Consider the following 60,948-nt stretch of genomic DNA (forward strand, 5'->3'; position numbering starts at 1 on the left):
ATATATATATATATATATATATATATATATATATATACATACATATATATATATATAGGGTGTCCCAAAAAAATATACAACTTTTAAAATGCTTCGTTTGATCCTAGAAAAGGAGTACTTTTGTCACTTATGCTTCATTTCTTGTTGCAGAGACCCTGAAGTTTATTTTGATACCAAGCAAGCGCCAGAAAAATGCCAAGACTGACCGTACAACAACGGACGAAAATTGTTGAACTTTGGCACCAGACGAAGTGTCATACTGGTGCAACGTCTTTACTCGAGACATTTCGGTATCCACTTGCACCATGCACCAAACTTTCGGACAATAAAGTGCACCATCGCAAAGTTTACCAATGCGGGGACCATCTGTGACCTTCACAAGGGTCACAGTGGTCGGAAGAGGACAGGTCGTAGTGAAGAAAATGTGGAAATGGTGAGACAGGCGGTCGTTCAGAGTCCAAAAAAATCGATTCGACGACTTTCTGCCGCGACAAACATTCATAAGCGCACCGTTCAGAGGATCCTTCACCAAGATATTCATGCCTTTCGATACAAAATTCAAACGGAAACAGTGCTTACTGATCAACAGAAATGCAAACGACTAGACTTTGCAAATTGGTTCTCAGGAAAGTTGGAGGAAGATGCAGACTTCCTCAAAAAACTTCACATGATGGACGAATGCCATGCTCACTTGTCCAGGAAGGTAAACAAGCAAAAAACTTTCGGTACTGGAGAACTGAAAATCCTGGTAATGCTTCAACTGAACTGGTGCCTCGATCTGTTTTCAAAGTCACCATGTGGGTGGCGGTTGGTTGGTATGGGATAATTGGTCCATACTTCTTTGAAGATGACCATCGATGCACTTGCACAGTAAACCAAAGGAACTACCGCGAAATAATTCAGGAATTATATCTGCCTGAGCTACGCACTCAGGCCTGTAGGAGAAACAACCTGATCCAGATGAGAACCCAGTGGTTCCAGCAGGATGGGGCACCGCCCCATACAGCCAGGGAAACAAGGCGTTTTCTCAACCAACATTTTGAGGGCCACTTTATCTCCCTCTACGAAGACGTTGAGTGGCCATTGTATTCCCCTGACCTTACTCCTCCAGACTTCTTCTTGTGGGGGTATCTCAAGGACAGGATCTATGGAAAACTTAGGCCTCAGACTCTTGAACAGCTGAAAGAAAACAAACATCCACCGAGAAATCCAGAACATTCCTCAGGAAACGTTTCCCAAAGTGATGGAGAACATGACAACGCGTTTGCAGGCAGTGATCGGACAATGTGGAGCCTACGTCGAACATGTGGTCTAAAAGAAAACGACGATTCTATACCAAAATTTAAATTTTGGTGGCAATTTTGACATTGATACAACAAACTTCAACCTTTCAGCTTTCTATCCAGCCATATATCTTTTTTAAAAATATATGTTATGACCATCCTCTTTGCAGAGGAAAAGTTGTATATTTTTTGAGACACCCTGTATATGTACATACATATATACGAGCAAATACAACCCGTCGCTTCGCTGATGGTGGTGTGAAGGGGATGTTGGGGGGGGGGTGGAGAAAGAAGAAGAGAGAGAGAGAAAGAGAGGGGGGAGGGGAGGCAGAGAGGATGGAGGGAAGGGAGGAGTGGGTGAAGAAGGGGAAGCGAGGAAGGGGAGAAGAGCAAGGAAGGGGGGTGGAGGTGAGGAAAGTAATGCCTCATGTAAATGTTGTTGTACACTACAGGAGGGAAGGGTGTGAAAGAGAGAGAGAGAGAGAGAGAGAGAGAGAGAGAGAGAGAGAGAGAGAGAGAGAGAGAGAGAGAGAGAGAGAGAGAGAGAGAGAGAGAGAGAGAGAGAGAGGAGAGGGAGAGAGAGAGGAGAGGGAGAGGTGTGGGAGGAGAGTGCTGCATTATATTCAGAGGGGGAGTGAGGAGGGGACAGGCAGAGAGAGAGAGAGAGAGAGAGAGAGAGAGAGAGAGAGAGAGAGAGAGAGAGAGAGAGAGAGAGAGAGAGAGAGAGAGAGAGAGAGAGAGAGAGAGAGAGAGAGAGAGAGAGAGAGAGAGAGAGAGAGAGAGGGGGGTGGGGAGGAGGAAAAAAAAAAGAGATAGGTGATGGGTGTAGGTGGCATGAGCAAAGAGAGTGATATGTTCTGCTTAATGACTGAACACACAAAAAAAATCTCATGTCAGAACAGCTGTACACACAACGACACAAAGGAGTTTGTATTGTTAACCACAGGCACATCTGCAAAAACTTTCATATCCCAGTTCCAGAAATTTTGTGGGAACATTAACCAAAAACATTAACCATGGACTGAAAACATGGAAATACCGCTCACGTACAACTTCATGATCCCATCGAGCATGAACATCAAAAACAAAGCATTGCGACCAGATATCATACTTAGGTACAAAAAGAGAGAGGCATTGCGAAGTGAGGTGTTAATTCAGTGATTTTGGACTAAACGATGCAGAAATGAAGAAAATGACCAAATTCCAAGACCTCAAGAATGAAGTGAAAAGATCCTGAAAACTGAAGAATGCCAACGTTGAACCTGTGATAGTTGGAGCAATGGGAATGATGACAAAGAACTTTAGAGAGATATCAAAAACCATCCCTGGGAATATTACTACAAACGAAGTGCAGTTGGAAGCTGTCTGGAGCTCAGTGACGATCCTGAAGAGAGCCCTCAACACAAAACTTTGAGAACAGAAAACTTCACAGCTTGGTCCATGAATCGTGATCCCTTACCGAAATGAAGGTGGATACTTTGAACCCGCCCTGGGAGGACTCCATTCCACATTCTGAAACCTGCATATGAAGATACTAATCAATAACGCACGCACGCACGCAAGCATGCACACCAGTGCCAAATGCCATTGTGACAATACAGTTTATGTACATACACACATGTGCAAATGTACACACGCATCAAGTAAATAAAAACAAACCTTCCTGTTCTGGGTTTGGAGCATCGGCAGGTCTCTCTGTCGACTTTCTCAAATTTAAGTTTCCGATTGTTATATGTCCCGTATTAACTGTTTATTTTCTCACCCACATGTTTCTGTGTGTTCCAAGTTCGGTTTTGTTTCAAACATCGTGCTATTTTGTGAGTTTTCGTCGACCTTGTCTTACCGGGTTCCTTGAGGCAGAACCATCCTTCCCCTCTCGGTGTAAGATCGTTTTTATTTGTATTCTCTCCCGATTACCTTCAATTCCTATTTTCCCCACTTTCCCAACATCCCCCATCCCTCCCAATCTAAACACGCTGTTTCTTGTCTTAAATCCAAAATAAAAATAAAAAAAACAAAAACAAATAAACTACCTTTCTCCCTGCACACCCACAAGTCCCAATCCTCCTTCTTTTTCTTCTTCCTCCATCTGCTGGCACACAATCTTTATTCCACTGAGCTGACCCTCTCTCGCCATGACCTTCACGATTTCTTCCTACAACCTCCCATTCCCGAATCTTACCTGTTCTTCAAAAATTAATAATCTTTCTTGTATTATTTCGATCTGTACACCTCCTGTAAACATGTGTCTCTCAACTCTTCCTGGTACTTTTCATTGACCCAGCAGCTTCACACTGCATTTACAGTTCCAAATTCACCATACACCTCCACAATTTTACTTCAACCTTGCCTTTTCCGAAAGTTACGCAATACTTATTTAAAATAATTAAATTCACTTTTGACTATCCACCTCCCACATCCACTTGCTTCTCCTGAAACCACGTGATCCGTTTCCACCCCCTGCGTGTACCGATCCAAATTCACCATTCACCTCACAATTTTTTCTGCAACACTTCCATTACCTAATGCCTGATGAATTACCTGATGAAAACTCTCTGAAACAAAAATAATAATAACAAGTCTGAAGACGACGATGGTTCACGAGCGGTATTTGACTATGTAGATTGTTTCAGAAGTCAAGGATGAGACAATGTGATAATGTTTGACCAAGTTATAAAAATGATCAACATGATGTGGTACGAGTGACAGGTTATTCGCTGCAAAATGTCGAAAACCCGGTTTCGTTCAACAACTTTGAAAATTTGACCTTTGCATAACCTTTAAAGGTCACAAAACAATGTTGTGGACATTAAAATAAGGAAACAGAATAAGTGCTATAGATTATTGGAGTTAGTTCGTCGAAGAAGGTCGAAAACCCGGTTCGATTCACACAACTCTGAAAATTTGACCTTTGTGAACTTTAAAGGTCAAAGGTCAAGGATTATGATCTTTGGTGCAAAACTTCCTCTGGAACATTCCAGGAACAATATAACGTCATATAGGCTATATGGCATTTCGCACTCCTCGGATTATCCATACTTTGATGAAATCAGTGTAAAAACAAACTTGAAGGGGGCGCCACGGGCAAGGTGTTCGAGATAGAGAAAAATGGTTGCAAGACTTTAGGTGGGGAATAACCTCAAGATTATGCATAAAAATATTGTCATCCAAGCTCTCAAAGTTTGGGCGGTCGTATGATTTTTATGTCAAAATTCGAAATTTTCTAAGTTCGTGACCTTGTGACCTTGACCTTGGGATGAAAATGAAAGATCGAGCTCCGTGGGGCTATTCAGGTGCCATTGGGCTAACCAAATACCGAAACCCTGCCAGATTCGACAAACCCCTCGGAGAAGATGGATTTTGATGTCAAAATTCGCAATTTTCTAAGTTCGTGACCTTGTGGCCTTGACCTTGGGAAGAAAATGAAAAAAATGTGCTCTGTGGGGCTATGCAGGTGCGAATGGGCTAACCAAATACCGAAACCTCTGCCAGATTCGACAAACCCCTCGGAGAAGAAATTTTTTTTACATCAAAATTCGCAATTTTCTAAGTTCGTGACCTTGTGAACTTGACCTTGGAATGAAATTGAAAAAAAAAAAAAAAAAAATCGAGCTCCGTGGGGCCATGCAGGTGCCATTGGGCTAACCAAATACTGAAACCCGTCAGATTCGACAAACCGCCTAGAAGAAGATGCAAATTGAAATCGGCTACCCCCTAAAAACACATGTTTTTTGGGCGTGGCTCCGCCCATAATGGGCGCACCATGCCCATTTTCAAGAAAACTCAACTAGATCATGATATAAACCTCCCACCAAAATTTTATCAGGATCGGATCAAAACCCATGGAGCTATGCTTGGGACAGTCAGGCAGACAGACACACAACGAATATAGTGGTCACTTATTTTTTTCGTGAAAATATTTTTTCACTTTTTTCGTGAACCAAAAACGATCTCTAATAATGCTTCATCTTCCTCTTTCATGTGTGCGGTACTCTTAACTGTATCATAATGCACTACTCTTCTGCTGTTTCAACAGACTGCTTTCAATTAGACCTTTCCTGCATACCTTGCCTAAAAAATCAAACTGTTACAGTGTTTCTTCTCTCCATTCTCTGAATTCGCCTTTATTGCATAGCTCAAGAAATGCGTTTCATCGCATCTCTAACCTAAAAATTAAAAAAACCCCAGTTTGCTATGAATGTTCACTTTCCATCAACCATTCTTTTTTTCCAACTTCAACACCAACTCACCCCTCTCACCCCTCACTCTCAAAGCAACCATCCCACTCTTCTCCATCCAAGCCTCCCTCTCACCTCTCTCAAAAACTCCCCCCTCACCTTTCTCCCACCATTCATCCTCTCACTCATCCTTCTCAAAGTTGCCCCCCCTCCCATCCACAAAGCTGCCTCCTTCTACTGCCCTCTCACCTCCATCTCTTCACTCCACCTCCTCAAATCCTCAACTGCCTTGTTCCCCCTCTCTTATCCCCCCTCTCCCCCAGCACCACAGAGCCTTTTCTCCTCCTCATCCAGCCCCTCCCCTAGCTATTCTGCAATCTCCCACACTCTTTCAACAACCCTCCTTACCTCCCCCCTCATCCCTTGTCCTACCCTCCCTCCTCCCCCCCACACCCTGCACCCAAAGCCTCCTCCCCTCCCTCTTCATTAACAGTGTGGACCTAAAATATCTGGGGCCTTCGCTCAAACCTTTCAGATCTTTCCATACAGGTTGCCACTGACAAACCAGACATAATCTGCCTAACATAAACTTTCCTCCCTCAAGACGTCTCTGACTCCCATGTACCTCTCCCTGGTTACTGCCTCCTCTGGTATAACAGACCTGAGCCTCGTCCTGATGGAGGAGTTGCTCTCTTCATCAAAGATTCTATTCCTCACTCTCCATGCACTGCCCTCACTCACCCAAACCCCCAGGAATACCTCGGGCTACGGCTTCCCCTCCACTCCCACCTCATGTTTATATGTGTACTGTACCGTCAATCAAACAGTGATGACTCCATTTACACGTTACTGTCTGAAAACATGGACCAACTTCCATCTTCTCATCCAAACTCTCTCTTCCTCATACGTGGTGACTTCAATTGTCATCATGCCAGTTGGCTAGGTGTGGGTACCTCTCTCACCTGTCATGGCACTTCAGCAAAAGTTTTCTGCGACTCAATGGGAATGATTCAATCGGTCAACTTCCCGACCCAGATCTCAACCAATGGTACTCCATCTCTTCTGCATCTGAATTTGATAAACTTCCCTGAAAATATCTGCTGTTCTTCCTCCGCGCCAATCGGTTCTTCTGACCACGTCCTTGTCAAAGTGGACACTTCTCTGGCTGTTATCAGAAAACCACCTCACCGTCGTCGAGTCTGGAGTTTCACTCAAGCCGACTGGTAGGGTCTTCAAGCAGCCATCAAACTTCGAGACTGGTCTCCTATCGCTACTTTCTCCAACATCAACTCATCCTGAGAATTCTTTCAAAGAAACTTGCTCTCCCTCATGCACAGATGTATCCCCTCTCGTATTCAGTTGTTCTACCCTTCTTCCCACCCATTTCGCTGAAGCTTGTGGCGAGGCAGTTGTCCTGAAACAACTTGCCTTTGCCTCATGGAAAGCAAACCCAACTGAGGGTAATATCAGTTCCTTCCATAAAGCTCGGAACAAGTGTGTATCTACCCTCAGGAGAGCCAGCAAACATCTTTCTCAGTCCAAGTCTGAACTTTCAAACCTCTCTCCTTCCACCAAATCCTGGTGGCGTTGAATCAAATCTGTTTCAGGCATATGTTTCCCCTCCATTCCCTCCCTTACCTCAAATGGCCACACTGCTCATACCGCATGTGAAAAGGCTGAATGCCTAAACTCGGTGTTTGCATCGAAATCTTGTGTCCAAAACCCATCGCTTTCTGTACCCACCTTACCCAGTTGCACCCAACTGTCCCTGGACTCCGTGTCCTTTTCTCCTGACAAGGTGGAGAGATTGCTGTCAAACCTCGACTCAGCTTCTACAACCGGTCCAGACGGCATCAGCCCACGTGTGCAAAAAACCTGCTGTTATGCTCTTGCTCACCCTCTCTCTGTTCCATTCACCCTCTCATTTGCTTAAAGTCATCTGCCATCTGCTTGGAAATCAGCAAACATTACTACCCTGCATAAAAAGGTGCAAAAACAGATCCCTGCAATTACAGACCAATTAGCCTTCTCCCAATCATCAGCAAGGTTATGGAATCCATCATCGCTTCAGACATTAAATCCTTCCTCTTCTCCGATGGCCTGATTTCCGATCATCAATTTGGTTTCAAACCAGGTTACTCTACCCCGGATATGCTGCTTCTGCTCTCCCAACAATGGATGGAGATCCTCAATGCCGGACATGAAATCAGATCCATATCCCCAGACGTATCGTGTGCTTTTGACACGGTCTGGCACCCTGCCCTGCTCACCAAACTCTCTTCCGATGGTATCCAAGGCCATCTCCACTCATGGCTCGCAGACTTCCTCTCCTGTCGCAGCCAATGCGTTACCCTAAATTGGGTAACCCTAAATTTCCTCCCCTCTTCCGGTCCAGGATGGAGTTCCTCAAGGTAGCATTCTGGGCCCTTTCTTTTTCTGGTTTTCATCAATGATCTCTCCGACTCTCTGGAAAATCTTCTTCATCACTTTTGCTGATGATTCCACCCTCTGCCGTTCCATCTGTTATCCCTCAGACGAGCAAGCAGCAGCTTCTTCACTGTCTGCAGATCTGGGTAAACTCACAAACTGGTCCAATACGTGAAACATGTCTTTCAATCCAGACAAATCTCACACTCTCACTATGTCTCTCAAAAAGGACCGTTTAGAACCCTCCCCCCCCATCCACTTTCTCAACAATCCTCTGGAAGAAGTCCTTTCTTTCAAGCTTCCGGGTCTCAGGAAATGCCATGATCTTTCCTGGGAAAGCTACATTTCAAACCTGGCCTCCAAAGCCAGTCGCCAACTGAGAATCCTCCGTCGTGCAAAGTGCTTCCTCGGCCCACCTGAGCTCCTGACCCCATACAAAGCTTTCGTCCACAGCCTGATGGAGTGCTGCTCTCCTTTATGTGCTGGTGCTCCCGCTTCTCACCTTTCTCAGCTTCACGCTGTGGAAACCAAGGCATTTTGGATCATTGGCATCTCCCACGATGAGACCGAGTCCTTGTGCCTCTCACTCTCTCACCGCAGGCAGGTCGGTGGTCTTTCTGTCTTCTACCGTCTCCTCTCCAGTCTTGTCCCCCCCCCCCACCCTGCTCTCTCTGCGATTTGTCCCCACCACATTTCTGCAGGGTGCTCAAGGTCCACCAACAACCCCCTTTTGGTAAAACTACCAAAATCACGAATCACTGCTCACCTTCACTCTTTCATTCCTCTTTTTCCCCACCTTTAGAATAAACTCCCTCACTCTGTTCAATCCCATTCTTCTCTCCAGGCCTTCAAAACAGCAGTTCACCACCACCTCTTATCACCCCCCATCCAAATCCTTAATATTTTCTGCCCCCGTTAAACCACCCCAAACACACCTCCTTCAAATTTCCTGCTTTCCTTCCTGAAAGTCCCTGTTCTGTCCATCTTGTATACCCGGTGTTTCCCACCCCCATCCCTCTCCCTTCCACAGATCTCCTAATGTCTCTGTTCCCCCACTGTTTTGTCCTTCCCTCTCCCGCCCCTCTTGTTTCATGCGCCCCCCCCCTTGTTGTGCATTGTGTGTTAGCTCTCATACGAGCCTCAACAAGGTATACAACAAAATAAATAAATAAAACTACAAACGCAAAGATTTACATTGGAACAGCGTTTTTTGAAAGAGGATTAAAGTGGGTAATTAATGGAATTCAATTCAAAAATGTGCCAGGCCAGAGAACACAAAATGTCCATCTTCACAGCGAGAACAAACATGGTGAACACATGATCGGATAGGCCTTGTATTTTTAGCCACGTCGCGTTGCAAACGCTGGCTCGAAGAGAGCTCCGCGTTGTTCTTCTTCTTATTATTCTTCTTCTGGTGAAGACAAAACCTTTATGATGCGGCTCTTGGACACATTTGTCCTTGTTTGCCACGTCGCGGAGCGAACGCTGGCTCTAAGAGAGATCAGCGTTGTTCTTCTTCTTCTTATTCTTCTTCTGGTGAAGACAAAACCTTTATGATGCGGCTCTTGGACACATTCGTCCTTGTTTTAACATGCGTCGATGTCGAAGTGAGAGCTGGATTACAAATGGAGATCGCACAAAGCGATCCTTGCACGTTTTCCGTGGATGAGTCACCTCCCGACACACCCACTGCACGGTACCGCAGGACCCAACAAAGGCAGAAACGTACGTCAAATCAATGTGAGATTAAATATACGTGTACTTTTGCTGAAACGAACAACCAAGCAGCTTGGAGAGTGCTCATCAAGTGGCTTAAGCATTCAAGCTAGCACTCCAATGAAACGGTCGATGTGAAACGGCTCCCTTGACACGCAATTGGCAATCACCGAACCGTCATATTAGACATACACCTCCCGGAGATGCCCAAAATGTCACATATGTCCGAAATGGACAAATGAACACTTTTCTCAGAGTCGGAACTGCTTGTAAGTATGACTCTGGAGCTTAAATTCTGTAATTATTTTTAGTTTAAGAGAAACTCGTGGCGAACGCATATGCAGAAATGAAATAAAACAACAAACGCTGACGTCTCCGAGCGTTTATAAGCATTGCAATGTTCCCAGTGATTTGTAGCTATGATGAACAGCTTGTTCCAAGTTGCGGCCTGTTCCAAGTCAGGATATGGTTGAGTAGACCAGAAAACATGGCGGCTTCAGACCCCAGGGAGGTTTCCCAGGAAACGCCTTAAGGCCCCAGACAGCGAGGCGGCCGGGATCGCCTGATGAAGGATATAATTAAATAAGCATTTAATTATCTTCAAAAGGGGTGTTTTAATTAACCCAAACAGCCAATTTTCACTTTTGCACTTCCTTGGAGTTTCCTTAGTATGCATGCAAAGTTTCAGGATGTTAGGTTTTATAGTTTTGGAGTTATAGAGGAGACACACTGACACACACACACGTTGCCTTTTAATAGCATAGATTTCATCAGGCCACTTTGTTAACCGATACAAATAAATGTATCTTCTGCATTTTTGACATTTGAAGTGTTTTTTTTTTGTCATTTTGAATGACCAGGATAGTTACTCATTTCTATTAATGTTATGCGAAATATAACAATGAGCTCAATATTATAATCAAAGAATGTTTGAATATCAAATGAGACCTATTTGCATGAATTGATTCAATCAATTAGTAAGAATAATTTGCGTGTTTAACCTTCACCTCACTCTTTATAAAGCCAGTCGATTGTGGAGCATCAAGTCTTCTAAGGCAAGTGTGTATCATCTTAGTCCCATCAAGAACTCACCATGGCCACTGAAAATAACAACATTAAGATCTACGTTGAAAATCCTGTGAGTACAAATTCCATTGAATAATTTGTGCGCTTTCTTCCTATGTTCACTTACAGTTGTTTTTCAAACACAAACATTTTGCCATGAGACGTTAATTTGCTCCCAGTAGTTTGTTGACAATGTAAAACGCATTACCAAAACTGGAATGGCACTCACTCGGTAGAACACATACCTCTGAAGAGCACATACCTCCACCAGGCTGAACAGGTTACATTTTGTATCCCATTGATAGGCCAGATCTGCTGACTGAACCAAAATCTAATTGGTCTAATATCCTGCTCACAGACAGACAGACAGACAGACAAACAGACAGAGCTGAAAACAACCTCCATCCACCTTCGGTGGTGGAGGTAATTTGATATTTTTCTTTCAAATGCATTTTAAGGCTTTCCGCTTCTACATTCTTTTTCACCAGACAGGTTTCAATAACTGATTTGTTTTGATTATTATTAACAGCAAAACAAATTATTGAAATGTAAAGCAACCATAGCGGAGGCTTTGATGGGCCTCGTGGCCACCTCCTCCGTTTTAGTCCCTTGTAAGTGAACTCAAATAATATTCTTCGAAATATTGATCCGAGTCAATTGTGTGCATCATGAAAATGTCTTTGCAGTGGTTTTTATTTTCCCTAATTTCATTTGGAGGTTATGCAAGATGTATTTTACTTATATAAGGTAAATAAAGTCGTGATGAATGTAAATTGAATATCCGGGTATTTTCTCAAAAGTCGGAGAACGTTTCGCGATCATTTTCCACCATCGAAGCTCTCCAGTCTCTTTCTTTCTTTCTCGATCTCTTTCTACTCTCTCACTCTCTCTCATCCCCTCTCTCTCTCCCACTCGCTCTCTCCCCCTTTCCTTCTCTCCCTTCACTCTCTCTCCCTCCCCCTCCCATCTCTCTATCCCCCCCTCTCTCTGTCCCCCTCCCTCCCCCTCTCTCTCACACCTCTCCCTCTCCCCCCTCTTTCTAACTCTCTATTTCCCCCCCTTTCTCTCTCTTCCCCTCTCTCTCCCTCTCACTCTCTCTTTCTCTCTCCCTCTTTCCAACTCTCTATTCCCCCCCTTCCTCTCACTCTCTCTTTCTCTCTCCCTCTTTCCAACTCTCTATTCCCCCCCCCCCTTTCTCTCTCTCTCTCTCTCTCCCTCTCACTCTCTCTTTCTCTCTCCCTCTTTCCAACTCTCTATTCCCCCCCTTCCTCTCACTCTCTCTTTCTCTCTCCCTCTTTCCAACTCTCTATTCCTCTCTCTCTCTCTCTCTCTCTCTCTCTCTCTCTCTCTCTCTCTCTCTCTCTCTCTCTCTCTCTCTCTCTCTCTCTCTCTCCCTCTCTCTCTCTCTCTCTCTCTCTCTCTCTCTCTCTCTCTCCCTCTCTCTCTCTCTCTCTCTCTCTCTCTCTCTCTCTCTCTCTCTCTCTCTCTCTCTCTCTCTCTCTCTCTCTCTCTCTCTCTCTCTCTCTCTCTCTCTCTCTCTCTCTCTCTCTCCGCCCCACTTTATTCACCAGTCAGTAAAGCGACGGGTTTTATTTGCTAGTAACGAAAATAAACCAAAGGGTGAGAATGTGAAGTGAGGTGAAACTAAATCCTAATTTGAGAGGTCTCCACCCAGCCACAAAAACAGACAAGGCAAAAGATGAAAATAAAAGAAATTCCTCCCTTTATTGCCGGCACTCAGCTTGTGTCCATAGATGACCTTTAGGAGCCTCACAGTCATCCAACTGCGTAGCCACTGCGTGCGAAATGCACAAGAAAATGGCGCCAAGTCGCTCCTCGCAGCCACATCCATGAGGTAATGCATGCCATTTATGCACGGCCACATATTTTGTTACAAACTCCAAACTCGGGGATCAAATTAAACGTTGTGTGGGGAGTAACATAAGCTATGTGTCCTCACGTGGTGGTGTGGGAGGTTGGGGGGGGGGGGGTAATTGGGAGGCATAAATAATAATCGCTGTAAATGTGTCCCATGTAGACCCACCTGCTGGTGATGGCAAAGGGTGTAACAATTTCGTTTTTTACCTGGGCAGCACCGAGTTTAAAGCACTATTCGCACAGGTAAATTTGTCCTTCTTCCCATCTCCCACCCGCCCCCCCCCCCCAAAAAAAAAACGGGGTGGCTTGTCAAAGCCTGTAATCGTCTGTGAGACATTTCTCGTGGTAAGAGACATCAAGACGAATGGGGAGAATACAAAAGTGGGGAGCAGGACATGAGGATGGGGATGGGGAGAGGTTAATACACTTTATGTATGAGTAAATTTGTCTTCCTTTCCTTCTTCTCACCCAAAATTTTTGGCAAACAGGGCGACTAATTGATCTGTCAACAGAGAGATGGGTAGGCTCTGCTAGTAAACTATACCGATACTTGGTGGCGTGCATACTTCCGCCAGGCTGAACAGTTCACATTCTGTACCCCACTGATACATCTGAAAGGCCGGATCAGGATGGTTTGTCCATGTTATTACCTCTGCATGCCTGGCGTTAGCTTAATAGTTAGGGTGGTGGGCCTGGGATCCTAGAATCCTGAGTTCAAATCCCCCTTGGCTGTTGAATTAATACAAGGTGGGGTTGACTCTGACTGTCATCCTTTCGAGGTCGGCAAAATGAGTGCCAGCTTGCAGGTATACTGTGTTGGAGTGGAAACCTGTCCAGGGTTGTGCCCAATAGCCAAGGAGACTGCTTAAGCAGCACCAACGCTCTGCACAGAGCATGGTCCCGATGGATGGATGGATGGATGGATTACCTCTGCCACCGAAGGTGAAGTTGGTTATGTTTTCACCCCTCTCTGTCTGTTGGGTCGCCGAAATAGGTGACCGTTATTGTCAGTAATTGTCTGTTTGTTTGTTTGTTTGTCATCGGCATAATTGGTAGTAAACGTGGGCCGATTTTGACAAAACTCGGGTGGTAGGTACATCGTATGACCTAGCGCTTTGGAAATTGCGATGGTTGCTCGGGACGCTTTGGTTCCCTAGCAACAGCCGAAAAACCTTCAATAATCGGTACCGTTCACGCAAAAGCTCCTTGACGGTTGAACCGAATCGAATGAATCTTTACATGCTTACAGACCGTAATGAGTACTACAACTTTGCTCATTTGCATAATGACCTATCTCGAGTAGGTCAGGGGTCAAAGGTCATTAAGTGCATTTTTTTCGGCTAAATTACCATTCAAGGCACCGTTGCTCCTACATGGATTAACCGATACGAATGAAAGTTCATAGGTATAGTAATCAATGAGTACTACAACTTTGCTTCAGGACATATTGACCTATCTCGGCTAGGTCAGGGGTCAAAGGTCAATGAGTGCATTTTTCGGGCAAAATGACCATTCAAATCCCCCTTGCTCCTACACGGGTTAACCGATACGAATGAAAGTTGATAGGTACAGAGTACTCAATGGGTACAACAACTTTGCTTCAGGACATATTAACCTATCTCGGCTAAGTCAGGGGTCAAAAGTCAATGAGTGCATTGTTCAGGAAAAATGACCATTCAAAGCCCCCTTGCTCATACATGGGTTAACCGATTCGATTGCAATTTCGTAAGTACTTAGTACTAGATTAACTCAGATCAGGGGTCAAAGGTCATCGAATGCTTGGCGACCCATGGCCGCCTACCGGCTTGTTTGTTTGTCTGCCTGTCTGTGTGCAGGATATCTCAAAAAGTTGTGGACGGATTTGGATTAAACTTGGTGGACAGGTTGGGTGTGTGACCACGACGAATTGATTCGATTTGGGTGAAGATCTGGATACGAGAATTATTTAATATATAAAGTGATTCTAAACCATTGAGAGATAGGGCCAAAAACGTTATAGTACTGTATAGGATGATATTTCAAAAACTTATTTGGCCCGATATGTTCTCGTGAATCAGTCATTAGGTGGCGGAGGTATGCGCTCTGCCGAGTGCCTTTCTAGTTTACTGTGGAAATTTCGGTCTTTAGGGAGTCCCAAAATGGCGGCCGCGTGGCCTCATCAGCAAATTGACTCTCATCGGCCAGTAGTTCTTCCACATTATAGAGCTCAGTGGTTGAATCCCTCCCTGCGCTCCCACCCATGATGTCCAGGGGTGTGTTCCATTGACAATCAGCTGGCAGAACACTTGGCAAGTGGCTTAAGCACTCCAACAAAACGGTTGATAAGATTTATCGCTTGGCAAGCGATAGTGAGTTGATTGGTTATGGAACACACCTCTGGTGTCCTAACCAAGTCTGTCATGTGCCGCAAGAAAAAGGTCCTCAGAAGTGAAGATAGATCATAGATGCAGCAATTTTGCCACCCCGCAAAAAGTTCAATGCAGCGTCTTTTACATCAGCATATCTAACACGTCACCTTACGTCTTTGTGCCTGTTGTTGGTGTCCTTCATGATGTCCCTAAAAAACGGTAAGTTTCCTGTTTGGAATAATTGTACACTGCTCCTTTCCAATCACATATCCAGGCGATGCATGACACCATCACCTGGCACCGAAGGAAGGGAGTACTCAGTTTTTACTCCGTTTTCTTGTTTGCTTGTTTGTCCGGGCAATATCTCAGCCATCCATTGAGCTAGGAAGCTGAAATTTGGGGGCAAAGGTGAAGATGTGCTTTGGCAAAAAGGTTATTTTTCATTTTTGGATTGATCAATCAATTGATTAATTACTTAATTATTATCGATTTATTTATTACTTATTTATTTTATTTCTCATCCTGGCAATATCTCAGGCACATTTTGAGCTCGGAAGCTGATATTTGGACATGACAGTGACGAAGTGATTTGGCTGTAAAGAGTATTTTTGATTTATTCATTCATCAATTAATTGATTACTTCATTATTATCGATTTATTCGTTGCTTATTCATTTTATTTTTCATCCTGGCAATATCTCCAACACCTTTTGAGCTAGAAAGTTGATATTTTCATGAGACACTGACCAAGTGATTTGATCATGAAGAGTATTTTTGATTTATTGATTAATTAATTAATTGATTAAATATTTTCTTTCTTGCTTTCACGGCAATATCTCAGTCATTCTTTAAGCTAGGAAGATGAAATTTGGGTAAAAAAGTGAAGATGTTCTTTGGCAAAAATAGTGTTTTATATTTTTTGATGCATCAATTAATTGATCAATTACTTAATTATTATCGATTTATTAATTACTTATTTATTTTATTTCTCATCTGGGCAATATCTCAGGCATCTTTTGAGCTAGGAAGCTGATATTTGGACATGACACTGATCAAGTGATTTGGCTATAAAGGAAATTTTTGATTTATTGATTCATCAATTAATTGATTAATTGTTTTCTTTCTTGCTTGACTGGGTGATACCTCAGCTATCCTTTGAGCAAGAAAGCTGAAATTTGGGGACAAAAGTGAAGATGTCAGGTCAGCTCAAGTGTGAGAGCATGCACCAGAGCAGCACGATGCTGCGTCCACTTTCCGCCGGAACTCCAGGGGCCTCCGTCAAGCCATCCCTCAGGAAGATGCCTGGCCTGTCCCCATCTCCTTGCGATGCTGATCAACCTGCTGCAACCACGAGACACGAGGTCAGCCCGTTGGACTCTTCCACTCACGAAGCTCCCTCACTGAGAGAACCTGGTGAGCAGGATCAGCGTCAGGAAAATGAGCCACATGTCCATACAGCCCCAGCAGACGCTCACTGACTATGCAGGTAAAAAATCTCATTTGAGTCTCTCTCAGCAACTGCTCATTGGACACAAAGTCCGAGCAGCAATAGCCAAGGATTCTCCAAAGAGACCTGGTACCAAAGGAATGAAGTTTCCATCTCAGATCCCTGGCCAGATTCCAAGTCTCACATCTGTAGAGCAGACCGGAAGCACCAAGAACCTGAAGACTCGGACTTTCGTCCTCCCGTACAGGTACCGGCAGCACCACACCCCATGATCTAGTGAATCCATGACTCCCCAGGCCCGATCCAGACGTCTGTTAACCTCTGACTCATAGTCAGCAGAGACATGAATATCACTGCCAAGGAAAGTGAATCTCTCCGTGACCTCAACATCCTCGCCACAAACAGGTACAGACAGGAAAGCAGCATCCAAGATGTCATTGAAAGCCTGGATCTTAGTGTTGATCGAGGAAACCCGTAATCCCAGCGGCTCCGACTCCTCCTTCAGCACCTAGAAGGCCCCCAAAAGGATATCTAAAGTCTCCGCAAAGATGACTGCATCACCTGCGAAATCAAAGTCAGAGATCTTGACATTCACAAACGAAGCAACACAGCTTGATCTCTCCGACATCCTCCCCATAATCCAGTCCATACAAGTACTGAAAAGTGTGGGGGCCAGTACACACCCATGATTAACTCCAGTAACAACTGGAAATAAGTCAAATGGTATCACCACATCTCACAGCACTCTCAGTACCAGAGTATAGTTCATACATCAGATTAATCAGTTTTGGTGGCACCCCACGAAGACCAAGAATCCTCCAGAGGGCATCCCAATTCATTAAATCAAACACTTTACAGAGATCAACATGTGCTGCAAGCAGCCCCTGCTGAAACTCTCGCCTGCATTCAGTGAGGATGCGAAGAGCAAGGATACAGTCAATCGTTGACCTCTTTGGTGTAAAGCTTGACTGCTCCAGACGCTGTTGTTCAAGCAGATGATGGCGAACCCAATCAAGAATTATCCGAGCAAAGACCTTGTCCGGCACTGAGAGCAGCGTCACCCCTCGGAAGTTGTTGCAGTCTTAGCGATCACCCTTGCCTTTCCAGAGAGGGACAACAAGGCCCTCTTCCAGTCAGATGGGATGATGCCTGTGTTCCAGGCAGAGCACAGAACTGCATGCAATGACATAAGTACAGCATTTCCACCAGCCTTGAAAAGTGCAGCATGGATGCCACAGATCCCAAGAGCTTTACTCCATTTCAACTGGTTCATCGCAGCCTGTGTTTCCACAAACGAAGGTGGACCACAGTTGATTGGAGGGTCAGCAATAGAGATTGTTCCACCACTGACATCCAACTTGACAGCTGGTGGATCAGCCTGGTACAACCACTCAAATTAACCGGCCCAGCGGGCCTTCACTTTGGACTCCTCTGTCAAGAGCCTACCACCCTCCGCTCTAACTGCAGTACACCGAGGGATAGGATTGGAGGAAGGGGATGCGCAAATTCCCCTGTAAGCAGGACGAGAATCACTTGACCACAAGTGATGCTATACTCACTCACAGATTTCTTGCACAGATGCCTCCTTGTCCACCCTTAGCTCACGTACAGTTTTACACCTCAACTCCCTGAACAGCTCAGCTCTGCCATTAAGCCTGGCCCTGTGACTCTGGTCAATGGTATCCAGTGCCCCAAGAGACAAAATTCTTCTTTCCAAGAAGACATCTACCAGTAACATCAAGGATGATGGTCTTGAAGACACTCCACATCTCTTCACTATCCCCTAAAGCACCCAGACCCCCTAAATCTCCACTCTGCCTGTTCGCAAACTCCTCACCTAACCTCTCATCCTTGAGCTTGCCAACATCCAGCCAAGGCTAGGATGGTGCCATTCTCGTGGATTTAAGGTGCAACTTCAGAGTTGCTCCACAAACCTGTAGTCACTGTTGAAGAACTGAGCACTCTGGTAGACCCTGCAGTTCTGGATCATCCTCCAGCGACCATCAATGAGCAGAGGTCAATCTCCTTTGCCACACCACCAGCGTTGGAATACCAAGTCCAGAAATGAGCTTGTGGGTGCTGAAACCATGAACCAGCCATGCTAAGTCCATGTTTTCTTGCAAAGTCAAGGAACTTGGTGCTCTTCTGGTTACAGTTCCAGATCCATGGGGACAAATACACGTCTCGTAACCATCCCTATCAGTTCCAGTCAATGCATTGAAATCCCTCAAGACTAGACGTGTATCTCGCCTGTACAGTGTGGTCCTGATGGATGGATCCGCAATGAGCCACTTTAAGCTCAGTAATCTCGTGATTTTCTCCATCGAGCATGAACTAACTGACGGAATTGACTTTGAAGCTGTTATAAGACAGCTTCAAAGTCAATTGACTCAGCTGGTTTGCCTCACTGAAGGCTTGGAAGAGGTGAACCAGACCATCACAACAACAACCATGATTAGTAGGCCACTGACCATTTAGAAAGTTGGATATTTGAGATCTCACCCTGAGCATCATTTTTTCCTCGAAACATGACAGAACCTGCCCCTGTCCTTGTTTCTCAAGGCTGTGTGGGGTATGGTGTTTTATGAACTCTCAAGTTTTTTCAGGTATATCTTTCTGAACCTTGTCCTTGTAAATATTATATATCTTGCTGATCCAGAGTGAAAAGTATATAAGTGGCCTAAAGTCAATCTCTCTTTATCGAGTGCAGCCTGTGGCTGCTGGTTGCATCATTGGTTGGGATGTGGCTTTGCCGCTGATGCAGTGTCCCCCTTACCAGTACACTGCTCATTTTGCCGACCTCGGAAAAATGACAGGCTGAGTCAACCTCCTGGTGTATTTTAATTCAGCGGCCAACGAGGCTTGAACTCAGGACCCTAGGATCCCAAGCTGCCACCCTAACCACCAAGCCAACACCAGACTTTCCGAAAATCAATAATTTGGGGTTTCATGCCTATTAGGGGAGATCACAGCAAAATGAACCACCGGAGCAAAGTAGTCGACTGGTTCCTCACCAAGTGATGCCTCATCTGGTGGAAACATTGTCAACTATAATAGCATGGTGACCACCATATTTTTGATGTTGGAAAATACATGCTCATGAGATAGAATGACTTTCATATAAATAAACCATTGGGGTTATATTACAAACACATGATTTATGAATCATAGGCCTCTAATGTGAATGGCATTGATGCGTGAAGCCTTTGCCAGTTTCACTAAACCATCATTTCTGTGTTTTTACTCCCCCCCCCCCCCTTTCCTTGCCACCACCTTTAAGGTCCGGACTAAAGTCTGATAATTTTGTGATTGTACATGTCTATTACCAAAATTCAACCATATATTTTGTCATTACATATGGGCCTCACTTCACACGAGATCAATTTTAATAATGTAATCCAAATTCTGTGGTGTTTAATAAACAAATCCACTATGATCTGGCAAAATACTGTTGCGGGCCGGGGACCGGTGGCGAGAACAACCGCTAGGTGGGGGAAGTTACGTTGCCTCCCACCAGACTCCTGGAATTGTAGGCCGTCGCTCACAGATAATTTCATGAGGCGGTGGGTCGCTTAACCAACCGTGGATGCCAATACCTCCACCGCGTAGCGTAGGGTCTTTTTGTCTAGAACCAATTTACCTAATTAACCACGCGGTGTCATCTACTGGGGAACCACGCCCTCAGTACATCTTTCCCGAACCGGATCACTCTTCCAACTAACAACTACCAACTACCTTTCCGGTTCGGAACTACCAAGAACGTACCGGCCAGAATGAATAGATTATTATCGGGGATAAGACCCGGCTAAACATAGATCCGAACTATGCTGGACCAATGAAGGAAAAGACGAAAACGAACTGGGAACATTTCTACAATAATTTATTTACAATAAAGCAAGGAAAGTTATGTGATCCAGGTAACAGGTTTATTGGGGATGTTATGCAGGGGAAGATGAGAGAAAGATGCAGTGTGACAATTTTACAGCAACTTATAAAGCAGACACAGAGCAGACTTGTCGTGAGAATAATACAGGCAAGATTTACAAGGTTCGAATAACTTATACAGTTCTACTTAATGGACGGCGCCACACACTCAGACAAAATAAACCCATTTGAAGGCAAAGGACTTTTGTAGCCAGGGAGGGAGGGAGGGAGTTGAGGTCGAGTTCTTGGTACCTGAGTTCCGGGGAAAGGGATGCTCCGTGGTGCGGCACCTGACAATGGTCACGCAGCTCGGCCCACAGCCGCACGTGTGGAGTTCGTGCGTGTGTGGAATCCAAGGCAGCCAGGATCATTGAGTATCTCTCACGATGAGGCAGAGTCTTTGGGTCCCTCACTCTCACTCTCAACGAATGACCCCCAAATAACTCCTTGGATCCACCACAGATCTTTCTTTAAAAGATCCTGGTCTGGGACAGGATTCGGGCTTCCAAGCGTCTGTTGCAGTTTCGCATATTTTCCAGACTACCAAAGAACTCATATCAAGACTCCAGCACAGAACGAACTGTCTCAGCACTTCATGAACTCTCCGAACTCCAAGCACTCCACCCTGAAGATGGTGTCGTAATTTATCAATCTCCCTCAGTGGGGAGGGGCCTTGGTGAAACTGACGTCACTGCCCGCCTTGATTGGACAAGGCTTCCATGGGTCCGCCCTTTCTGGGTGGGGTTTCAGCCATCCTGGGAAGCCCGCCCCCTCCACACGTGCGGACTCACCAAAAAGGAACTACTAAGAGGATTTTGCCTCGGACAGCGAGTCGCTGGTTATGCGAGCAGGTGAACATGCGGTTGTTCAGCCCACGCACGAGTAGCAAGCGAGAGGATGGGCAAGTAGGCAGAGGGTACCGTGGGTTGCCGTGGATTTGCCTTTGCAATGAAATGGAGTGGGGATATAAAGATTTATTAATCTAACTAAAAAAAAAAACATCACAACGCACCCCTTTAATTCCCCACTAAACACAAGGAAAGGATCTGTCTACACATATACTAAATGGAATAACTGACTTGGGACACCTGTATGTTGTATGCATATGGTTCCTAGAACCGTAACAATATTATGAATAGGTGTCCACAGTCATCCTTGACCATGTTGTGGAACGTTGGCTGAGGCCCTCGCTACTTTTTTTTTTCTTCCACCTCACTTTTTCACCTTTATTTGCATTTAAATTTGTTTTCTCCCCAACCGCTTGAGCAGTTGACACAAAACTTTCAACATAGGAGTGTCTACCCATGGAGAATTTTTTTCACAAAGTTACATGATGATTGGTTGGAAAATGTGGCTGGTGTTACAAAAAGTCTGTTTTCTGTAGGCATGGGTTACAGGGTGTCTCACAGGTCAGGAATAAACGGTCTTGACATTGTTTTGCTCGGCTTGGCCGAATTATCATTTCCCAATATAATAAATCTTGGATGTACAGGTAATTTTTCATGAAAATGGTCACTTTGCCCTGTTCTCCCCTGCCCGAAGCCCACGCCATTCATCCGTACGATCGTTGGTTACCTGTGTGATGGCACGGTCATTGAAGTTGGAGGAGTGATGCGCTATGACTGCAAACCTCCACCTAACAAGAGCAACAGGTGAAATTTCATTCATGATTTACTTAATCCTGACATTTCAATTCAGCCACCCCTTTAGCTAAATTTCGGAATCTCTTTTAAAGATCCACAGGAAAGCTCTGATTTCTCAATATCTGCAAAAGCATCCCTTAATATTACAATGCTAATGATAAGCATGCATTCAGGAGCATCCTTCTTTCCTCTTCCATTAATTTATACATAAAACATATGAGGCCCCTTGCAAGAAACTTCAACACAAGGCCTTGCAAGGCCAGGAGACCCATTAACGTTTTTACTCCGATTGCCAACGTATGGCTGTCTGTCCGTGCTCTATCCTTTTTTAATGCTGAGCATCAAGCAGGGAAGCAGCATGAACCATTTTAAAGTCTTTGGTATGACTCGCTCTGGGTTCAAACCACCAACCTCCCAGAGTCATAGCGGATACACTAGCTATTACACCGTCCAGTCTGGTATACTGTCCTATTTATGGGCTTTTAAAAAAAAACTCTTAATGCCTACTTCGGATCTTACTTATAATCTAAGTGCCAGCTGCCTTCATGAAATGCTCAGCAGACCCAGTCTGGTATACAACTAACGAGAAAAGGTTTCTGCATTAACTGGACAGTTGGATGCCAAAAGCAGCCAGCACCGTACAGGGCCCATAAAGAGAGAGATAGAGAGATAAAGAGATAGAGGAGGGGTAGAGGGGAAGAGAGGGGAGAGATAGATCAGAATTCCTTCAGCTTATCGAGTGCTCATTTCAAATACCGTTTGCATCATCAGCCAAGGCACCATCTATCATGGAAATTTGACCCTTAAGTCGCAGAACCCCGCTAAATTTGGGGCACCACAACCTTCATGGTGTTTGAAGGTCATCCGATCAGAGAGAGAGAGAGAGAGAGAGAGAGAGAGAGAGAGAGAGAGAGAGAGAGAGAGAGAGAGAGAGAGAGAGAGAGAGAGAGAGAGAGAGAGAGAGAGAGAGAGAGAGAGAGAGAGAGAGAGAGAGAGAGAGAGAGAGAGAAAGAGAGAAAGAGAGAGAGGGGGGGGAGATCGATGGATGGAGATGATCCTTAGTTGCCAAAACGTGTGAGCAAAACACTGATCTTTTGTGCATGGATAGTGTCAATTGAGTGGAAAAGTGATCACAACAAAAAGAGGAGGGGAGCAAGAGGGTGAAGAACGTTGGGTGAATACAACTTTTGGGCAAAACCAGTACTTCACCCCCCCACTTCTGGTAAATGATGCCAAACACGGATTTTAACCTTATAGCGAACGCAGTGAGCTTCATACTTAACGCGTGCACATGAGAGAATAGGAAACAACAACAACAACAACAACACAATACCCCCTGGCTATTTGGAATCCGTGTCGTTAGCTATGACCTTTTGCTTCTGGTTGTTTTTAAACGCTGTGCGGTGTATAAACACGATTGGGTTTTATTTCTATCATGTGAATATTACTTAATGCGTGCACATGAGAGAATAGGAAACAACAAAAACAACACAATGCCCTGCCAATTGTGAATCCGTGTCGTTGCCTATGACCCTTTTGCTTCCGTTTTTGTTTTGTTTCTGGTTTTTTTTGTTTCCGGTTTTTGTCATGGGGAATGATGCATGCCGGGAGATAAAGGCATCGTCGGAGACATGAAATACCCAAATAATATCAAACATGGTGTATATTTCCTCCACTGATTTTAATAAAGATATCTCCCGCATCATCAAAAAATAATTTTTAATCATGATTTACGTTATTTGATCGCTGATTCCGAATCCAGGCCGAAGTAACCGGAAATTGCGTATACAGTTGTGAACAAGTTATAGGTAAAGTCAGAAGCGAATGTAAGAAGAATTCTACGTTCACTTCTAGTATTTAATTTTGCAGATGAGATCCTGTTCTAGGTGGTGTAGTTGGCGTTGTGAAGGTAATGTTGAGGAATTTTTTTTTTTTCAGATGAGATCCTGTTCTAGTCAGTGTAGTTGTCGTTGTGAGGGTGATGTTGGTTCTAATATATTTTTTCATAGCAAAAAGACGGTTTAATTTGATATATTTAAGAAGTGAATGTACGAAGAATTCTACGTTCGCTTCTCGGCTTTGCCTATTCCATATTATTCAACATTAAATGAATTGAAAATGCCAGTGTTGCCCCAAACATATGTTAAAGGCAAATATACCTGAACGCCGTTTGTCTTGAATCAAATAATGGTGTTTTTTTTTTTTCTCCCCACACACTCAAGTCTCCTCTCCACGTTGTTTAGGTCATGTGGAGGTGGGTCGGTTCGTTCAGTTTCGTTGTGCAGATCACCAATCTAAACGAAATTCACCCTGTACATTCATGACAACACACCATTGAAATTCCTACTTGTTTCCATATGCACAAGCTGACACACCGACAGTTATTACCATTTGAAATTACCGCAGTGAAGTGGGCATGGTGTGCTTCGAATCGCGGAGGAAACGACCAGGAAACAACAAATCAAGATGGCGGCGCCCATGGTTGTCGTGTGATTGAGTGATTTTTGGTCTTTCAACAACCAAATATGCATTGTTTCATACACTTGGGCGCGGAGGATGATGAAAAAGTGATGCAATTCACGGATAAGAGCTGGCGTAAGGTATGCGAGTGTGTGAAGGTTTGGTGCGACGCCACAGATAGTGAAACTATCAACAAATGCCGTTTGCTGGCTGATTAAATTATGAAACTGCTGCCAATGACTGATCCTCCTGCGGATGCCGGCCGTCACCGGTTCTGCTATGCGTCGTTTTGTAACAAGGATCATATAAAACGCACTGAAGCCAGGAAAAGGAAATCAGAAGCCAGCACTACTGCAGTTTCTGCGAGAGCTAGTGAGGTGGTGGGTGGACTCGAAGAAGAGGGGCACTCATACCACAAAATACGTAGAAAATCCCTCAGAACCTCTGTAGAAAGGGTGGCTGGCAAATCAGCTCGTGTACTGCCAAGAATTTGTATCATATGCCAGAAAAAAGACAAATTCATCCGTGTCAAAGGAAAATCTCAACGTGATCAGTTGTCCCTGGCAGAAACACAGGATGAAGGAAAGCTGAGGCAAACTGCTGAGGAGAGGAGAGATGAACGTGATGTGAGAATAATGACAACTATAAAGGATAAAGACTGTGTGGCGCTGGAAGTTTGTTATCACCGTAAATGTTAAGAGTTTGTGAATGACACATACCAGAGACAGAGTGAAAGTAAACTCCAAACTCAGAAAGTGAACTTTGACTCAGCATTTGACATTTTCTGTGATAAAGTAATCCAGGTAAGACTCATTGATGAAAAGCAATCTATACATATGAAGAAGTTGTGTGAGATGTTCAATGACCTACTCAGAGTATGCGAAGGTCAGGATAAGGCCAACGACCAGGCAACAAGACTGAAGAAAAGACTGCAGGAACGGTACCCAGACATGATTTTCTATCGTCCACCAAAAATGTCTGAGAGCGAAGTGGTGAACATGAAGGACATTGATATTGGTTCCATTGCTCAGGCTGCTGTTGTAGACAGTAGCTCTATAACAGAAACAGAGTCAACTACAGAGGATGAAGTCAGCCAGGTTCCACAGCAGGGTGACTCAGGCCTCAATTTACATGTTCTATACTCGGGAGCACTCATGGTGAGGGATGACCTGAACAAACACCAAAGTGTGGACATTACATGGCCACCACTTGCTCCTGACTTCAACATTTCAAATGCTGAAAGGGCCATCCCTGTTGCATTGTACAACCTTGTTGCATGGATAGCGGGCCTGTCAGATGAGCCAATCATGGAGAAATTTGTGGAACTCCCACGGCATATTCATCTGAAAATGCTCTCTGTTCTTCAAGACGTTGTTTCTATAGCGTCAAGGGGTCAGACGTTTACTCCGAAGTCCTATGCCTTGGGCCTGACTGTGAAACATTGGACTGGTTCTACTCGACTGTTAGGACTGCTCAACAAGCTTGGGCATTGTGTCTCAGTCAGTACTACACAGGCGTTGGAAACTGCGTTGGCACTGTTGCAGATTGATCAGGAGGGAGAACTGCCCTCAAACTGCCTCAGAAATGTACCGACAATATTTATGTACGACAACATCGATTTCAGTGAGGAGACCCTCACCGGTCATGGGACCACTCACCACACCAATGGATTGATGATACAAGACCCTCTGAGTCAATTCAGCACGCTCGTCCAGTGACTCCAATTAGCCGTAGTCAGCAGTCATTAGTTGGTAACATGCCACCCATTCTCAAGTATGGTGGCGGGAAAAGGCAAGGGACCACAGCCTTTTACAGTTGTGACATTGACATCAGTCCGTCACAAGAGGACAGGCTATCGCTGGATGTGCTCTATTACACAATGAAAACGGTCCAGAAAACGGACAGGCGGTTGCCGACATGGACTGGGAACAACACCCTCCTTCGTCGGGATGAAGACTTGACCAAGTCGGCCATCATCTACCTTCCCGTGATCAGGCATCACCCACGGAACTGGACAACGTTTACACGGTCCTACGCCAAAGCATCGATATGGCTGATAAAGTGGAACGTGAAGAAATAGTTCTAGTCTTCGACCTTGCGATCTACAGTAAGGCGCAGGAGATTCGTTGGTTGCACCCGGAGTTGACAGAAAGGTTGGTAATTTGTATCGGCGAATTTCACCAACTCATGAGCTTCCTTGGCGTGATCGGCAAAAGATTCAGAGATGCAGGTCTGCTCGACCTCATAATAGAGTCTGGTATTGTCGCTCAGCATTCTGCAAATTCAGGAATAAACGGCCATCACTATAACAGGAGTCTGCGCTGTCACAAGCTCGTCTACGAAGCGCTCGGAAGACTATGCTTCCAGGCCTTCATGGACTCCCTCGCAGAGGAGACGCATGTGCGATTTGAGAGGTGTATAGAGCGTCTCCAGGAAACGTTTCCGTCTCCATTGTTCGAACAGTTACTGTCATCGGAAGAGGTCTCAGAAATGTTCACATGCTACAGCGACTTCAGGCAGCAGCAATGTACAGTGAGCAAAACATTCACATTCTGGTGCTCCTACTTGGAAATGGTGGAGCTAGCACTAGAGCTTATATGGGCAACTCGTACTTCGAACTGGCCGAAACTCCTTGCGATCACGAGAGCGTCAATGCCCTGGTACTTTGCGTTCGATCACCTAAACTATGCAAGGTACTTACCCGTTTACTGGCTGGAAATGGCCGAGCTAGAGCACTCCCACCCAGACACCTATCAAGCGTTCATGGATGGCAAATGGACTGCCCAACGGCATACTCGTTATGGATTTAGTAGTGTTGCGTGTGGTCAGATCATAGAGCAGACTTTAAATAGGGACAGAAAGACCAGTGGAGGAATCATTGGTTACACTCAGAAAAGCACAGCTGTGAAGAAGTGGATCCTGTCCCAACCAGCACGTGCGGAAATCGCAAGGAAATGTGAGTCCATGGCGGGTATCCACGACGAGCCCCGAACGAGAAAGGATTTGGATGTGTCGAGCTCGAAGAAGAACGAAGCAGTGGTGGTACAAGTGATGGACACAGTACTTCAAATGATTAACCCTTTCTCCGGCGCTCACCTTGAACTCGTCAATATTAGTTCAGGTGTCATCGCACCACCAGCCACTTCCGTGGAGTTGATGAACGCGTATGTCAAGGGAGAGAATGCTGTCATGCAATTCTTTCGTGATCGGCTTCTCTCGGGTGAGGTCCCATTCTTCAGTCCGATTTCGAAGGCCAAATTGGCAACTTTCTCAAAGGCGCGGGGCAAGTCGGCGACTCCCCACCAGCAGACGCCGAAGGTTGAAATTGCGAATGAACGTCGTCTTTTCACACGACTGCTGTTGATTGGCGAGAAAAGAAATGTAACACTCCACGATCTGCTCGCGTACACACTGGCGAACATATCTTTCCCGCTGGCATCTGGTGATGGTTCGATTGCCAAGACGGACAAAGCCAAACTCCGCAACCATATACTGAAACTGTGGCCCGATTGCCGTGTGGACGCTTGGCCTATCCAAGGTGCAACAATTGTGGATGGAATGGGCGTTATTAAGCCAATAAAGGCTGGTTCACTGCCTAACACTTTCGGAAAACTGGAAGAGATGGCGCTGAACATCGTAATGGCCAAAGCACGACATAACCGATCTGCGAGACTGGACGTGGTTTTTGATACTTACCCAAGTATCAGCATCAAGTGCCTGGAGCACGCCAGACGAGCGGGCAGGGCGGGCGATCTTCAGGTGCGAACCATCTACGGACGTGATGAAGCCCTTCCAAAACAGTGGGCCAATTATCTCCTGAGCGGAGCCAACAAGGAGGCGTTGATAGAGTTAATTGTCGAATCGTGGATGAGAAACATCTCTCCATCAAAACTGGGCGACATGCTGTTGTACGTCAGTCATGCCGGCAAATGTGAGAAAATCAAGGCGTCGAATGGTGTCATGACTGTGTCGTCAGTACCTGAACTTGAATGTGACCATGAGGATGCTGATACGAAGCTCCTGCTACATGCCGCTCAAGCGGGACAGAATGAAGAGTCGGTGCGCATAGAGAGTTTCGACACCGATGTGTTTGTGTTGGCATTGGCTCACTCGAAGTCGATTCGGGCATGAAATTTCCATCTGGTCACAGGAAGTCCCAAGGAAATTATCCTCGTTGACATTAGGAAGCTGAGTAATGCCCTGGAAAGTTCTGTCTGCGATGCGTTGATAGGTTTGCACAATTTCACGGGAAGTGATACCACCAGTGCATTCTACAGTAAGGGCAAAACAAGGCCATTTGACTTGATGACGAAGGGTCCCCATCTCATCACCTGTTTCGGGAGCATTGGTTGAGAATTCATGCGAGATCAGAATATCATTCACGACCTGGAACAATTCGTCTGCGACATGTACAATCAGCCGACCATGAAGAGTGTGGATGAGGCTCGCTACAAGCTATTCTGCAGCCAGTCGCTGGGAGAACAGAAGTTGCCGCCTACAAGGGACGCTCTGATGCTGCATTGCAAAAGAGTGAACTATCAGTCTGTGATCCACCACCGCGTGACTGAGAGGTTTATAGAAGCCCCTTCTCCTACATTTCACGGATGGGTGGAACGCAACGGAGCACTGATTGTTCACTGGCTGAGCAAGCCACCAGCGCCGAAGGAACTGTTTGAGGCGACGAAATGTAATTGCAAGAAGATGAAATGTGAGACCAACCAGTGTTCTTGCTGGTCAAAAGGACTGTCCTGCACAGAGTGCTGTGGGTGTCAAAACTGCGCCAACGATGAACAGACCCGTGCAGAAATGGAACTTATGGATGATGAAAGCGAAACTGACGATGATTCTGACGACGAACTGTGAATGCAGGTGTCACACTGCTTTTGCTGTGGTCATCTACTACACAGTAGTACTCAAGTGGGTTAGCATGTAATAGTGGACTTGAGTTTTGTAATTGCAGCAGTCAAGAGCTGAGTTCAGCAACCGCTTCAGAGCAAGAAATACTGGAGTTCTAAGACAGTAATCTTCTTGTGGCGGTTCTACTTTTCATCAGGCTGAGTCGCGCAGTCTCTTTGTCTTTCATTTAATCCGTAATAGCCAATGTAACTGTCTTTAATAGTCAATGTAACTACCTTTAATAGTCAATGTAACTACCTTTAATAGCCAGTGTGGCTGCCTTTAATAGTCAATGTAACTGCCTTTAATAGTCAATGTAACTACCTTTAATAGTCAATGTAACTACCTTTAATAGCCAGTGTGGCTGCCTTTAATAGTCAATGTAACTACCTTTAATAGCCAGTGTGGCTGCCTTTAATAGTCAATGAAACTGCCTTTAATAGCCAGTGTGGCTGCCTTTAATAGTCAATGTAACTGCCTTTAATAGTCAATGTAACTACCTTTAATAGCCAGTGTGGCTGCCTTTAATGGTCAATGTAACTACCTTTAATAGTCAATGTAACTACCTTTAATAGCCAGTGTAGCTGCCTTTAATAGTCAATGTAACTGCCTTTAATAGCCAGTGTGGCTGCCTTTAATAGTCAATGTAACTGCCTTTAATAGTCAATGTAACTACCTTTAATAGCCAGTGTGGCTGCCTTTAATAGTCAATGTAACTACCTTTAATAGTCAATGTAACTACCTTTAATAGCCAGTGTGGCTGCCTTTTAAGCAAAAAGTTGCCTTGGTCAATTTGAAGGCCTGTCTGGTCGGTCCAGACGTTTTTGGCCGGTAAAAATATGTAACTGATTCGGTTTACGACCTTTAATTATAAACATCTTTAATAACAGTGAATAGGGCTCTGTATAAACATATTGTATAATTTTAAGACCTCACAAGAGTTTTCTTTGACGTACATATCAGTCTAACCTTGATTCTTCATTTCTGTGTCAAAATCGTGCTTTAATGTTCGGTGTTATCTTTAATTGCCAAAAATGACCAATTGTGTCACATCCTCGACGTGGAAACAAGTGGATTTGGACTCGGCGTCTAAAATTCTTAAAGTTTGCAAATTTCATCCAGATTGGTGATCTGCACAACGAAAATCATTTTCTGAAGGTAATAGCGAGTACCTCCACATGGTCTAGTTGCGCATCGTTAACTCGTTAACTCGTTACCTCATGTCCGTGTATGTTGCGAAAATCGAAGATTTTTCAAGTACACTCGACGACCCGTGAACCCGTTGTTGTGGGTTCCCGTTGTAACAGCAAAAGATGATAAAAGAATATAAAAAACAAGACAAAATTTTAATATTATTCAATGGTAAAAATTTAAATTGAAGAAAATTTGAGCATTTACCTCAGGAGTCATCGTATCGTTCGGCCAACCAGTTTCTCAAGGTGTATCAACACATTCTCCACGGTTTGTACTCGCGCTTTATGTTATGGATCATAATTCCAAAACTTGACAATCGGGAATTGAATTTTTTTAATAATTTTTTTCCGTTGCCAGATTTCAACGAAACTTGCTTGATATTGCGCGTCAATGTGAGAAAAAAAAAAGGAGAAAAGAAAGTCGAAGAAATTATTTTTATTCAAAACAAAATTTTATTTATTACTGAACACGGAAGTATTAGATCAAAATGGCGATGTTTATTGTATGCTTAAAAATAAATCGTTCTTTGACTATACTAAATGTATCATAAATCATTTCAACTAAATTAAAAAAAGTTAGCTGCAGCGAACTATACCGCTGCGGTTGTTCGCATTGATCAAATTCTCCCGACGAGTACTTGACTGAATCGGGAGTTTATTTTTTAAATAATTTTTTCGTTGCCCGATTTGAACGAAACTTGATACTGCACACCGCAGGAGAATGGTGAGTAAGGTGGGCCGAAATTTTTTTCGCTATCGTGCACCGTTTTGGCTGTATTTCAGGAACATACATACATACATATTGTGGTGAATTGAGGTGAATTGAGGGACATGACGCGGGATCACATGTTGTGCGTCTCGCGTATAAGGGGAGGTCTCCGCGGTGTGGGGTGATTGTCCCCGGGGCATTGCCATTTACATCGGCTGTTCACTTGGTGCTCGTTGACTGAAGGTGCTCATTGACTGGTGAGAATGGAGATTATATCGAACTCCGTGCTTACGCGGATTTAGTCTGCAATGATTAATCGCACATGTATACGTACTGCTTATGTACTCCTAGCTGAACCTGTATTCCCCGGTGTGCCCACAGAAGCGGCTCCAATCAAATGGAATAAAGCCTAAACTCTGAAGGTTCTTCTCTCGCTCTCATTTCAATTTATTCCATTTAGTTTTCTCGGCTCTCTCAACCAACGATGGACAAGATCTACAAACCAGAGAGGTTCGACGCAGACCCAAACGCGACTGACGCAGAAATGAAATGGTCGCATTGGTTCTGTTCCTTCTCACACTATCTGACCATCATCGAGGAGGGAGCTGACAAATTCGCCGCTCTCGTGAATCATGTCTCGCCCAGCGTGTACAGGCTCTTCTCGGAGTGCGACACTTACGAAGCAGCGATCGACGTGCTGCAAGCGCTCTACGTGAAGCCCAAGAACGAGGTATACATACGACATCTTCTCAACACACGCAAGCAAGCAGCCGGGGAGACAATCGATCAGTTCCTGCAAGCTCTGAATCAGCTGGGAAAAGACGGCAGCTTCCGGGCCGTAAGCGCCGAGGAACACCGAAAGGAAGCCACACGGGAGGCATTCATCCAAGGACTCAGATCAGCCCACATACGGCAACGCTTACTAGAGAAAGCGCAACCCACTCTTGACAAGGTAGTAGATCAGGCACGAGCGATGGATACGGCTCAGCAGCAATCTGAGTCATTTGGGACACCGATGCTGCAAATGAACGCTGCTACGATGGGAACCCAAGGAACCCCACTGGCACAGACACAGCCAGACATAGGGGATGGAGAAACACCCGAGGAGCCGGATACCCAGGCCACGTCAAACTCCTCAGCAACTGCTCCGGTTGGTAAATGCTTCTTTTGTGGGTACAAAAGGCACCCTCGTCAAAAATGTCCCGCCAGAGATGCCACATGCATGAATTGCGACAAGAAAGGGCATTATGCCAGGGTATGTAAATCTACTCTAAGGAGAAATAAACCCACTTCTGCGGCTCTCTACTCGCAGAATAAATTAACTGCAGCCTCCCCGGGGAATCTATCCAAGGCTATCATCAACGTCCGAATTAACGGGCATATGGCTGAGGCACTGATTGATACCGGTAGCTCTGAAAGTTTCGTCAACAGCTCGCTAGTGAAGGGCAGGAAATGGATAATCCACCCGACAGACAATACGGTATGCATGGCCGCCACCTCACTACAGTCCCGTGTACGAGGGTACTGCAATGTTGAATTGGACGTAAAAGGGTACACGCATCGGGATGTAAGGGTACTGGTGCTTCGTGATTTATGCGCAAACGTAATTCTGGGTCATAATGTCCTCAAGCAGCACACGAGCGTCGAAATACCCTTTGGAGGAAGCAAACCTCGTCTAATTTTAAATGCGTTGACCACCGCGGAGGTGACGTCCCCCCAGCTGTTCGCTAACTTGTCACCGGTCTGCAAACCGATAGCGATTAAATCGCGGCGATATACCACTGCTGACATGAATTTCATCACCTCAGAAATCAAGCGATTACTGGAAGAAGGAATTATAGAACCGAGTGATTCGCCATGGCGCACACAGGTGTTAGTAACCAGCAGTCAGAACCATAAGAAACGAATGGTTGTCGATTATTCCCAAACGGTCAATCGCTTTACCCAACTCGATGCCTACCCCCTGCCGCGCATAGACGAGATGGTCGAACGCGTGGCCAATTATAAGGTATTCAGCACCATCGATTTGCGAAGCGCCTATCATCAAATTCCCATCCAAGAGGAAGACAAACCTTACACCACATTCCAGGCAGGGAGGCGCCTCTACCAATTCAGGAGAATACCTTTCGGTGTCACGAATGGGGTAGCTTGCTTCCAACGAGTTATGGACAACATCATCTCAGATGAAAACCTCAAAGACACTTTTGTTTACGTGGATAATGTCACAGTGTGCGGTAGGGATCAGGGGGAACATGATAGGAATCTGGACAGATTCTTGAGCATTGCTAGAAAATATAATCTGACCCTCAACTACGAGAAATGCGTATTCTCGGCAAGGTCAATTGACCTTCTCGGCTACACGATAGCCGACGGCACAATTAAGCCTGATCCTGAACGATTGCGCTCGCTCCGTGAGCTTCCACCACCTCAGGACTTGCAGACAATGCGCCGGGTGATCGGCATGTTCGCTTACTATGCGAGATGGATTTCGCAATACTCCGAGAAAATACATCCCCTAGTGCATTGCAAAAACTTTCCACCAGATGCCGCTGTTGTAAGAGCTTTCCACAACCTCAAGGATGATATCAGTAAGTCCGTGGTTTTATCGATCGACAGCTCGGTGCCCTTCGTGGTGGAAACCGACGCTTCAGATCACGCCATAGCTACTACACTTAATCAGTCTGGGCGGCCGGTCGCGTTCTTCTCGAGAACTCTCTCTAGAAGCGAGCAGAGACACTCAGCGATAGAGAAGGAAGCGTTCGCCATCGTCGAAGCGCTGCGGAAATGGAGACATTATTTACTGGGAAACCACTTCACGCTCGTTATGGACCAACGATCCGTGGCATTCATGTTTGATGGGAAAAATAACGGGAAAATTAAGAATGAAAAAATTATGAGATGGTGGATAGACCTAGCTTGCTACAGTTACGACATTGTTTACCGGCCCGGGAAGGAAAACCCTGCTGCAGATACCTTCTCTCGGGTCTACTGTTCGGCGACAATCAGTCGGGCTTTGCAAGACCTACATGTGTCTCTGTGCCACCCGGGGGTAACCAGAATGGCACATTTCGTGCGCAGACAAAATCTTCCCTATTCTGTTGAAGATATTAAACAAATGAATGCTTCATGCCCTGTTTGTGCTGAACTAAAACCCAGATTCTTTGGCGCGGCATCTGGCAGACTGATCAAGGCCACTTCCCCCTTCGAGAGACTAAACATCGACTTCAAAGGGCCCCTGCCGACCGAGACAGACAACAGATACATATTCACCGTTGTTGATGAATATTCAAGGTTCCCTTTCGCATTTCCGTGCTCGGATATGACCTCGGGCACTGTCGTGAGATGTCTCTCTGACCTCTTCGCTATGTTTGGGAAACCTTCGTACATACATTCAGACAGAGGGCCGTGTTTCATGTCGGCCGGGCTAAAACAATTCCTACTAGAGCTCGGCATAGCAACTCGTCGAACGACGGGTTACAACCCACAGGGAAACGGGCAGGTGGAAAGGTATAATGGAGTTATTTGGAAAGCCGTAACTCTGGCGCTGAAATCGAGAGGACTGGGCCCCGAGCGGTGGGAGGTTACTCTTCCCGACGCTCTGAATTCCATACGCTCTTTGCTCTGCACGTCCACCAATGCAACTCCTCACGAACGAATGTTTACTCACCAGCGATGTTATGTTGACGGTCACACGGTGCCCAACTGGCTGACCCATCCCGGTACAGTGTTCATGAAACGCCCGGTCCGACAAAGCAAGTATGAACCCCTGGTGGAGGGGGTCGAACTCATTGACACTACTCCAGAGTATGCTCATGTCAGGCTCCCGGATGGCAGGGAGACCACTGTGTCGGTTTGCCATCTGGCTCCCTCAGGTACTCCTCCCGCAGGTACACCACCTTCTGGCACTCCTCCTTCTGACATTCCCCCCCCCCCAGGAACTCCACCGGGCGACGGGGCTGCCGCGTTCCACCCGAGAGTGATCGAGGAGTCATCCCCGGCACAAGTCGAGGCTCACCAAGAGGATCGGGAGTCTCCCTCAAGTGAAACTGCCATTTACTCCCGGAGAGGTCGACGAATAAGGCCCCCTCGATGACTCAATCTGTAAAGGGGATTATCGGCATTCTCGCTGCTCATGCTCCTATATGCTCATTATATCATATATCGATGCTCATTTCCATGCTCCTACAACTCAAAATAATCACTGCTTGGCATGTATGCTTCTGTAGACCTATTAGTCCGCGTTGCTTGAAATGTATACTCCTATAGTGCGAAAGCAATCATGGTGCGTAAGATGGGCCCCTAGTTGCATTTTAAAGGTGGGGAGAATGTGGTGAATTGAGGTGAATTGAGGGACATGACGCGGGATCACATGTTGTGCGTCTCGCGTATAAGGGGAGGTCTCCGCGGTGCGGGGTGATTGTCCCCGGGGCATTGCCATTTACATCGGCTGTTCACTTGATGCTCGTTGACTGAAGGTGCTCATTGACTGGTGAGAATGGAGATTATATCGAACTCCGTGCTTACGCGGATTTAGTCTGCAATGATTAATCGCACATGTATACGTTACTGCTTATGTACTCCTAGCTGAACCTGTATTCCCCGGTGTGCCCACAGAAGCGGCTCCAATCAAATGGAATAAAGCCTAAACTCTGAAGGTTCTTCTCTCGCTCTCATTTCATATATATATATATATATATATATATATATATATATATATATATATATATATATATATATATATATATATCTTCTTCTTCTTCTTCTTTCGGCTGCTCCCGTTAGGTGGTCGCCACAGCGGATCATCCATATGATCCGCAGAGTGATTTGGCACATGTTTTACGCCGGATGCCCTTCCTGACGCAACCCTGGTCACCTCTTACGGCACAGGGATATGGTACCCCTATTTTATCCGGGGTATACACCGGCCCAGTATACTGGTACTCATTTCGCCGACCTCGGATGACAGGCTGAGTCAACCCCCTGGTGTATGAATTCAGTGGCCCAATGGGGCTTGAACTCAGGATCTTTTGGATCCTAAGCCGCTGCCCGAACCACTGCGCCAACACCAAGCTTATATATATATATATATATATATATATATATATATATATATATATATATATATATATATATATATATATATATATATATATATATACATACATACATACATACATACATACACAAATATATACATATATACATACATACATACATATATATATATATATACATATATATATATATATATATATATATATATATATATATATATATGATGAGAGTTTTAGTAATATATCGAGAGACAGCGTGGTCAGTCCATTTTGATATTTTCAAAGGGCAGAAGAGCTCCTTGTGAGCCAATGGCCATCCATTTCTCGCGCCCAACTGTGTTTGCGAACGTCCTCCTGAAGGTGGGTCACTGTTTGTTTGATTTTGGAGGTTTGTGGCAGGATTTTCACTCTGGCCACTGCAAAACACTTCATTCCGCAAAACCCACAAATGTAAGAAATCTGCAAACCCACTCCATGGGAGTACCTCCTGTGCTGCTGCCCTCCACACGGCAGCTCACCGGATGACGGGATTGGGGGAAAGCCTTCGGGAATCCCATTCCTTGATGATAGGAGGGAAACCATCGGGGTAACCTTCTCAGGTCAGATCGCGGTGGTGTATGGCAGAGTGGTCCTGAGGTGTCATCCACCAGACGGTGGTCTCCTTGGGTTAGCCTGACGCAGTCCCTTCAGGTGGGTTCCTGGAATGTCCGATCTCTCAGAGAGGATGATCACCTCTCTCTTATCATCTGAGCTCAAGCGTTTCAACATAGGTATTGCAGTACTCTCTGAAGTTAGGAGACTGGATAGTGGTGAGATCATGGTGGGTGGTGACACCTACAATTGGTCTGGTCGCTCTGATGGTTACCATGTCCAAGGAGTTGCTGTAGCTGTATCCAATACGCTGAATCCAATGATAATTGAGGTAACACCAGTCAACGAGTGTATTGTTCCAGCTGTGGAAATTCGCAGAGCACCATATAGGTCCTTAGATCAGTTATGCCGATAAGTTTGTGTTCAGATAGATTTCCCCACCATTGTCTAATGGGGATTATTCGTGTAACAGGGCTGTGAATCTTCAGTTCGCCGTTTTTCTTTCGCTATCGTTATTTTGGACCAACCACTTCACAACAACCATGATCAACCACCTTCTCCACAACGCCAACCACCTTCTCCGCAATGCCAACCACCTTCTCCACAATGCCAACCACCAACCACCTTCTCCACAATGCCAACCACCAACCACCTTCTCCACCAAGCCAACCACTTTCTCCACCACGCCGATCACCAACCACCTTCTCCACCACGCCAACCACCAACCACCTTCTCCACTATGCCAACCACCAACCACCTTCTCCACCACACCAACCACCAACCACCCTCTCCAAAACCGCCTTCACAACAACGACATCTCCTCACCATCTCCTAATCCACATCTCCCCCGATAAATCAACACGAACAATGTCACCTCACCTTCATCTCCGAAGCAACGCCATATTTGCTCCAGCCACGGCGAGTCCGCATCGAACGGCATCGCTGCAGACAGACGCAGGGGTCCGCTCTCCACTTGGGTCGGTGATCTCGCGCACGTCCGCTCTGTGCAAGCTTCGTCCGAGATTCGGATCAAGAGAGCGAGAGGGGCGGAGCCAGAGTCAGAGTTTCAGAGTTGAGTCAGAGTTGATTCAGAAGGGGTCAGAGTTAAGAGTGCAGAGATCATATCTCATCTCTCGGGCCCTATAAAAGGGCGAGCGGAGTGCCAGTCTGAGGTCAGTCGGTGGAATGAGAGTCGGTGGAGTGTCAGTCAGTGGAGTGTCTGGCGGGGTTCAGAGCACCTGGAGCGTGGAGCCTGAAGCCTTCAATCGGTGGAGAAGCTGAGGAGAGCGGAGGAGATGTGAGCACGACCAAGCCTGCTGTGCCGCGCGGAGTTGCGTGTTCGTGTGCAAGCCGGGGAGAGCTCGCCAACCAGCATCTAACGGTCTGAGGTGATCAGGCTTTGGAACGGTCCGAGCATCGCTGAGGGACGGACGGGTTCTTAAAGAGAGCATCAACTCAAAAGAGCGAAGACCCGTTCGTTCCTCCCAGGCGTTGCCGGCCGGGGCCCGAATCACCAGGCCGCGCCCGAGCCGCGGTTACGCTAGCTGCCGTGGGGACGGAACGTCGCGGGTCGCCCCAGCGAGGAAGGTAAGCTGCGCGGCCTCTTGGAGCTCCTTCGGTCCTCACAGCTCCAGGTTGATAAAGACCTCGAGAGGTCCAGTCTACCCCCTTGTCTTTGAGGGGGTTTTTTTCCTTGCTTTTCTTTGTATGAAAGTTGTGGCACCGAGTCTGTCAAGTAGAATTGTATAAGTAACTGTACATAATAAATAGACGGTCGTAGCGCTTTGTCTTGCTCGCGTCTTGTCCCTGCCCCCATCCATTGCATAACTGCATGCGTGTTTTGCATTAATCGCTTTTGTTGGCTGCATACGTGCCTGCTTGAAAACCTGACTGCAAAAGTGTGTGAATAAATGTGCTTGTTTGAATGTTGACCTGTTCGTCGCATCATTTTCCCTCCATTGAACTGCCGTATTGCATCTCGGAATAATAGCGGGCTTTTTATTAGCCGATAATAGAATCGGGTCCAGCGAGGCCTCACGATAATACCCCGCTCGGTTATCCCAAAACGGAGCAAGCTGCTTAAGCGGCTCGTGTCAAGGCAGGCCTCGTTGAGGTACAGTCTCTCGGTAACCTACCCGTGCGAATAATTAGGTAAATCGATTATTTGGCGATCGGACCCTGTAGCGCGGGTTGAGTGCGGACAAGGTTGAGGTGTGCTTGGAGCACACCCGTGACTGGTTTTCGGCGTTGTTCCGGAAAGTCGCGACTGAATTGTCCGTCCGGTGGGCGTACGGCCGCGATTCGGCTAAAAGCGGCTGTCCGCACACCGGTGGGCGAGAATTCGTAACAGTATTATGAGATGAAGGATTCGTCACTCCTTGGGTGTCATTTCCTTGGTCTCTGTTTACGCTTCGACTGAGGCGAGTCATCTCACCGTGATGGATGCATTCTATGCCACACTCGAGTCTGTTGTTGATCTGTGGTTAAAGGGTGAAGAAGAGTTTTGTCTCTCAAGGGACAGTCGATACTAGAATTGCAGGGCCAGGCTTAATGGCAGAGCTGAGCTGTTCAGGGAGCTGAGGCATAAAACGGTATGTGTGCTCAGTGTGGATAAGGAGGACTTTGTGCGTGGAATCTGTGGGAGGGGGGAGGTGGTAGAGCCTCACCTGTGGTTAAGTGATTCTCGTTCGGCTTCCAGAGGAATTCGCGCATTGTGTTCCTCCAAGCCCATCCCTCAGTGTACTACAGTTAGAGTAGAGGGTGGTAGGCTCTTGACAGAGGAGTTTGAAGTTAAGGGCCACTGGGCAGGTCACTTTGAGTGGCTGTACCAGGATGATCCACCAGCTATCGAGTTGGATGTCAGGGGTGTTACTATCCCTACTGCGGACTCTGCAATCAACTGTGATCCACCTTCGATTGTGGAAACAGGCTGCGGTGAACCGGTTGAAATGGGGGTAAAGGTCCTGGTATCTGTGACATCTATGCTGAACTTCTCAAGGCTGGTGGAAATGCTGTATTTGTGTCGTTTCATGCAGTTATGTGCTCTGCCTGGAACACAGGCATCATCCCAACTGACGAGAAGAGGGGCCTTGTTGTCCCTCTCTGGAATGGGAAATGTGATCGCCAGGACTGTAACAACTTCCGAGGGGTGACGCTGCTCTCAATGCCGGGAAGGTCTTTGCTCGGATAATTCTTCATAAGGTTCGCCACCATCTGCTTGAGCACCAGCGTCCAGAGCAGTCAGGCTTTACACCAAAGAGGTCAATGATTGACCAGATCCTTGCTCTTTGGGTCCTCACCAAACGTAGACAAGAGTTTCGGCCTCAACGAACGCAGACTGCTTGCAGCAGATGTTGATCTCTGCAAACTATTTGATTCAGTGAATCGGGATGCCCTCTGGAGGATACTTCCTCTTCGTGGGGTGCCACCAAAACTGATCAATCTGATGTCTGAACTGTCCTCTGGTACTGAGAGTGCTGTGAAGTGTGGTGGTACCATCTCTGACTTATTTCCAGCTGTTACTGGAGTTTGTCAGGGGTGTGTACTGGTCCTCACACTTTTCAGCATTCGTATGGACTGGATTCTCAGGAAGATGTCAAAGAGATCAAGCTGTGGTGCATCATTTGGGAATGTCAAGATCTATGACCTTGATTTCGCAGATGATGCAGTCATCTTTGCGGAGACTCTGGATTTCCTTTTGGGGACCCTCGAGGTGCTAAACGAGGAGTCGGAGCTGCTGGGATTACGGGTTTCCTGGGTCAAAACGTCGATCCAGGCTTTCAATAACATCTTGGATGCTGTTATCTTGGCTGTACCTGTTTGTGGTGAGGATGTTGAGGTCGTGGAGAGATTCACTTCCCTTGGTAGAAATATTCATGTCTCTGCTGGCTTTGAGCCAGAGGTCAACAGACGTCTGGGTCGGGCCTGGGGTATCATGGATTCACTGGATCATGGGGTGTGGCGCTGCCAGTACCTATGCAGGAGGATGATAGTCCAAGTCTTCAGATCCTTGGTGCTTCTAGTCCTGCTCAATGTCTGTGAGACTTGGACTCTGACCAGGGATTTGAGATGGAGACTTCATTCCTTTGGTACCAGGTCTCTTTGGAGAACCCTTGGCTATCGCTGGTTGGACTTTGTGTCCAATGAGCGGTTTCTGAGAGAGACCCAAATGAGACTTGTTACCTGCATAGTCCGTGAGCACCAGCTGCAGTTGTACGTATACGTGACTCATTTTCCTGACGTTGATCCTGCTCACCAGATTCTTTGGAGCATCATGAGTGGAGGAGGCCAATGGTCCACCACGTGCTTCGTGGTTGCAACAGGTTGATCAGCATCTCAAGGAGATGTGGATGGGACAGGTATCTGCCTGTGGAATGGTCAGACAGAGGCCTTTGGAACACCAGCGGAAAGTGGATGCAGCGACGCGCCTCTCCGGTGCATGCTCCCATACCTGACCTGACCTGATTTAGTTATTCTGTCTGTTTGTCAATCGCATACAGCTCAGAATTCTAAACCGATCAGCGTGAAACTTTACCAAGTTGTCGAGGTAGTCTCAACTGAGAAGCCTTTTGATTTTGAGGTCAAAGGTCAAAAGTCATTTCGAGGTCGAATTTGTCTTTCTTTTTTTGAGGTCATTTTTCTTCCGATTGACTTGAATTTTGAACAAGGTTTGCATTTTGTGTCACTGCATTGGGAAACCAACTTTTTGTGGTCAAAAGGTCAAAGGTCAACTCAAGGTCAAACTTCAAAAAATCATCTATTTTCGCCTGATTGATTTGAAATAGAAAACCAACATAGACCAATTTTCCTCCGATTGATTTTAAAATTAAACAGCAATTTCATAGTGCATTACTCTGAATTGGGAAAGCAACAATTTTTGAGGTCAAAAGGTCAAAGGTCAACTCAAGGTCAAACCTCTAAAATAAAATTTCATCTGAAAAATCATCAATTTTCATCTGATTAACCTGAAAATTAAGCAGCAATTGCATAGTGCATCACTGAATTTGTAAAACTAACTCTTTTTTGAGGCCAAAAGGTCAAAGGTCAACTCAACGTCAAAGTTCTAAAATCATCAATTTCAATCTGAAAAATAATCAATAATCAAAAGAAGGGGTAGATTTTGCAAGTATCGCGTACTGCACGATGTCTTTTTTTTGTTACTTACAAAATCGAATCTTTTTCAAGTAAATTGGTCAGTTGATTTCGTTCTGTCTGTCTATCTGTTTGTCGCCTCCAGATCACAATTTTAAACCGATCTTCGCGAAACTTCACCACATGATAGAGTTTATCATAAGGAGAAAGCCTATCCTTTTCAGGTCAAAAGGTCAAAAGGTCAATATCGGCCAAAGGTCATCAACTTAGGTGAGATTTCAAAAATCCTCAATTTTCATCCAATTGACTTGAAATTTGAAGAGGATATATTTTTGGTCACTGAATTAAACAAGACAATTATTTTTGAGATCAACATGGACCAAAAGGTCAACATAAGCCCAAGGTCAACAACTAAGGTGGAATTTCTAAAATCCTCAATTTTCATCCAAATTGACTTGAAATTTGAAGAGGAGTTGCATATTTGGTCATTGAATTCAACCACCAATTATTTTGGAGGTCTACATCGGCCAAAAGGTCAACATAGGCCAAATTTCTGAAATTATCAATTTTCATCCAATTCACTTGAAATTTGAAGAGGAGTTGCATATTTAGTCATTGAATTCAACAACCAATTATTTTTTCGGTCAAATTTGTTTTATGGATTTTGCAACTAAAGTGCTCTGGACGACGTCTTCTTCTTGTCATCCTGTCTGTCTGTCTGTTTTTCTGTCTGCCTGTTTATCGCCTACAGGTCACAATTTTAAGCCGATCTTCACGAAACTTCACCACACGGTAGAGTTTGTCATAAGGAAGAAGCCGATTGTTTTTGACATCAAAATGTCAACATAGGACAAAGGTCAACAACTTTGGCGAGATGTCTAAAATCCTCAATTTTCATTCGATTGACTTGAAATTTGAAGAGGATTTATATTTCAGGTCACTGAATTCAACTAGCCAATTATTTTTGGAGGTCAACATGGACCAAAAGGTCAACATAAGCCAAAGGTCAATAACTTTGGAGAGATTTCAAAAATCCTCAATTTTCATCCGATTGACATGGAATTTGAAGAGGATTTATATTTCACGTCAATGAAGACAACAACGAATTCGTTTTGTGGTCAACATAGTCCATAAGGTCAACATAGGCCAAAGGTCAACAACTTGGGTGAACTTTCTAAAATCCTCAATTTTCATCCCATTGACTTGAAATTTGACAAGGATTTGCATATCGGGTCACTGAATTCATCGAACAAGTAATTTTGAGGTCAACTTAGGCCAAAAAGTCAACATAGGCCAAATTTCTAAAATTGTTAAATTTCATCTGATTGACTTGAAATTTGAAGAGGATTTTTGTATTTTGTTATTGAATTCAACCACCATTTGTTTTATGGATTTTGCAAGTATTGTGCTATGCATGACATCTTTCTTGTTTGTTTTGTTTGTTTGTTAATTGTCTGTCTGTGAATAGGATATCTCAAGAAGTTGTGGATGGATTCAGATGAAATTTGGTGGAGAGGCTGTGTGGGTGACAAAGATTAATTAACCTCCGCCATCTTCGAAGATGGATGGAGGTTACTGTTTTCACCCCTTTCTGTTTGTTTGTTTGTTTGTTTGTTTGTGAACAGTATTATGGAAAAACTCCCTCACGGATTTCGACGAAACTTGGTGGGGGGGGTTAGGTATGGTCCAAGGATCATGCCATGAAATTTTGGACTTGGTCCCCCCCCCCAAAAAAAAATTGTTAGAGAAAAAAAATATTTTTGCATTTCTACATGTTTTAAGTGATTTCCAACCCCCCCCCCCAAAAAAAAAATTGTTAGAGAATTTTTTTTGCATTTCTACATGTTTTAAGTGATTTCCACCCCCCAAAAAAAAATTGTTACCCCCCCCAAAAAAATAGAGATTTTTTTTTGCATTTCTACATGTTTTAAGTGATTTCCAACTCCCCCCCCAAAAAAATTGTTACCCCCCCCCCAAAAAAAAAATTGTTAGAGAAAATTTTTATTTTTATTATTTGCATTTCTACATATTTTAAGTGATTTCCAACCCCCGCCCCCAAAAAAAAAAAAATAGTTTGAGAAAATTTTTTTTGCATTTTTACATGTTATAAGTGATTTCCACCCCCCAAAAAAAAATTGTTACCTCCCCCAAAGAAAAATTTTTTTTTTTTGCATTTCTACATGTTTTAAGTGATTTCCAACCCCCCCCCCCCAAAATGTTGGAGAAAAGAACTATAACTCTGTCAGCACTGTTGACATCATATTTAATGAATAAGATATAAGGTTCACTTGAGTGACTCAGCAGTATTGGCGGCGGAGGTTTTGCACTCTCCTGAGTGCTCCCCCTCTAGTTGTTTACGTTTTACTGAAGATCCGGATCCTGATACTAAAACTTTTTCAGTGATTCTTCACCATTGAGAGATGGAGCCTAAACTTTGTATAGCACAATATCTCAAAAAGTTATGGACGGATTTGGACGAAACCTGGTGGACACGTTACGTTGGGTGTGTGACAAGGACAAATTTATTTGATTTTTGCTGAAGATCCGAATCCGGATCTGAGAATTTTTTCATTTTTTAAGTGATTATTCACCATGAAGAAATTGGGCCAAAAATGATGTATAGTATGATATTTCAAAAAGTTGTGGATGGATTATGACAACTAAGTGGATGCATTGGTTCGATGATAAAAACAAACCGATTAGATTTTGGTTCACGTCAGCAGATTCGGCTTATCAGGTGGATACAAAATGTAAACTGTTCAACCTGGCAGAGGTATGCACTTTACCAAGTGCCATTCTGATTTACTCAGCTCTGGGTTTTCCCTCTTTAGGTAAAATAACTGGGTGGTAAAAGTTTTATTTGGCTTACTGAGATTTTGTCTCATTACCCAATGGGACAGGGGAAGATAGTGTACGCAATCTTTGGGTCAGTGAGTGTGTGAGTCTGCATGCAGATATACTTTAACAGAGATAGACAATTCATTTTCAGATCTAAAATAATCTAGATGCCCCCCTGCAGTAAGTTAATTGTAAGTGTGTAAGTCCACACTGGTTCTCAGATGATATTGATGAGGAAGTTCTCAGATCTTCTGCAACATACATACCCTGACAAGGCTCTGCATTGTGAAATGCTCTGTCTTGTTGTGTGTTGTATTTGTACTTTGTCTAACAATGCAATTCCTCATGTAAGAGTGACTTGAGGCCAGGGTATAATTGTAAGGTGTGTTTGGAGATGAGGCTTGACTGATTGACTAATATTGTTGTTCATAATTTCTATATTTTATTTGTTTTCTGCAGTTTGTATGTAGATTTGAAAAAATCTACAGTTAACTCAGAGGAACAAGCTTTAATTCCTCTTCACATTGGAGTGCTTGACCCCAGCACAAAGAAAGTTGTCCTGAATTCATACGATCATGGTTGGCAAGAAAAAATGGATTATGTATCAGACCTTTGCAAGGTTGAGAGCTTCCACATTGTGATTAAAGTGAGCAGCTCTGGCTATGAGGTGAGGCTATTAAACATGAAGTGGAATTTTTTCAGGTGTTGTGCACCTCAATTAGAATGACTCCTTCGAAGTAGGCATGCTTAGTTCCTACCACTGCTTGCCAGATAAAACCTTTGAAAGAAATCATTTACTCTGACCTATCAGGTTTTGGATTTAATTATCAACCAGTTTGTGTTAGGAGCCTGAAGAGATGTGAAGGGGGTGTGAAAGGTTCCCAGTCAGACAGTGAAATAAAGATACAAAACAGTGATTGTTCAGCTTCAAAGATAAAATGTCAGACCACTTTGGGTTGTGTGAAAAGTTTTGATCAAAAATTTGATAAAATATTTAATTCAGACGGGAAGTTTGTACTCACTCCTTGTATACAGTACATACCGTCCAAATTGCACACCATATCTGACATTTGGCTGCCAGGATGGCCTAGAGGTACACATACTCGTCTCTTTGGTATCGAGCCTGGGTTGGAATCCCGACCCAGCTAGAAACTTTAATCCTGGTGTTTCACAGGCAAGGTAATTCATCAATGTGCTGTTCCTCAGATGGATGTTAAACTCTGTGTCCCATATACTGCCATTAGTTTTATAGATATTAACGATCCCATGGTGTCCTTCGCAATGAGTAGGCAAACTTTTGTCGGCACCATGGACAAATTACAAATTTGTATTTTGGTGTTCTGCCCGAAGGCAGGTTCAGCACTGCTGAAGCCGTTTCCTTGCTTGAGTTACACTGGGTGGTTTGCCATTGCCTTCCCAGGATATATATATATATATATATATATATATATATATATATATATATATATATATATATATTTACAAATGTGCTTAAATTCACAACAAAATTTCACCAAATAAGATATTAATTTGAAATTATTTCAGTAACTTAAAAACAGTCTGAATTCTGTTGCAGGTTACGATCAATGACAATACATATCCCGAATTCAAACACAGGCACGACCTGCAAAACATTTGTGCAATTGAGGTCGGTGGGGTTATAAACCTCAAATACATCTCAATTGAAAACCTTCGAGTGAGTTATCGACATGACTCAACATCAAGGTATTTTTTGAGTCTCCACAACATGTTGTTTACTTTGAAGATATTTGCAATCAACTTTTGCTTTTGCAGGATGATTTTTCTGAGGAATGCCAATTACACTGTGAAGGACTGATGAACCAGGAGGAGTTCTCTCATATTGTAAGTGAATCTCACTGTTCTACACATGTTGTTAATCAAATAAATATATCAATAATTTTTCACACCAGCATATTTCTGTTTTAAATTATGTGATTGACAAATACTGTATGTCAACAAAAAAAAAGGTAGCAGAACACACCCTATTTGCATACCTATGAACAAATTGACTGCGTGTTCGTTTCTCTACCCAAAGCTAAATTCTATCAACCAAATTAATTGTCAGCTTTGTTGTTCCTGTTGGTGAAATTATTATAAAAAAAAAAAACTTAGTGTGTTAATGGCTGTGCTTTTATGGTCTGTATGCCTTCACATATCTGCTTTTGTGTCACTTGTGTTGTTGATAGTCAGACACACCTAGCCTAACAGTACTATCCATCCATTTTATTTTGCACCCTCTCGCTCTTCTCCATCCCGATCTTCACTGTGTACCCAACTGCCTCCCTCAAATCCCCCGTTCATTGTAATTTGAAAACGATCCACGTTACTCCCCACGGTTCATTTCTCTTTGCTCACGTCTCCTGATTCCACCACCTTCTCTTGCTAGCTTCATGTCTTCCCCTCTGACCGTCTACCGTTCTTCCCTATCCGTATCTTCCCTTCCCTATATCATCCGTGTGTATCCCAGTCATGCTGCAATTCTTCCTCTCCTTCATTTGACAACCTTTTCACAATCTTCTACCATACTTGCTCTGGTTTTCTCTTCTCCATTCCTGGGCAGTATGGAACATCATTCATCACAATCCATCATGTAATTACAGTGCTGCCTTGCTCAGAGCATTCTGTTCATCCCAACTGCAATGTGTATGTCCATATTGGCAACTAGAATGGTACTCGGTAGAGCGTATACCTCCACCTGGCTGAACAGTTTACATTTACTATCCCACTCATAGGACGGATCTGAATCCCAGAGCTGAACCAAAATCGAATCGGCTTGTTCTTCTCACATAACCAACTCATCCATCTAGTTTTGTCGTAACTTGTCCACAACTTTTGGAGATATCGAGCTCACAGACGCATAGACAGACAGACAAATAGGTGGAAACCATAACCTCCATCCACCTTCTGTGATGGAGGTAATAAAAAGAATAATAACAAGAAACAGAGCAATCAGAGATTGCAGACCCTCACCAGGACTTGTTTTGTGTTGTGTTTGTGAAGTTTTGTGTTGTGTGGTGTATTTTTGGTGGTATTTGTGTACTGGTGAGTTACATAATTAATAAGAGGCATAACTAGAACTGCCACTTTATAAATGCTGGCAGTGATGACTGAGTACCAAGGTCCCACTTTGATCAGACACCTGACCCTGACCCAAGATGTTTATTACTATTCAATTGAATTCAGAATGAGATTAAAATAAATTCAATTCAAATCAACTGGAAGACCAAATACTGTAGGTATAGTACTGCATTTGAGTCATCAGAAGGAACCCGAACAAGCAAAAAGCAAACATGACGTCATCAGGAGGTACCTGGATACGATTCGGGTTTCAGCTGCTACCCCTCTACCCTCAAACCTATCCAGCCACAGCCAAGTGAACCATATTCAAAAAATAAAAAAACTAAAGAAAAACAAAAGGAAGACATCAAAATACTTAAATAATTCTGGCTGCCAGACCATGTGTCAGATCAAGGTGAGTTTTTAAACATGTTTTCAATCCAGTATGGCTGCCAAACCATGTGACCTATCAATTATCTATATATTACTAAAACTCTCATCTTGTATGTATGTTCCCGAAATACAGCCAAAACGGTACAAGATATCGCAAAAATGTTCTGGCCACCTTACTCAGCATCCTCCTGCGGTGCGCAGTATCAAGTTTTGTTCAAATCGGGCAACAAAAAGATAATTAAAAATCAATTCCCGATTCAGTCAAGTACTCTCCGGGAATATTTGATCAATGCAAACAACCTCAGCGGTATAGTTCGCTGGAGCTATTTTTTTTTTAATGAGTTTTTTATCAACCGCTGTCACAACGGGAACACAACGGGTTCACAGGTCATCTAGTAGTTAAATAAAGTTGTACACCCAAGGCTTGGGGAACATTTGTGTGGTTTCCCTTCGATCTGTCCAGCCGTTTTGGAGAAGATTTTTTTTTTATAGGTTACAGGGTAAATTCAATATGGCTGCCAAACCATGCGACATATGCTGTTCGGGTTAGGTGTCCATGAGACCTATGTTGTTTGGGTTAGGTGTGAAAAATATGTGTGACCCGTTTGCTCCTCATAGAAAGGTGGTCATACGTGTAAAGTTTCGCCTCGATCTGTTCAGCCACATCAAAGAAGATTTTGAAGGTTTTTTTTCAAAACAAACAATAAGTCTGCAGAATCACGTGATCGATGACATCATTCATTTTTTTTTGTGGACCATTTTATCCCTAGATGACCCTCAAAAAATTTCATACTGATCGGATGTGGTGTTCTACATATGCAATTGTGACATCATAACGAGGGCACCTATGACGTCATTAAAAAATCACACTCATTCCTCATGAGGATGACTTATATGACAAGTTTCAATTTTTTCTTTGTGCAGTTTCAGAGAAATGGAGGTCCAAAGGTTTTCCATTTTTCCAATATGGCTGCCACACCACGTGACCTATGTTGTCGTAATTACCATTAATACATTCTACATGAGTAGTCACAATAATGGTGAAAATTTCGTCTCAATCTGACAAGCGATTGCGGAGAAAAATACGAAAGTTCTGTGCAGACAAACAAAGAGACAAACAAACGGACCCAAATGCAATACCCTCTCCTCCAGCGAGGGTAATAACCAATTGCTTCAGAAACAGTCACGAAGACAAAGGAAAATGTGATCACTCGTACGCTGCTGAGATAAAAAGTTAAAACCTCCAAGATATGGGATGAAACTTTGCCACCATGGCGCCCGTAACCAAGCATGCAGTCATACACACACACACCCGTGGAAAGCCCCTAAATTACAGATCCAAATGTACCCTTACATGTACTGTACCTGTACCTTGCAGCAACGGCCAAATGTACATCCCGATCAGGACACAAACTGCACCGTCATCAACAGTAGGGCACTAGGGAAGCGGCTTAAACACTCAAGCAAGCACTCCAATTAAATGGTTGATAAGGATGGCTGGCTTGGCAAGCGATAGCTATGTCCGAATGTCCAAACTATGTCCGAATTAGACAAATGAACACTTTTTTAAAGCAGTCGGAACTGCTGCTAAGTCCAATTCTGGAGCTTAAATTTTGTAATTCAGCTTAGTTTAAGGGATTCTCGAGGTTATGGCATGTGCGGAAATCAAATAAAGCGAAAAACGCTGGCATCGTCAGGCGTTTATATGCATTGTGATATATCCAGCGATTCATAGCTATGATGATCAGGTATTTGATAATATGAGTGACGAAAGTGAAAAATAATACTTTATCGTTAACAAATTGTTGCGGTCTGTTCCGAGTCAATTCATGGTTGAGCAGGCCAAAAAACATGGTGGGTTCAGACACCAGCGAGGTAACCTAAGATGCTCCTTAAGACCCCATTTGAAACAAGGTGGCCGAGGATGCACCTGATAAAGGATATAATTAAATATGGCCATTACTTATCTTCAAAAGGGGTGTTTTAAGTAACCCAAACACCCAATTTTCATTCATGCACTCTCTTCGAGTTCCCTTTGTATGCATGCAAAGTTTCAGGTGACAGTTTCATGGTTTTGGAGTTATTGAAGACACACACACACACACACACACACACACACACACACACACACATACACACACACACACACACACACACATATTTATTAGTATAGATGGGGAGTACTTTACATGTGCCAAGTTTCAATTTTTTCCATGAAGCAGTTTCAGAGATACAGTGGTCCAATATTTTTCCTTTTTTCCAACATGTTTGCAACACCACGTGACCTATTACATCATAATTATCATTAAAACATTCTACATGAGTAGTCACACCTGTAGTGCAACTTTCATATCAATCGGATAAGCGGTTGCAGAGAAAACAGAGAAAATTAGCATGGACGAACGTGCATACAGACGTACAGACGTACAACACAAAAACATAATGCCTACAGCGACTTCGTCAGCAGAGACATAAAAAACACACTTATTCCCCATGAGACAGGAGCCAAGTTTCAATCCATGTTGAAATTTTGTTATCAATCTGACAAGCAGTTGCAGAGAAAAGGGAATAACAAAATGCAGACACGTACGTATGTACGGTCTACGTATGCATGTACGCAACTGATTACTTAACCCAACTTTTCTTTCGCGAGTGCAGGCTAATTAAAAAATTCTCATATCCGGATTCGGATCTTCACCAAAATTGAATTGATTCTTCCTTGCTCACATCAACTTGTCCATCAAGTTTCATACAAATCCATCCAAGAGTTTTTGAGATATCCTGCTCACAGGCAGAAAGACAGACAGTCAAGGCAGGGGTGAAAACATAATGTCTGTCCACTTTCCGTGGCATTGGTAATTACGTATTTTTGGTCTGAAGGCATATCCTAGGTACTATCGCTGGGGTCTGAAGCGGCCATGTTTTTTGGCCTGCTCAACCATGCCTTGACTTGGAACCAGGCCACAACAATTTCTTAAAGATAAAGTTTTTTTTTCACTTTCCTCACTCATATTATCAAATGCCTGTTCATCATAGCTACGAATTTCTGTATACAACGCTTTTGTAAGTGCTATAGTTTTCCAATTAAGAGCTTGGAGCGGTTTGAAGCATGAATGATACGATTTTCCATGATTGACTCTCACGGACCGATTCAAGAATATCATCGAAATATTATCTCGGTTTTGAGGATCAGATATCATCTGGACTAAATAAGTGTCGAAATCAGGAGTGAAATCTGATAATTTAAAGAAATTACGATTGTTATAACTAAGCCTTACATACATATTTACTTTAAGCAAGCAAGGCTATGTTCCCTTCTTCTCCATGCATACACAAGAAAATGTTAAATTTCCAAAGCATTAAAGTTTTATTTTCCTATTGTTTGGAGAATTATATTGAGTGAACAAAAATTTAGGAATGTGCCAAAATTAATTAGCTTAATTGAGCCATATGATTTAATGCATTCATTGCTAGACCTCGCGCCCTGTGCCCCGGGGGGAGTGCCTATCCATAACGTCTGCCAGATCTGTGTCTATATTTTCGGAGGTTTTGTGAGGTGCTCTACAGGTAATCAAAGCAAATCTGGTGAAAAATGCACATTTAAAATAAAGTTCTAACGTTTGCGTACACCCCGAACCAATGTACCACATGACTCGTGCACAGATGACCAGGTAACATGGCGGATTTTCTGCAATGTTTATTTCATGGGCAATTGAACTTTGCAATGTCTCCAGGGTTGTTCTGCATTAAGCAGCAACTCTTTTGTGGATAAAGTTGTTATTTGAACGAATTCATTTTATTTCATTAAATGCTGCGTGCACGGTGAAGACGGACTTCAAAGTGAAAGGGATCCTTTATGGTATTCAGCGAGAGCCTGGCCAAATGTTCCTCATCAACCATTTAATTGGAATGCTTGCATGAGTGCTTAAGCCACTTGCTGAATGCCTTACAGTTGAGAGCGGTACCATGCTATGTCCTTCTGAGCAAATCGTTCACTCACTGTGGACACTTTTTCCACGCTACGTCATTCAGAGTGAGTTGTTCGTGCTCCATCACCCTGAGTGAGTGGTTCGTGCTCCGTCACCCTGAGCGAGTGGTTCGTGCTCCGTCACCCTGAGTGAGTTGTGAAATAACATGCGATTTCTGAGCCATTTGCCATATTAACATGTTTTCTAAACTACCGAGCCAAATTTTTTTCCACCAGTCAGTCACAAGCAGCTGTTTATAACGATTAATGTTTGTGAACATATCCATGAAATTTCTATATAAATGTAATGCTGATTTTCAGTGAAAGCCACTCAAGGTTTTAGGGTTTTGTACAGTAAGTACTGTAGTTGGAAATCACACTGACTCCAACCTGCCGATTCCCGAAAAATTGCCGATATCGGCCAAGCACAAGTGTGTGCATGTGTGCGTGTGTGTGTAGTTCATAAAGCATAACATATTCTCTCTGCTAACTCCCCTAGCCCTCTCTCTCTCTCTCTCTCTCTCTCTCTCTCTCTCTCTCTCTCTCTCTCTCTCTCTCTCTCTCTCTCTCTGTCTGTCTCTGGACATATCCTGACGGTTGGTTTGTCTGGAACGGTCTTTGTCTCTGGGCAAAGTTTTTCTCCAGACGCGTCCGGGCGGTGTTTGTCTCCCAACACGTCTAGGTGGTGTTTGTCTCCCGATGAGTCTGGGTGGTATTTATGTCCGGACGGGAGTTTGTATCTGAACAGTTTGGCTCCGGATGCATCCCGGCAGTGTTTGTCTCCAAACATGTCCAGGTGGTATTTATGTCTGGACAGGAGTTTGTCGCTGGACGTGTCTGGGTGGTATTCGTCTCTGGTCGCGTCTGGGCGGTGTTTGTCCCTGGATGCGTCCAGGCGTTGTTTGTCCTTTGATGCATCCAAGCAGTATTTTATCTCTGGACATGTCCGGACGATGTTTGTCTCCAGTGTCTCCAGACGCGTCCGGGCAGTGTTTGTCTCCAAACGCCTATGTGGCGGTGTTTGTCTCCAGATAGCTTGGCTCCGGCCTCTTCCGGGCAGTATTTATGGCTGGACAGGAGTTAGTCTCCAGACGGAGCTTGTCTCTGGATGTGTCCGGACGGGAATTTTTCTTCGGATGTGTCCGAGCAGTGTTTGTGTCTGGACGGCTTAGCTCTGGATGCTTCCGGTGGGTTTTGTCTCCAGATGTGTCTGCGTGGTGTTTGTCTCCATGCCATGTTTATAGTATGACCAGTAGAAAATGGATTTGAGGCATTATTTTGTTTCCATCTTCACTATCATTCTTTGCAGAATCATTTTGATGAAACAGTATGAATCGTAATTAACGCTCCACCGCACTTCTGCCTTCCCTTCCTCTCACCTCAAACTGTCTTCCCTTCCACCACCCCTCCTCTCTCCCCTTCCCTCCTCTCTTTTCCCCTCCATCTCTTCACTCTCCCCACTCTCTTTCCCCCTCCACCTCTTCACTCTCCCCACTCTCTCTCTCTCTCCCACCCTTCTCTCCCTCTTCCCCCTTTTTCTCCCTCCCCCCTTTAGTATTCCCATCAGCAAAGTGACAGGTGTTATTTGCTAGTTAAAGAATAAAACAGGTTGTGAAGAAAGAAAAAAAAATTGGAAAACAAATGTGTTTGGTTTGCTGCTAAGAATAAATCATGTAAATGGAGTTTTAGCGATTTAGAGCAAGCAAAGTATGGACGAGTAGGTTGAATGAACGTGCTGTTGATATAGCACAGGTATGATGGGCCATGTGGTCTCATCCTACATCAGAGTTCCTTGTCTAACTCCTTGTGTAACATTTCAGTTGATGGTTTTTATCTTTTCCACCTTATGTTTTGCAGAATGCACCAGTTCTACTTGCCCTCAATAGTGTGAGTAAGAAATACAAACATGACCTTGTGGTCTTAAAAGTAACATCCTTAAACAATGTAGTTAATCTTGGTGGCTGAAGTATCGTTTGAACTTTGTGGAATACATAATCCTTGTTGCACAATTTTAACTCCCGTAAAATGACATTTCGTTTATGTCTCACGAGGCATGCAATTCAGCATTGCCATTATATTTTTCCAATTCCTCCACAACACTTTCTGGGCCAGTCAATACTTGACTTTCGAAATGACGTAATCTGCCCCAGATTGCTCGCCATGCAGGTACACAATGAAGTCCACAATGAAGGCAGCCTGGATGTGTATCAAGCGTGCGAGAGAAGGATTGTAGCATGAAACGGCTCACAGCGCTTTTAAAGAAGCCAAAGCCAAAAATACTTGGAAATGTACCTGAGAGAAAGGGGTATGCCTCTGCACAATGAAGGATTTGGAGAACTTCCTGATCAATTCATGAAAACGTTGGTATCTTACAGTCCGTAGTGCAAAACCTCTCTTCCATGTGGGCCTGTGAAAGACCTGAAGGTTCGTAGATGGGCGAGTTCTGACCAAACCTACGTGCTTCTTAACACCGATGGGAAGGTCATATTGGAGCTTGTCAACTCACAGGATAAGTTCAAAATGATGAAATTTATGATTAATCATGTTTGGGAGGAGGGGGATGGGTATAAGAGAATGGGTTGTGGTGGGCGGAGTGGGAGTTGTATGGGTTGTGAGTGCTGTTATAAATATATATTTTTGTTTGGTACCAGATCCACAAGAAAATTGTACTAGATTTTTGCATCTATTAGTGAAAGGGGAAGCGTGCGTGCGTGTGTGTGTGTGTGTTATCCATTGCAGCCATGAGCTAAATGTATTAACAGGAAATGATATGAACTTGACACCTCTCATCCACGCTGTTAGGGTTAGTCACTGTTAGGGTTAGTGATGATGTCAGTCACTGTCAGAGACGCTTGCTTTGGAAGTTCAAATACACCTCACGCGCATATTATGATTTGTTTTTCAGTTTGTGCTGGAACCAGCTCTACATTCAACTATTACTGGAGGGATGACCGGTCGAAAGATTTTCGTTAAAGGAATGCCATTGGAAGGGCACCCACGGTTTGTCTCCATCCTAACACGACTCGGGAGATACCATTGAACTGAACGAGAAATGGACACAATTTATTTTCCATTGTTCCACAACATTTTGCTTATTTGTGCTTACAAAGCTAGACGTTTAAAGTTCAGTAGAATCTGCTCTTCGTTTGTGCTGCCATTGAGCGTTGGTTATACTTTGATAGTTCATCGACTCAAAGTCAAGCCCGTTGTTGGTGTTAACCCCCAAAAAAAGTAATTTCTCCTTAAGTCTCATGACGATACCTAAATATGGAGATGCAGACACCGTATTCACATACAAACCCAAACTCTTCATTCTACCACATCTCTAAAATCCCCCAAAATGGATACACTCATGAGTCCAGTGAAGCTAAGCACCTGGGGGTGTGTTCCGTTGGCAAGCAGCTCGCTTACCGCTTGCCAAGCAGCTTGCCTGATCGCTTTCTCCACTTGCAAAGTGACTAGGCAAGCGGCTTGCAAAGCGGTTGATACGGACGGTCTACCAATCGGCCATCTTTGATCAGATCACAAAAAAAGGTGAGGTGCACGTGTGTGCCATCATGTACTGTGCTTGTGCCACGTTTGAACAAAATCGGACCATGCATGTCTGAGAAATGGTTGGGGACACATTGAAGTAACAAAATGGCCGCCAGACGGCCATCTTGGATGTAATCTCGAAAAAATGACGTGCATATGTAAACCATAATTCTTTTATCTGCGTTTCAAGTTTGAACAACATTGGTAAATGCAGGTCCGATAAATGGTTGAGGACGTGTTCAACAGCAGGGTTTTAAAAATTAAAATGGCCGCCAGTTGACCATCTTGGATCTGATCTCGATAAAATGACGTGCATATGTAAGCCATCATTCATTATCTGTGGCCAAGTTTGAACAAGATCGATAAATGCATGTCTGAGAAACGTTTGAGGACATGTTCGATATGGGGGGGGGGGGGTTTACAACTAAAATGGCCGCGTCTACCAGTCACCCATCTTCGACCAGATCACAGAATCAAGTGAGGTGGTCATGTACGTCATCATGTACTGTGCTTGTGTTAAGCTTGAACAAAATTGGACAATGTATGTCTGAGAAATGGTTGGGGACACATTCAAGTCACAAAATGGCCGCCAGTCGGCCATCTTGGATCTGATATCGAAACAAAATGACGTTCCTATGTAAGCCACCCTTCATTATATGTGTGCTAAGTTTGAACGACATCGATAAATGCATGCCTGAGAAATGGTTGAGGACGTGTTCGACGCCAGGTATTTTTTTACAACTAAAATGGCCGCCAGTCGGCCAGGTACAAATAAAACCAGTCCATACATGTCCGAGATATGGTTGCGGATGCATGCACACACGCACGCACACGTGCACACACGCAGGCACGGACACGAAAATCGAGACCAAATCCATAAGCCCCCATTTTGGACTCAGTCAAACGGGAGATAATAATAATTCAGACTAACTGTTCAGCTCATAGTGGAAGTGAACAGTTAGCCTGAATTGGGGGATGGTAACAAAATCGAGTTTGCCTTCCGAGAGAGTACCGTCTGGTTGGGGTCATGAAAGAAAAGTAGCTGAAAGGTCAGGTGTGGTGAGAGCAGATGTGAAGTGATAGAAAACTGCAAGTCCACCAACCCGTCTGCCATTTTCGAGGCCTCGCAATTATTCAGCCTCTTGTTGGGTAACCCCAATTAGCCTCAGGGTCTCAATTTCCACCCCTTTGAAGGGGTGCAAGGTGACAGACAGTGGTACCGACCACAGATCAGGACATCCATCCTCCACGCTTTCAAGCACCATCTATAGTTCGTTTCTGTCATGTGTACATCAAAAGTTATAAAAGTCGGAAGTTGCAAAAAGGACTTGATGGACACCCTGTACATACGGAAGTAACCAGAAATATCTCTAGAACCCATAGCGATCTTCAGCCACAGGTTAAAGTCTAACTACAACATTATAACTTGTTACCTTTTCACATAACTCAACTTTTACACCACAACAAACACTACACAGTCATATATAACAAAACATTCGTTCCATAACGAATCACAGCCCTCCAAGCATTGCAGTGTAACTATAGCAAGTTATAGCTGACGTCACAATTCCCACTTCCGAGAAGCCATTACAGAGTAGAGAGCAAGTGATCATGAGCAAGTAAAAGAGAATCCGCAGTGCGACATCGAATGCGAGTAGTAAAATGGCTTGTAAGGACACAGACGTGTCTGAAACGTCGAAATAAGTGAAACCACGTGATGTGGACACTCTAAATCCCATTGTGAAGACCAAGTAATGAGACAAAATTCGACCACTGATTGGAGCAAGAAAAACGACGTATTGTCCCTATTTGGTCGGTTTAAACACCCAAACACGGTTGACTGTTTACCATTGTGCTGGTCACGGTCAGATGAACATCTCTATTGTTTACACTGGTTGTCACCTCCAGGTTGGCGGTGTCTGCACATGCACGAATGTGTGACGTCATTGTAAAACCTCCCATGCACCACCTGATAAACTCTCGCTAATAATTTGTGATAGTTTGCAGGTAGTACAGTACAGTTCTTGCAACTTCCAACAATTAAATAACCCTACAGGATTGTAATCTTAGATCTTTTTACCTGTTTTTTTCAAATGTAACATTCACAGTACACTATAGGCAAGCAAAGTGCAGATCCCAACCAGAACAAGCATCCCCTCGCGTCAATACCAGGTGTACGGCAGAGTTGTAATTCCGACAGGTCAATAATGAGGATCGTTGTCATTTGTGTGTCCATCAAACGATCCTTCGCTGGGGAAAAGGACCCAAACATGATTCACAATGATCGTTTGCTCTTGCAAGTGAATTATTACTGTTCTTATATGTATATACACCGTATCAGTACAGTATTCGTATTCCGACAGGTGATCTTCCCACATGCGTAAAACAATGGCCATTTCCCTTCCTTCTTTTTCCCTTCACTCAGTTTCTTTGTGGCATTCAAAGAAGCAGATGGCGATGACATTTTATTTCAGTTCAACGTGGACTTTGATGAGCAGCAGTGCAACATAAACTCGTATGAATCGGGTTCCTGGAAAGAACGGATGGAGATTAAAGATCAACCGTTTGAATACGATAAGCAGTTTATGGTGAGTTTTCCTGAACCTGGCTGTGTTCTGTTTTCCACCATATAACATACTAGCAGGGGCACTCGGTGTTGCCCGGTGGGTACCCGATGTTGCCCGGTGGGTACCCGGTGTTGCCGGGTGGGTACCTGATGTTGCCCGGTGTTGCCAGGTGGGTACCTGATGTTGCCCGGTGGGTACCCGGTGTTGCCCGGTGGGTACCCGGTGTTGCCGGGTGGGTACCCTGTGTTGCGGGGTGGGTACCTGATGTTGCCCGGTGGGTACCCGGTTTTGCCCGATGGGTACCCAATGTTGCCCGGTGTTGCCAGGTGGGTACCCTGTGTTGCCAGGTGGGTACCTGATGTTGCCCGGTGGGTACCTGGTGTTGCCCGGTGGGTACCCAGTGTTGCCAGGTGGGTACCCTGTGTTGCGGGGTGGGAACCTGATGTTGCCCGGTGTTGCCGGGTGAGTACCCTGTGTTGCGGGGTGGGTACCTGGTGTTGCCCGGTGGGTACCCGGTGTTGCCTGGTTGGCATCCGGTGTTGCTCAGTGCTGCTCTAATCCTGTTGGCATTTTGAAGAAATCAATTTGTTCTTTGTTCTATTTTTTTGTGGGTGTCGAAAACACTTCCCTACACCCACGAAGGAATGTGATTGGGGATCATTTAATATTACTTTTCACAAAGCTACAAAGGCTTGGGCATGATTGAACGATTTAAAAAAAAAACAAAAAAAAAAATCCGAAATTTTTTTTTTTTTTTCAAATTTTTCCAAAAACATTTTTTGGTCTAAAACACTCGCCGACACTCATTGATGAACCTCTGAACGTCTGACGAAGATCTGTTCAGCCATTTCTGAGAAAAATGGTGACACACACACACACACGGCTCTCCTATGGTATAGATAACATAGCTCACCAAGCACAACCTCTGTTTGTGATAACATGGGCTCCATTTATCTGATTTGTTTGTAAAATTCTCCATTTAAGTTTACATGTAAGATAACAGAACAGTACTTTGGCAAGTTAGAATAAAAAGCACACGGTGGTCGAGAATCACCGACTGACGTCTGTAGGGCCCACAAATGTATACCAAGCATGGGCTGGCAGGACAGGTAAGAGGCTTTCTTGAAGATGACGTCACCTTTGAGCGGGTCTTGCCTGGGTTTGAATCCCGACCCAGATATAAAACTGTCATCCTGGTGTTTCACACACATGGTGATGCATCAATGTGTACCCCGTCCCTCGGATGGGCGTTAAGTCGGAAGACCTATCTGCCAACAGTCGTCGTCATTGGTGGACGCAATGATTAGATAGTCATCGGTGGACTTTCCGGCTAACTATACTTGTACACTGTCGCACGAATGAAGGAAAAGACAACCGATTGCTACCTCAAAGCATGGATGCTGTGGGAGAGCAGCTCCTACACTTTAAAACAAATGTATGATCCCAGGTGTTCACGTGTAAACAGCCATCTTCAGCTATAAATGGAAATCTATTAGATCCAGCATTGAGGGATATTCTGCATCGATTTTAACACTCCAGGTCTTGGCCTGAGAAAGCTTAACTCATTACATGTCTCATCCTGACCACGAGATTTCCTTAGTTTATGAACAGATCTTTCACTCAAACCGGTGTTGTTTCTGTTTGCCTTGCAGATGACCTTAGTGTGCGATAACGTTGAAATGGTGGTATTTCTTGAGGATATCGTGCTGACACGCTTCTGCCATCGCCATCTCCCATACAAGATGAACCTTTTGAAAATCGAGGGTGTTAAAATTCTCGCTGTGGCTCTCTTGCCAGGATATCAACCAGTGTGAGCAGGACCAAGCCAGCACTTGGTTTGCAGTTATAAAAAGATCGCATTTCCTGTCGGCCAACTTTCCTGTCCGTGTTTCGTGAAAACTTGCTTTTTGGGAATATCTTTCAGATGATGGGTTTGTGGGGTCTTTATGCTAATGGAGATTTGCCACCTTTCACTTTTCCACTGAAAAGGTATTTTCAATCCGGTTATGGGAGGACATGTTCATATGTCACCTCCTCCACAAAAACATTTCGATTATTACCGGTATATCTTTGATGTGTTCAGTTTGAGTGATGACATGCTTGATTTGAAGAATAAATTTGAGGACATGCCTGATGGTATATTTTTGGTTGCACTGAACTCAATAGCACAAGCTAAGACATTGGTATCTTGTGGATCCGAATGTGGAATGGGGTTGCAAGGAGGGTTGGGGATTGTTACCTCTGCCACCGAAGGTGGACGAGGTTGTGTTTTCACTCCTGTCTGTCTGCTTGTTTGTCTGTCTGTGAGCAGGACTTCTCAAAACGTTCTGGACGGATTCAGATCAAACTTGGTGAAAAGGTTGGGTATGTGACAAGGACGAATCAGTTCGATTTCTGTGAAAATCCAGATCCTAACACAATAACTTAAATTTTTTTTTTTTGTTAGCGATTCTTCACCTTTGAGAGATTGGGCCATAAACGATATCGAACGATATTTTTTAAAGTTCTGGACGAGTTATGACAAAACTTGGTGGATGAGGAGTATGTGACGAGAACATGCCTATTCAATTTCGGAGGTTTGGATGCAGATCTGGCCTATCAGTGGATACAAAGCGTAAACTGTTCAGCCCGGTGGAGGTACGCGCTCTACTAAATGCCGTTCTAGTTTT

At 44.4% G+C, this 60,948-nt stretch overlaps 1 protein-coding gene across 1 annotated transcript; it reads left to right on the top strand.

Moving 5' to 3' along the window:
- The first annotated feature begins 10,592 nt into the window (after positions 1–10,592).
- On the top strand, positions 10,593–60,418 carry LOC147013518 (galectin-4-like). Its single transcript, XM_085855376.1, has 9 exons — positions 10,593–10,742; positions 21,808–21,917; positions 45,200–45,407; positions 46,317–46,436; positions 46,535–46,603; positions 54,036–54,065; positions 55,084–55,178; positions 58,138–58,300; positions 59,932–60,418. Exons 1-9 carry the CDS (start codon positions 10,698–10,700, stop codon positions 60,091–60,093), a joined length of 1,002 nt encoding a protein of 333 aa, XP_085711502.1. The 5' UTR covers positions 10,593–10,697; the 3' UTR covers positions 60,094–60,418.
- The last annotated feature ends 530 nt before the right edge of the window (positions 60,419–60,948 follow it).

The sequence above is a fragment of the Eptatretus burgeri genome, chromosome 14 (assembly GCF_056783735.1).
Source record: "Eptatretus burgeri isolate ZD-2024b chromosome 14, Ebu_testis_v1, whole genome shotgun sequence".
NCBI lineage: Eukaryota > Metazoa > Chordata > Myxini > Myxiniformes > Myxinidae > Eptatretus > Eptatretus burgeri.

Coding starts and splice junctions, on each gene's coding strand:
- LOC147013518 (XM_085855376.1), top strand. CDS start 10,698: ATGGCCACTGAAAATAACAACATTAAGATCTACGTTGAAAATCCT. Junction 10,743..21,807: donor AGATCTACGTTGAAAATCCT/GTGAGTACAAAT, acceptor CCCTGCCCGAAG/CCCACGCCATTCATCCGTAC. Junction 54,066..55,083: donor TTCTACTTGCCCTCAATAGT/GTGAGTAAGAAA, acceptor TTTGTTTTTCAG/TTTGTGCTGGAACCAGCTCT.